Below are 63,499 nucleotides of genomic sequence, written 5' to 3' on the forward strand. Positions count from 1 at the left end.
CTAGGGTGAGGTGGGGGAAGGGGAAATGAGGAAACTGTTGAAGCCCACATTGATGCCCTGGGGTTGAAGTGTTCTGAGGCGGAAGATGAGGTGTTCTTCCTCCAGGCGTCTGGTGGTGAGGGAGTGGCGGTGAAGGAGGCCCAGGACCTCCATATCCTTGGCAGAGTGGGAGGGGGAGTTGAAATGTTGAGCCATGGGGCGGTGTGGTTGATTGCTGCAGGTGTCCCGAAGATGTTCCCTAAAGCGCTCTGCTAGCAGGCGACCAGTCTCCACAATGTAGAGGAGACTGCATCGGGAGCAACGGATACAATAAATGATATTAGTAGATGTGCAAGTGAAACTTTGATGGATGTGGAAGGCTCCTTTAGGGCCTTGGATAGAGGTGAGAGAGGAGGTGTGGGCGCAGGTTTTACAGTTCCTGCGGTGGCAGGGGAAAGTGCCAGGATTGGAGGGTGGGTTGTTTGGGGGCGTGGACCTGACCAGGTAGACATGGAGGGAACGGTCTTTGCGGAAGGCGGAAAGGGGTGGGGGGGGAAATATATCCCTGGTAGTGGGGTCTGTTTGGAGGTGGCGGAAATGTCGGTGGATGATTTGGTTTATGCGAAGGTTGGTAGGGTGGAAGGTGAGCACCAGGGGCGTTCTGTCCTTATTACGGTTGGAGGGGTGGGGTCTGAGGGCAGAGGTGCGGGATGTGGACGAGATGCGTTGGAGGGCATTAACCACGTGGGAAGGGAAATTGCGGTCTCTAAAGAAGGAGGCCATCTGGTGTATTCTGTGGTGGAACTGGTACTCCTGGGAGCAGATCCAGCAGAGGCGGAGGAATTGGGAATACGGGATGGCATTTTTGCAAGAGGTAGGGTGGGAAGAGGTGTAATCCAGTTGCTGTGGGAGTCGGTGGGTTTGTAAAAAATGTCAGTGTCAAGTCGGTCGTCATTAATGGAGATAGAGAGGTCCAGGAAGGGGAGGGAGGTGTCAGAGATGGCCCATATGTGTGCCCATGGCTACCCCTTTTGTCTGGAGGAAGTGGGAGGATTCAAAGGAAAAATTGTTAAGGGTGAGGACCAGTTCGGCCAAACGAATGAGAGTGTCGGTGGAAGGGTACTGTTGGGGACGTCTGGAGAGGAAAAAACGGAGGGCTTGGAGGCCCTGGTCATGGCGGATGGAGGTGTAGAGGGATTGGATATCCATGGTGAAGATGAGGCATTGGGGGCCAGGGAAACAGAAGTCTTGGAGGAGGTGGAGGGAGTGGGTGGTGTTTCGAACGTATGTGGGGAGTTCCTGGACTAGGGGGGATAGGACAGTGTCGAGGTAGGTAGAGATGAGTTCAGTGGGGCAGGAGCATGCTGAGACAATGGGTCGGCCAGGGTGGTCCGCAACTACCTGGTCAGGTCCACGCCCCCAAACAACCCACCCTCCAATCCTGGCACTTTCCCCTGCCACCGCAGGAACTGCAAAACCTGCACCCACACCTCCTCCCTCACCTCTATCCAAGGCCCTAAAGGAGCCTTCCACATCCATCAAAGTTTTACTTGCACATCCACTAATACCATTTATTGTATCCGTTGCTCCCGATGCGGTCTCCTCTACATTGGGGAGACTGGGCGCCTCCTAGCAGAGCGCTTTAAGGAACATCTCCGGGACACCCGCACCAATCAACCACACCGCCCCGTGGCCCAACATTTCAACTCCCCCTCCCACTCTGCCAAGGATATGGAGGTCCTGGGCCTCCTTCACCGCCGCTCCCTCACCACCAGACGCCTGGAAGAAGAACGCCTCATCTTCCGCCTCGGAACACTTCAACCCCAGGGCATCAATGTGGACTTCAACAGTTTCCTCATTTCCCCTTCCCCCACCTCAGCCTAGTTCTAAACTTCCAGCTCAGTAACTGTCCCCTTGACTTGTCCTCCCTGCCTATCTTCTTTTCCACCTATCCACTCCACCCTCTCCTCCTTGACCTATCACCTTCATCCCCTCCCCCACTCACCCATTGTACTCTATGCTACTTTCTCCCCACCCCCACCCTCCTCTAGCTTATCTCTCCACGCTTCAGGCTCACTGCCTTTATTCCTGATGAAGGGCTTTTGCCCGAAATGTCGATTTCAAAGCTACTTGGATGCTGCCTGAACTGCTGTGCTCTTCCAGCACCACTAATCCAGAATCTGGTTTCCAGCATCTGCAGTCATTGTTTTTACCTCAGAAACAGTATTAGCTAGTTACAATAAAAGCGTATTAATATCTATTTCCCCTGTTGCTTGACAAAGCAAAAGACTAACTATTCTTTTCTCCATTGTTAGTTGATAAAACCTACCAAAGTGGTGTTGTTCAGATCTACTTACCTGATGCATATCCGACTTTGTGGAGCTTTGAGTCAGGCCATGAAGCAGAATAACGTTTTATTTGTTCTATTCCGGGCTTTCCTGTGAGACTTTACTTCAATCAACCTCTTCATTCAACTTTGTTGTCAAACATCAAGAATGCAGTTTTGCTGTGATTATCTGTTTTTTTGGCATTAAAGCTTTCAGATTGAGAATGGAGAAGCGACTTACACATAGACATCACCTTCCACGACCCATATGATCCAGCCACAGCCGTGCATTTTGAAGTGTAGCCACCACCTAAAAAAAAGAGGTCGCCAATTTGTACACAGCAAGGTCCCACAAACAGCACTGAGACAATGATAAAATATTCTTTTGTATATATGTTAGTTAAGAGATAAATATTGCTAAGGATGACATGTTTAAATAAGCAAATGACTAGGGAAGACATTTAAGAGCTTTGCCAAGGTAAATAACTAGTAATCAGTTAGCTGTCACATTTATGTCGCATTGACGAATGTAAAATGACATGATTGGTAACAGCAGTGCTCTTCCACTTCATCATGGATTAAGTACCATTCCTTGAATTGGACTGGTTTTTAATCAACCAAACTGTCCCACTCCAGGTGCCCCTTTAAGAGCAGACTGATTGGATTTCTCCAATTATACTGACCACTTGTAGCACTATTGTGTAAAGGGGAAGCAAAGCATCTAGACATCTGGAATCAAACATACAATGGATCTGCACACCAGACTTTGAGTGTTAGTGACATTTTTAACAATGGGTGATGCAACGGGTCTAATTCAGTTGTATTCCCAATGGATAATGTCTAAAATCTTTCAATTTAATAAAGTTTCACATTGCACTGAAAACAATTCTAATCACAGTGATCACTTGTCCTAACTAGGGTTGTTATCACATGAACAGTCATATACTAAAAAGAATAATGCATAAAACTCACCACAGCAATGTGACCTTCCCGCTTACAATTCCCCAGCTGGAAAGTTTTAATTGCACAAAATTATGACCAATGTGGTTTCAAGAAAATTGGTACATTTGCATTATGATAAATGCACATGTAGAGCATATGTCAAATATGCACATATGACAAATAATAGAACAAATAATGTGCAGATGACCTACAAATTGTCCCAGTTTTTGTATTCATTTTTACATATTACTTATTCAGTATTCTCAGTTTAAATGGAACTTGTTGCAAACATACTTTCTGTTAACTTTTTCTCAAGAAAGGTAACTCCCAACCCTATAAAATCACTGGACCAACCTGCACAGGGTCAGGCGACACTGCTTTCTGAATTGACCATCTTGGCTACTTCAAACTAGATTCATCTCCTGTTCTTTCTTTTGTTTTAGGTAAATACGGCACATCTTCATTAATACCCTTCAACGTAGGAGAACACAATACAACTGCAAAAGTGATTCTCGATCCCACATCAGTTTGATTTGAAAGCACTCAGTAGCATTTTTGTAAGTTTTCTGCACAGTTCATTGCCTCAATTTGAAAGTAAAACAAAAATTTATATAAGCAGGTCCTCATCAGTTAACAAGGCTTTGTTTTCTTTCCTGCAGTGTTGATCTTCTCACCAATTTTGGATTCTCCGGTGACCCAGAGAAGAACCTGCATTGACATCACAGCTATCATAGTCACAGCACATTGCAATGCACTTTGCAAGTAATTTTTGTATCTACTGTTGTGATATCAGAACAAGGGAGCAATAGTTTTCCAATATTTTTGGATGTTAGAAGTCCCTCAAGCCTGCTTCACCATTCGATAAGATCATGGACTAAACTTCATACTTCCACCTACCACTGATAACCTTTAACTCCTTAGTTAGTCAAGAGTTAAGGGGTATTGCGAGTTGACTCGTTGCTACAATGAAAGGGCAGGCAGGAGGCTGGAAGAACACAGCTAGCCAGGCAGCATCAGGGGGTGGAGAAGTTGATATTTCAGGGTGTAACCATCCTTCAGGACTTATCAACATTTTGGGGTGTAACCACCTTCAGGTCTCATCAACATTTCAGGTGTAACCCTCCTTCAGGACACATCGATGTTTCAGGTATAACCCTCCTTCAGGACACATCGATGTTTCAGGTGTAACCCTTCTTCAGGACACATTGACCTTTCAGAGTGTAACCCTCCTTCAGGTCTCATCGACATTTAGGATGTAACCCTCCTTCAGGACTCATCAACGTTTCGGGTGTTACCCTTCTTCAGGGCCTCCTGCCCATCTATTTTGGATTCCAGCATCTGCAGTTTTCTTTTGTCTAGAATGAAAGGGCAAACATACGTATGCATGTTGATATTGTGATAACACAAAAATATTGTTTCAGGTTAATAGTATTAGTAACATCAAAAATTGGGGAAAGCTTTTCAAATTTTAAATCAAATTCAATGATATAACTAATTCTCATCATCACGATATTCTCAGCACAGCCCTTGTCATAGATTTTGGTCAATTTTGAAATCTTACCAATCAGCTAAACAACTAAAATTTATTTTACTAATTAATAAGCATATAATGGGAAAAAAGTCACTGTTAACCATGAAAATTTCAGTGCCTAAATACATTTTCTCTTTGATTAATTTGGCTCAGTATGACTGTAGTTTAGTTTTGTAAAATGTCAATGTAAGTGCATATTTTCAAGTCCAGTTTAAATTTTAGTTACTGTTGCCATTTACATCAGAACACATCAGTTCTGTAATCAGAAACTCTAAATGTGCAGTCTTGCATGAAAGGGTTGAGGATCGACATTTAGTGGCCATTTGGCTCAAAACTCTTTCTATATTAAGTGCCTTTGAGGATGTGGGCATCTGGGAGGTAGGACAAAATGGCTGAAGGAGCTGCACAAAATGGCTTCTGCATTGCTAAATTAGATTGCGCTGAACCAGACAGAAACAAGAAACCGTAGACTGATGTAGATCTGATAAAATATTGTAAATGTAGAAGTAACGGATAACCCTAATCACAGGGCAGGACAAATATGATTCTGAGAACAGGTTGTTCACAAGAAATCATGATAGACTAAGGCAAATGTGCACACGGACCTCGGGGAATCTGATTGATTGTTACTATGTGTTCATGCTCCATTTCTGACAATGAACAATGTTCATAAACTCTTTGCAATTTCCATTTGGTTTCTTCACAGCAGATTGGGGTCAACTGGTCCATTTGCTAAATCCATAACCATCCTGCCGAAAAGGGAGGGTCAGGCATGAGAATTGTTATTACTTTAAGAAATTTGAGAAAAAGAGATGTTTGAATGTAGGCAGATTGTCGAGAGAAAAAAATGTAGGGACTGAGATAGTTGAACTAATAGGTAGACTTTCTAGGTCTTGAGGATATACGTATGTAATTGAAGAAAAACCATATGAAAGTAGTGAACCTAGTTTGTGTTGTAGGGAACTGTACATCCTGAGTTTATGATAGTTGTTTCAGGGTGTGAAACGGACTCCTGATGGGACACCGATCAGTGGGTTAGGTTTCTGAGGAAGTTACAAGGGTTTGTCAACCAGAAATTGACAAAAAGGGATTCGATATAATTTTGGATAGATAATCTTGTGTTTTGGGAATAGGGTTAAAATAAATTCCAGTTGTATATTTTCCTGCATTGCAGACTCATGAAACGGCATTAGATTAGATTACGTACAGCGTGGAAACAGGCCCTTCGGCCCAACAAGTCCACACCGCCCTGCCGAAGCGCAACCCACCCATACCCCTAACCTAACACTACGGGCAATTTAGCATGGGCAATTCATCTGACCTGCACATCTTTAGACTGTGGGAGGAAACCAGAGCACCCGGAGGAACCCACGCAGACACAGGGAGAACATGCAAACTCCACACAGTCAGTCGCCTGAGGCGGGAAATGAACCCGGGTTTCTGGCGCTGTGAGGCAGCAGTGCTAGCCACCATGCCGCCATTAAAAGCTTATCTTGAATTAAATAGTGAGAGAGGAAAAGGTTAGAGGGTGTGTGTGTGTGTGTGTGAGAGAGACTGAAAGAGACTGAACCACAAAGACTTCCTGCAGCCTGTACAAAATTTAACTCCTTTTATCTGGTTTGACTGCACATTTGTTTGTTGGTGTTTGAATGTTTGTGCTCCAAATGTAAAATAATGGTCGTGATTAAAGAAATTGTAATTTAAACATTTAAATTTGATTTGCAAATTATGTTTTAAAGATTTAAATTCCCTTTAAAAAGTGTTTTAATGCTGTGTTGTCATATATGTTGAAATATTCATCTGTTTTAAATTGTTTTGAAAATAAGAAATAATGGGAAATTATATAGATTAGGCCATTGAGAAAGATTGTCTTTTGCAGGCGTTATGTGATAAAGATCCGAAAAAAGATCAAAGTTTCAGACAGTTGTCTGGTGACCCAAACAAAAAATTGGGTGATGAACAATGGTCATTGGGAAGTCCAAAGAATATAGACATGGTCAAGTTGGCCCAACAGCAAATTTGGCAAAAAACTTTGGGCTCGAAAACCAAAGAATTACTTGGACTTTGGCATCAATATTGTCAGGAACTTAAAGATAATTCTTTACTAGCCTCTTGACAAGAAAACGCCACTAAATTGGGCATCCAATTGACCGAAGGCGGTATTCTTAAACCGGTTGAAGTTCTTAAAAAGGAATGTGCACATGAGAAAAGGTTACAATCTGAGAGATCTATATCTAAATATAATGACAGTAGTAAAGAACTGTGCAGTTCAACGGTTGGCCTTAAATTATCAAGGGAGACTTCGGGTACGTTGGTCTTAATAATTGGACATCAATACATCCAAGGGGGAAATGAATCTACATTGAAGGTCCCATCAAATTCCATTTAAGTCAAAAGACAATGTAGCTCAGACTATTGATAGTCAACTAGGACTCACTGCTGAGGTGACACCATATCCGGGAAAGCATCAAAACAGTCAAGTCTGCAAGTGACAAAGGTGTAATGCACAGCAGTTTCAGTGACAAATTATTGAGAAAGAGGCAGAGATGCAAGCAAACAACCTCTGATAGAAAGAACGTGAATCTGGAACTTCAGTTCAAAATCCAACAAGCACCAAAATAAAAAACTGCAGCCTGCAGCATGGGAATCAAATCCATGGCAGGTCGACAGTCTGTGACAGTGGACGATGGCTTAAATTTTCCAAAGTTTGATTTGAAGAAATTCTGGGTCATTCAACACTAGATTTTGGAATAGTAGTTTTTCAGCATAGAGAGAGTGGATGAGTTAGAAGGCTTTGGGAAGAGACAGAGTTGCACATCAGCTAACATAGGAGACATTAGGGAATTGTCTGTAAAGTTAAAATGGGGTTCAAGGAGCAGAGGGTGAATCCAATGGATTAGCAAAGTGAGGATAATAGTAAAAGCTTTGATGACATTACAGATCAAATGAGCAAACACATGGCAAGTAATATTCAATGGCAGAAGTGTGAAAGGATGCAAATTGCAGATTGAGGAGGAGCAAAATAGAATGTTACAAAATGAAAAGGGAAAAGGAAGACAGATCAAGAGGTTCTCATAAACAAATTTTACCACTGATAAATTTATTAAATGTACTGCCCACAGTAATGGCAAAGGTTTTGTTGATATTGGCAACCATTTGGCCGATGCAGCAGCAAAAGCAGCCTTGAAAGGGGACCTTATGGTTGTGTCCAGTATGATGAGGCAGACTACAAATTCTAACAAGAGCCAGTCAACTTTGGATAAATTAATTCCAACCATCCAAGATGTTGTTAAACCTCAGGGGGAACGCCCCTGACACTAATAAACTGTTATGGTCCGAGTTGGGCTGTTTGTCTGACCCTGACGCTCAACTCTAGACCACTCCCAGAGGTCAAACTTGCATGTCTGATGAACTTGCATTCTGGGTTATTGAATGTGCTCATTGCGCAGCTCATTGTGGTGCCAGAGCAGTCAGTGACTTACTTCTGAGCTCCTGGTGGCATCCCACCTACAGTTTGTTGGCTCAGAGGGTGAGTGACTATTCCTTCATCTGTCAGGAGCGTAACCCTGGCAAGGCATTCCCTGCGATCAGGGGAAGATAACCCTTCGCCCGGCAGCCCTTTTGAGATACATTGAGTTGAGTAAATGCCAATGTTATAAATATGTTTTGGTCATTGTTGATGTTTTTAGTAAATGTGTTGAAACTTACCCAACTACTGATACTAAAGCTGCGACTGTGCAGAAGATTTTGCTTAAACAAAATTCCCCGCTTCGGTACACCTGGGTTCATTAGCTCAGACAATGAACTGCACTTTGTTGGTAATATTAATGAAGAACTCTGTTCCTAGCTTTCTATTCATCAGCAACTGCATTGTACTTATCATCCTCAGGCTGCTGTCCTTGTTGAATGCTTGAATCAGACTCTTAAGACTAAACTTGCCAAAGTAATGGCTGAGACTGGCCTTTCCTTGGTTACTCTACTCCCCGTGGTCTTATTCCAAATGCAGTCCACATCTGCGGGCAACATGACTGTCTCCAACTGAGATTCCCGACGGTCACCCGCTCTGTACCCCTTGGAATGATTCGACCCCCTCCTTAGTCCATGTCCACCACATGACCAAAGAAATGATTGGTTATGTTCTTGCTCTCACTAGCATTAAGCATGCCTTTCATTCCCAGGTGCGTGCAGCCTATGGCGATGTTCCCTCCTTTTCAGCCTCATCACAGGTGCAGCCTGGTTCGTTTGTGCTTGTCAAGAACTGGACTCGCAAGGGTCTCCAACCTCGTAGGGATGGCCCCTCTCAGGTTTTACTTACCACCCCTACAGCGGTCAAAGTCGCTGGTCACTCAGCTTGGGGCCACCTGCCCCATTGTAAGTTGATTAGTCGCACCAATCGAAGGGGGCGAGAGGAGGAGAGGATACTGGAATTCTAGGAAACCGACAGGATCTTGTCCATTTGGGTTTTTGAATGTTGCTGTTGTTTTAAAGTTATCCTTATTCCAGATAGTTGAACTAAGAGGAGAGACATGTCACCTACCTACTGACCTGTTTGATCACGTATGACATCCTGATGGGGAAAGACACTAAGTATCAACGATCTGAGATTATCCATCACCTATGCCGAGGGGATGTTGTCCCAGTGCACTGACCAGATGCCTTCGACTTGTGGAACGTGACAAAAATTGATCATTGCAATGGACTTTTACATTAGAAAGACCATATGGTTCATCGGGACAGTAGAAATCAGTGGGACTTACCATGTCATTAACAAACTTGCCTTTTTTTATTTTACCTGCAGATGTAAGCCTAGTGAGGATAAAAATGATCAACCCTGCTACTATGAATCTGGTACTGTTGCTAAGGTCACATGCAATAGAGCTAAAGGAGAGCCTGAAAATGTGTTGCTGGAAAAGTGCAGCAGGTCAGGCAGCATCCAAGGAGCAGGAGAATCGACGTTTCAGGCATGAGCCCTTCTTCAGGAATGTGTTGCTTTTCCAGCAACACATTTTCAGTTCTGATCTCCAGCATCTGCAGTCCTCACTTTCTCCTAAAGGAGAGCCTAATGGGAACAGAAATCTGAGGGCCATTGTCTACCATACAGTGCAAGTGCTCAATAGTCACTTTGCCCATTATTTAATAGCGCTCAAGCGACGCCTCTTGTTGGCCCTTTACTTCTGCAGACTTGACCAGAACCCCTGCTGTAACATTTCAGTATCCTATTTTAACAAACCCTCCCTCATATACATCAAACCATGCTATTATTTCTTCAGCCAAGGTAAAGCTATTAATTTCCTTGTCCTTGATGGCAAAGATATTCCCCATAAGGTCACTACCGGAGCCCTTGTTCCACAATAGTACCTTGTCCTAGCCAGTGAACAAGTCGATAGAACCTTCATCGGAAGAGGACACAGTGGTCGGTCTCAGCTGATTTTTGCTCCAATTGGAAGGATCCCAAGGGACTGGGTGACAATGGAGGAATTGTCAATAGGCTGGGGAATCCTGAGTACCCTGAGCTTGGGAGGATCAGCAGGGGTTATAAGTCAAAAGAACCGCAATTACCTCATCTGCAGCCTGACCAGTCTAAGAAATAAGATCAAAGAAGCTCTGGAACAGATTAAACTGTGATTATCAGATCTGTGTCTTTACTCTTTGCAGAATCAGTACGCCTTAGACTATATATAAGCCCGGGAAGGTGGGGTCTGTACAATTGCCCAAGATAAGTGCATTATGGGCATTCCCGATTGCACTGGCAATATTATTAAGATACAAGATGAGATCCAGGTGTTCCTTCATGGAATGATTGAAGTGACCAGTTGGGGAAACTGGGAATGGGGCTCTTGGTACAATTGGCTTATCAATTTCGCTATGTATATTGGAATCATTCTCCTCTGTCTGTTGTTGGTATTGCTATTATTAAGTGTTTAATAGCTAAGCTTATGAGCTCCTTTGTGACATAGATTAACCCCAGAGGCTGCTCCTTTTGCAATCCAATGGCTCACCTGCACGTGTTGATGGCAATGATATATGTGACCAGGTGGGCAGCGAAGATGGTGATGCCGCTCTTGAGGATGTTGATGGCTGGAATGCCTTGGAGGGCATTCGTTTGGGTTTAGCTTTCCCTTTTAGTAATTGCAGCGCAATCAAAGGGGGGAATGAGGATGTGGGCATCTGGGAGGTAGGACAAAATGGCTGAAGGAGCTGCACAAAATGGCATCTGCATTGCCAAATTAGATTGCATTGAACTAGACAGAAATAAGAAACCACAGACTAATGTAGATCTGATAAAATACTGTAAATGCAGAAGTAACTGTATAACCCTAATCACTAAATGCAGAAATAATGGTTTAATCCTAACCACAGGGCAAGACAAATATGATTCTGAGAATAGGTTGTTCACAAGAAATCATGATTGGCTAAGGCAAACTCCACCTAGACAGTCAAACGAGGCTGGAATCGAACCTTGGTTCCTGGTGCTGTGAGGCAGCAGTGCTAACCATTGAGTCACCTTGCCATCCCTGGCAGTTATCATGGAAGTACAAAAATAAAAATTAAAAATTTATTTTTTCCCTTTTCGGAACTCTGATTAAACTGTTTCTAACTGATTTGTTTATTTGGAATATGTATGCCATTAGCTGCACATATTTGTACCTAATTTTGTCTTTGGTTGTTCATGTGATTTGGGTATCTCCAGGTAGACCAGCATTTATCTAATGCTGTAACTGGGCGCTTAAGATCACTGTATGACCACAATTTACAAAGTGAAGAGCCTTTTCACTACTATAAGAAAGAGATAATGGTTAGGCGGAGAAGGGACAAATGGAAGTTAGGGCAACTGATTGTACCAAATGACCTAAAGACAGTTGACTGATTATCTTCTGAGAATGTCCCCAATTCCAACGCCCCAAAACAAGTTAGCTTCAGTCAAATTCTCCTACACACCTCTCTTTCTAGGCTTCTTGTATCTCCTTTTCATGACTTCTTCCACAATAATAAGATCCTTGCACCTCCATTACAAAACTCACAAAGACAAAGTCCAGTTTTCCAATGTCCCTGGAGCCTAGGAGACTTTGTAAAAACAATGACTGCAGATGCTGAAAATCAAATACTGGATTAGTGGTGCTGGAAGAGCACAACAGTTCAGGCAGCATCCAACGAGCAGCGAAATCAACGTTTCGGGCAAAAGCCCTTCATCAGGAATAAAGGCAGTGAGCCTGAAGCCTGGAGAGATAAGCTAGAGGAGGGTGGGGGTGGGGAGAGAGTAGCATAGAGTACAATGGGTGAGTGGGGGAGGAGATGAAGGTGATAGGTCAAGGAGGAGAGGGTGGAGTGGATAGGTGGAAAAGAAGATCGGCAGGTCGGACAAGTCAAGGAGAGAGTAACTGAGCTGGAAGTTTGAAACTAGGATGAGGTGGGGGAAGGGGAAATGAGGAAGCTGTTGAAGTCCACATTGATGCCCTGGGGTTGAAGTGTTCCGAGGCGGAAGATGAGGCGTTCTTCCTCCAGGCGTCTGGTGGTGAGGGAGCGGCGGTGAAGGAGGCCCAGGACCTCCATGTCCTCGGCAGAGTGGGAGGGGGAGTTGAAATGTTGGGCCACGGGGAGGTTTGGTTGATTGGTGCGGGTGTCTCGGAGATGTTCCCTAAAGCGCTCTGCTAGGAGGCGCCCAGTCTCCCCAATGTAGAGGAGACCGCATCGGGAGCAACGGATACAATAAATGATATTGGTGGATGTGCAGGTGAATCTTTGATGGATGTGGAAGGCTCCTTTAGGGCCTTGGATAGAGGTGAGGGAGGAGGTGTGGGCACAGGTTTTACAGTTCCTGCGGTGGCAGGGGAAAGTGCCAGAATGGGAGGGTGGGTCGTTACCGTTCCTGCGGTGGCAGGGGAAAGTGCCAGAATGGGAGGGTGGGTCGTACAGTTCCTTTGCACTACTCTTTCCCCAACTAATAATCCCTGGGATGACCTCCAATTTCTTTTTGAGATTACAGATTCCAGGCTCTCTTTCAAGTGATGTGACCAAAAATCCTTATCCATGCCAATGTTATGCAGCGAGATTTCCCAGTTCCAATAAAATATTCAACTTCTTGTTGTGAACAATGCCATAACCTATCAGGAGAAAGTGAGGACTGCAGATGCTGGAGATCAGAGCTGAAAATGTGTTTCGGACACGTCGATTCTCCTGTTCCTTGGATGCTGCCTGACCTGCTGCGCTTTTCCAGCAACACATTTTCAGCCATAACCTATCAGGAGAATGTAACTAATGATATGATTCTACAGCCAGGAAACTTTCAGAGCCATTGAGCATTCATGAATCAAATATTTATCTTCTAATTTTACCAAGTAGTATTTATTAGACCCTTTATAGTTTTAGTTCAAATATCAAACTGACTGTGTGTTTGTCAATCAAAATAGATACACAGGAAAGAAGAAAAGTCTGCCAATCAACATTCACCACAAAATGTTACCAGTCACTTCATGGATCAATTGGACATTTTTCAAAATGCAGCAAGGTTTGAAGGGGAGTTACCCAGGGTCAGTATGGGACCCTTGCTTTTCCTGAAATATACTAATAATGTAAACCTGAGTTTATAGTTTCAAATCTTGCACATAAATTCATAGACAGGTACAGTACGGAAATAGGCCTTTCAGTCCAACTCGTCCATGCCAACCAGATATCCTAAATTAGTCTAGTCCCATTTGCCAGCACTTGATCCATAACCCTCTAAACCCATCCTATTCATATACCCATCCAGGTGCCTTTTAAATGCTGTAATTGTACCAGCCTCCACCACTTTCTCTGGCAGCTCATTCCATACATACACCACCCTCTGTGTGGAAAAAGTTGCCCCTTAGGTCCCTTTTAAATCCTTCTCCACTCACCCTAAACCTCTCTCCTCTAGTTCTGGACTCCCCCACCCCAAGGAAAAGACCTTGTTTATTTACCTTATCCATGCCCCTCATGATTTTGTAAACCTCTATAAGATCACCCCTCAGCCTCCGACATTCCAGGGAAAACAGCCCCAGCCTGTTCAGCCTCTCCCTATTGCTCAAACCCTCCAAACCTGGCAACATCCTTGTAAATCTTTTCCAACCCCTTTCAAGTTTCACAGCATACTTCTTGTAGGAGGATGACCAGATACAAAATATGGAAATAGTATATACTGTGAGGAGAACAGTGCAGAACGGGCTTGTCCAACCTTTTTTCATGTGGATAGTGGGCTGGGGAAGCTGGGGACTCTGGGGCTGCCGAAAGATGAGGTAAACCACAGTAATAAATGGCTATTTTAGGGAAAACAGAGTTTCCAAATATAAATTGTAAGGACAGTGCCAAACTACAAAAGGGCATTGACAAGTTGGTAGCTTGAGCAGATAAATGGCAAGATGAAGTTCAGAGCAGAGAAGTTCGTTCAACCATAATATACAGTGACCAGTTCCAATACCGTACAATCCAAAGACCGCAATTTCCCCCCAGACATGATTGACGATACTGTCCACCGCATCTCCTCCACTTCCTGCTCCTCTGCCCTTGAGCCCCGCCCCTCCAATGGCCACCAGGACAGAACCCCACTGGTCCTCACCTACCACCCCACCAACCTCCATATACATCGTATCATCAGTCGTCATTTCCGCCACCTCCAAACGGACCCCACCACCAGGGATATATTTCCCTCCCCTCCCCATCAGCGTTCCGAAAAGACCACTCCCTCCGTGACTCCCTCGTCAGGTCCATACCCCCCACCAACCCAACCTCCACTCCCGGCACCTTCGCCTGCAACTGCAAGAAATGCAAAACTTGTGTCCACACCTCCCCCCTTACTTCTCTCCAAGGCCCCAAGGGATCCTTCCATATCCGCCACAAATTCACCTGCACCTCCACACACATCATTTACTGCATCCGCTGCACCCGATGTGGCCTCCTCTATATTGGGGAGACAGGCCACCTACTTGCGGAATGTTTCAGAGAACACCTCTGGGACACCCGGACCAACCAACCCAACCACCCCATGGCTCAACACTTCAACTCCCCCTTCCACTCCACATGCAGGTCCTTGGACTCCTCCATCGCCAGACCATAGCAACACGACGGCTGGAGGAAGAGTGCCTCATCTTCCGCCTAGGAACCCTCCAACCACAAGGGATGAACTCAGATTTCTCCAGTTTCCTCATTTCCCTTCCCCCCACCTTGTCTCAGTCCCAACCCTCAAACTCAGTACTACCTTCCTAACCTGCAATCTTCTTCCTGACCTCTCCGCCCCCACCCCCCACTCCGGCCTATCACCCTCATCTTAACCTCCTTTCACCTATCACATATCCAACACCCCTCCCCAAGTCCCTCCTCCCTACCTTTTATCTTAGCCTGCTTGGCACACTTTCCTCACTCCTGAAGAAGGGCTCATGCCCGAAACGTCGATTCTCCTGCTCCTTGGATGCTGCCTGACCTGCTGCGCTTTTTCAGCAACACATTTTCAGCCACGATGTGAATGCATTGGAGAGAGTGCAGAAGGGCTTTAAAAGAACTGGTGTGAGGCAAATAAGGAGAAAGTATTTCTAAAAACTCGTAACCATAAAACTGAGAAGATGCAAATACACATTTTATTCCGTCAATCACGTTCTCCTTGACCTTGGTAATATGCACAGCAAAAGGATGCTGGATAAGTATCATGTGTCACCAGTCATATAATACTCTTGGTAGTATATGTGGAAATGTAAAGGAAATAGAGGGAATGAGATAGTCTAGATAGCTTCCACATGCAAAGCAATAAATTCAATTGTGTCCAATGATTCCTGCCATACTGTTGCTATCTATAAAAAAAAGACCATGAAAACTGGCACAAATCTTAAGCTCAAAGAAAGGTAATCTCACCATACTGATCAGAATAAGATTGCTTTTTAGTTATTTCCGATTCTGCAAAACAGGTTTACTGAGATAAGAGTTTCCCTCACACGAACATGCCAAGGATGTTAAAAAACATACTTTTTTTGCAATATCAGTGTTAACTCACTGCGTACGTGATCACTTGAATGTCATTTTATTAATTGAATCTAACATCATTAAAACATGAATTCTGACTCTCATACCTCATTTCAGGCTGTGAAACAAATTTGGGCAAGGGAAAAAAAAACTAGAGGAATTTCTGCACTGCAGTATGAAAATGTGGGGAGACCACTCCACCAAACCCCCACCCCCATCCCCTTCCCCTTCCCCCCATTAATCCAAAAGAAACTGGCACAGTCTTTCAAACTCTTCATCTCTCCATGACTTCTGAATAGGAGCCACTGTGTAATTGTCGGAGTTTAAGGGTAAGAAAGGTAGACTTCAGAAAGAACTCCGTTACTATTGAGGAGCTTCATCATTCGATTCTGCAGTCACGGTCCGTTCATCCCTCCCCAGCCCCCAGAACTCGCCGGTGGATTATGGACAGTGAAAATAAAGGTAAAGGAATGCAGCCATCCTCCCCCATCTCCTGAACTCCATCCTCCTGTCCTGTGTTCTCACGCCAACTCCTCCCCAGTCAGACCTCTCTGTTATTGTACCGGCATCAAGCTTTGCAAGTGGGCTTCTGGTTGTCTGAATGTCCCTTGATGGACAGCAGACATCCACCAATCCGGTGCTCGGAGTCGGCTCTGTGCTGTGTTATAGTACCAGGTGCTAATACTACACACAAGCAGTGGGAGAAGTCTAATACTGGCGACAGAGAATCCTGTGTGCTGGTGGGAACCTCGTGTGCTGTTGCAGCCCATCCAACCGGACAAGAAATGTCATCTGAGAATGTGAATGTTTAGTTATTTTATTTTCTTTTTGCGCAGAAGCGGATGAAAGAAATGCTGCTGAAAGCCTGAAGGGAGAGAGAGGGCAAGAAATAGGGAAGCTTTTCAGTGTTCGCGTTTAACTGAATGAGTCCTTCACAGTGACTGCACACAACATTGCTGAGTGCTCCGGAATCACCGTGCCAGCAGTTTTCCACTCAATCTAACCTGCAGCTGGTTACAACACTTCAGCGTACTTGGGTAAGGCGCTGCTGTCTTTATTCTGTTTCTTATGCTTGTGCAATTCATTGAGCAATTATTAATCTGACCATGGTTCTATTTTGTCTCTGAAATTAAACTGAAATGATTGTTTGCTAAAGCAGAGGCATGTGTGTGTGTCCCCCTTAATCTCTGATTTGCATTTAAATGCGACTGCATTCTGGACAGAGCGTCCCTTCCTGTATTCCCACTCAGGAATCTAACAGAGACAATAGGCCCCGAACAGCACAGTGAAAAGCTCAGCGTGGGCCCAATGTTTCAAGGATCACAGAGTCCTCTGTCACCTTCTTTCAGGGCTAGGAAAGAGCCCTTCACCTTCACGCAGCCTGTCGCACTTTTTTTTTGTTTGAAAGACAGCACCTTCTTCCAGCATCATGACGAGAAGCGTTTTCCCAGACAAAAGACTGGCGAGCAAGTTGAGTGTGTGTGTGAGAGAGAGAGAGTGTGTGTGTGAATCTGGCTCTTGACTGTCGGTGTTCGCTTCGGGCTGTGTGACGGGGTCCCAGACCTGGGGGATAAAGCCGGCGAATGAACTCTTCTCACGGAGGGGCATCAAATCGCCCCCAGCCCCCTTTCCCCAGGAAGGTATTATTCCAGGGAAGGCAGTGGACCGTTCTGAAGGAGTCTGAGCTGCCAATTGAGATTGACCATAGGTATGCAAAACAAGGGTCGAGCAGCTGCTGCCGTGCTCTGTCACTGGAGTACACAAATGTCCCTGTGCTTCACTTTCTGCCTCTCACGCCCCCCTTGGCAGCTGTTCCTTTGCGGGAAAGTAAAACCCGGGGAAGGGGGAGTCAAGTCGCTGCTTCGACAGACAGAGAGAAAAAAAATTGACATTCTTCGAATACGCCCCCTTCCTTTCTCCTCTTTTCCCCCACCCCCAAAGTTTAGTGTCAGTTTGGATTCTGTTCCGACCTTGAATATGAAGGTGAGGGGTTATATGCGAGACGGGTCTTCAGTTGCTGCGCTTTGTGATTAGATTTCTAGAAGTTTTTTTTTGCAGGTGATAATGTCAAGATATTTTTTAGGAAAATATGAGCTTCTGAGCTTCTGGTGAAATGCGCACCGGAGTTTTTAAGAGTTTTTTTTCCGAATGAAGTACGCCTCTGTCCAGTTCATTTTCTTTCGGGTTACATATTGTTGTGGCTTCAGTTTTAATGTAAAATGTTGATGGAAAAATTTCTTTTTTGAAGATATTCCTTGTCAGTTTAACTTCACAAATCCTCCCAGTCCCTTTTTTCTTTTGGAATAACTTAAGAGACAGGCAAAGATTGGCATGGGGCACTTTAACGGAAATGTCATTAATCGTTCAGATTAGGTTATCTGAAAGCATTTGGCAAAAGTATATCGCAGTAGCTGTGAAAAGATGAGCCAACTAAAACGTTCGGCAGCAGAGGAACTTCTCTTGTTTGTTTGTATGAATATGATATCTGTGGTCATGATATTTATGTATTGCTTACGGTAGCATTCGTGAATATGTAAATTTATGAAAGATTATGCTGAATACTGCTCTCTAGGTGCAATTTTATATTAGAAGCAGGTACTGCAAGATGATTTATAATTCTCCAAATCTTCATTAAAGTAATGGGGCTGATTTTATTTTTCATTTCGTCGTACCTTTTTGTGAAGATTTTCAAGTTCTATAGCACGATAGATGGTGACTTTGAAGACATACATCTAGCTGTTACTTAATGTTGATAAATTATGCAGATTAATCTTTTATCAAATTGTACCCTACTGACTATGCACTTATTTTGGTGCTTTGCCATTTTATCAATGGCTGAGCGACTTAAACGGTTAATTGATGCAAGCTTGTTTGATTTTTAACATAATCCATTTCCAGACAATGAATCCCATATATATCCCTTGTGTATCTTGCTCTTTGGCACTTAGAGTATTAATACCAAGGGCTTTAAGAACTTGCATTTCAAATTTCTTTCAGTGCTCTCATGAATAACTTTACAGTGTGTGGTAGCACTAACCTATTTGCTGTTCATGGGACAGAGGATTCAGATCATTAGACAATTGCAAATCACGATTCACCTGCAAAATAAAGGAAGCTTGAAAATATTTGGGACTAGACTTTATCTGTTGTTATCTGATAAAGGTGCTGAGACATATTTTATACAAATCTGAATGCAGCTCCGCCACATTGATGTAATTGGTGACATTGTGCCAGCTTGCTAAGTATATTTGATCCACTGCAGCATACGCTGCTCAAAATCTTTTATCAACAATTCTTCTGTCCTGCACTGAAATATAAAAAAATACAGTTGACGTTTGGTAAGGGACATGATCTGTGCATTGAGTTCTGAGATGTGATTGTCATGCAAAAATCATTTGCCCCATGCCAGTGGTCTGCAAAAGCTCGACGAGATTAAAGTTCTTGTTTTGGAGCTTGTGTATTACTCGGCTGCAATGCCCAGATTCGTCAGCAGACTGATGCCATGTCGAGGCATTGCACTATTTGGGTACGGAACTCTAATTCGTTCATCTTGACTTGCTTTTCTGTAACGTTGTTTCATGGTGCTTAATAAATATTAATGAGGCAATTTGAATTGCTTCTGGCTGGTTTTCTGCATTAGCAGTGAAGTTTCGGTAGGGGGTATGGAGTGGAAGTAGTCTCCATTACTTGAACAAGGCATGCATAGTCATTCGTACGAAGGATGGAGGCCTTGATTATCGTGTTAATAGTATTATCAGGTTTTCCAAGGCCATTGACTCCTCTTTGTGAAGTAGTTTGTAATGTTATCTCTGCTTGGCAATGCAGCAGTAACTACAGCACCAAATTAATTTTGCATCTTAAACAATTCATCCCAACTGAGCAGAAGTTAGCAACAATGCATTAAGTATTAGCTTTGGCAAGTTGCAGAGTAAGCTCGTTTTCCCACTGTGTGTATTAATTAGAATTTAACTTCATCCAGAGGTCACGTGCTAAGCTATGAACACAAAGCTTGAGTGGATTATATAATCACAAGACAGATGGGAGAGGGGCCTTTAGATCCAATTTAGCCTTCCCAAGTGGAAACAATATTAATGTATGATCCAACACAGTGCTCTGATTTAGGCTCCACTGCCCTGTTTAGGAGTCTGTTCTTGGTCAAAAGGACTTCTAAGTATTTGTACTAAATTTTATTTTCTAATTTGAAACTGTGACCCTATTGACTAACTTGGAGATCTTGGAAGGGCCCTTATGCAAGGCCTGATTTTGATCCTGGATGTATTTTGAAGGAGTTAAAATCTTACCTTTGCACTCTTTAGAATTTGGGTTGTACAATAGAATGCCAGTTACACTATTATAGTAATGGGAATAAGAGATTTTATATGTTTGCACTTTTAAGATTCATGCTACGTGGCACAATGAAGAAGGTAGATTGAACTGAATTGCCAGTGGGTGATATCACTTTCAAACAACTCCCCCCCCCCGACCTCTTTCACCATCCTACTCACCTCCAAATCCACTGAATTCTAATTAGTATGAAAGTACTAAGGAAGCACAGGGTACTTTCTCCTTGGGAGGAAATGGAAAAGTTTTTTTTGTTACATTCTCCACATCGTTTGAAAGCAATGTTCAGAGAAATCCTTGTGTCTCACCAATTCCAGTCAAGCATCAGGGTGACCTATGATCTAGTTAACTAAAGTGGTTCATGAGTTAGCTCATATAAAGGGACAAAAAGCTATAGCTATGGATACTAGCAAGTCTAGAACAAACGAGGAAACCAGTTGCATTATCCAATTTTCATTATCTATGATTAGAGGACGCAGGGAAGACTTGAATGGAAAATAACATTTCTTTTTGCCATTAAAAAAACATAGTCTTATTATTGGTACTACAAAGCAAAATCCACTACAAATGAAAGGTTTAGGCATTCTGTCAGCAGTCTGGGAAATGCGCAGTCTAAACAAACTGTGGTAACTGTCAGCTGTTTGTTTCAATACTGTACTGTGATTTAAGGCTTTTTTAATTAAAAATTTGAAGATCTTACTGCAAACACCTCCATTATTCAATGTATCAACAACATTCAATAGTTATAATTCGCTTTACTACTGCACCCCCTCAACATTTTTTCACTAGGTTTGAAAAGTCTCGATTTTCATCCAGTACTTGTTTTGCAACTGATTTGTTTTAATCTGAAATGCTGTTGAGTTCATTTCATTAATTGACTGCTTTAATTAGCCGAAGAGAAGCTGTTTCTGTGTCGGCATTGAATGCAACAGTGAACAAAGATCTCGCAATTCGTGTGTCTGGTTGTCCTGGCAGACATGTGAACTGTGCAGATGTCGTCTCATTTGTTCCCAAGCTGGACAGTGGTGGTATTTATAGGGCTCCATGGTGATGGAGGGAAATACACTTACGATGCCTGATCCCGTTTCAAATTTTCACTGCATTAATCAGAATTTGACGCCGGGGTATACAAATGCCCGAGTGAAAACTAGGCTTCCGTATCTTTTAGTGATTTATCTTCTAAATGACTGAAAGGCAGTTCCAACATCTGTTGTATCAGAAGCAGATTAAGAAGATTCATTTGCTTTCCTATTAGTCCTTACTGGTACACACACTCCATCTCTCATTTTAGTAATCTCTGTTGGAATAATCTATCTGTCAATTCAGGAATACACAAGTGATTGTTGGACCATTTAATTTCTGTTTAGCAAAGTAAAATAACAATATATTTTAAATCACAAGACAAGATACTGTTACTTTTTTTTTAATGAGGCACAGGAAAATCACGTGGCCACAATTAGCCAACTAGGTAGATGCAGTCCAATAAGACGGGTGATAACTTTGGCAGGAGTTCGCGGGAACTCAAAATTTTACATACGTTGCTTTTTTGTGTTCCAATTTTCTTATGTCCTCACTTAGAGGATCTGACCTCCAAGTATCAGAGGTACAATGTTACAATTGATTCTCAACTTTCAGGATGGCTATCACTGCATTACACATTAGGAGAAAATCAAATGTGGGCTTCACTGTGAATATAAATGAAACAATTGGACTGTGGTGGTCTTACAAAAGATACAATGTTTTATTTTCTATAAGGGTAATGCCATTGGTTGGAACAAAGAAAGACTTTGGGTTAGATGCATGCAGAGCTGGAATTACTCTGGAGGCTTTTAAAAATCATAGGTCAGCCTTGGGTGTAATTTCTCGCCCCAGTTTCCAACAGGTCTTGATTTTGCTGGTGGGGTAAAAGGTGGGGTGCGAATCATTCAGGCCATCTGATATAGTTTAGAAAACAAAAATCTCTTTCTGCATTTTAATAGACTTCATTACTGATATTTTGCAGGTACTGTTGTTGGAGCTGATCTGATGATGAATACTTAGCTAAGTTTCAAATGCGCCCAAACCATTACTCTTTGCATTGGGAGCTGAGCTCGCAATTTTAAGTGGCTATCAAAGGATTAGCTACTTTTATGGTTGGTTTTTTAACAACTGATTGACCACTTAAAGACACTTACAATTTTTGAATGAGTTTTGTAAAAGAGATTTATTTATCAACATTAGGATATATGAAGGAGAACAGTCTTCGCTTGCTTGTTTTTTTTGATCTTCACGTGGCTCCCCAAGTCTGCCCACAGTAGAACATGGATGAAGGGTCATGGAAGTGATGTATGATGGCTAGAGAATCCAATTCTTTTTATTTAACCCTGTCAAAGTCACAATGCCAATTCCCATCCCTTCTCAGGTGAAACTAATGCATGCAGGATCATTGCTTCTTCATCTTGAATTGAAAATCCACAACTTCATGTTTGTTTTTATTTTTATCCCTTAAGCATGTTGCAAAGGCTTGCCGGTACAATGAATTACTGCTGAATGTGGCAGATAGGCAGCTCAATTTCACAGAAGATTCTATCAGTAATCTCTGAGTGGAACTACCAGTGGATCTGATTCTGATGGTATTAGCCACTGTAATAAGACAACTTTCTGTCCGACTTTTAAGTCATGCTATGCAATGTTTAACATTGTTCTGAACAGCTGTGTGCAATAATCAGTCACTGCTCAATGCCATACCCACCATCTCCACCCTCCCCACCTCCGTCCACCCCCCCCCCCTCCCACAACCCCATCAAAGCAAAAAGAAGCCCTATCACCGATGTAACATTCCTCCATAGGAATGTTAGGCTGAATAATAGTGGAGTGGTATCTGAACCCAGTCTTGATGTGACTGCATTACAAACAGAAGCCAAGCTAAGCTCAGCTGTTTTTTTAGCAATAAATTCTAAGTAAGCAGAAACTAGAGGATCTATTCTGGTATCCCCTGCTGATTATCAGGCATTCCCCAGAGTTTGCATTACACCAGAATCATGCTGACAATGTTCATAGGTACCTGGGCAGCGCATAAACAGGTACAAACCTCATCTGTCAGAATCCAACTGTTGTTTAACAATGAGCTGCAGATATTTTGGCAGGTGTTAGACCTGAAGACATTTTGTCTGTAAGGTAACCTGTTCCTTAATAATACAACATTAGATTCTCTTAAATTGTAGCGTACTCTGTTTCCTTATGCCCATAACCTTTTCCATCTGTGGATTCTTTTGTTTGTATTTGTTTTGTGCTTAGTTTGAGCACCTGCTTTTGCTTGCTCCCTCCTCACATATACAGCCATCACATCCTTCATCCAGTACACTTTGCATATTTTAAAGTGTTTTGAGATGCCGGAAACTGTACACTTTAATAATCCTGGGCACATATAAAAATTACAGTGGTGACTGCTTTATTAAAAACCTTTTACTCCAAACCAAAAACAAAACAGGATTTTCTGTAGTTTTGTGTTGGTCAACTAAGTCTCTTTCATTTAAACTGAAATCGTAATGTCCCCTGTAGCAGGGGCCTAGAAATTTCTAAAACATGCTTATACTTTTTGTATAGACGGTAGCCCAGTGGATGTTGCAGTTATCCTATTCTCTGCTTGAGTTAACCTTTTCACCCTTTTGTGTCCCAATCAATGACCAACCCTTCTGTTCTCATTCTTTTGCATCTGCTCCGCTTAATCTTGTAATGCCATTCACTGCCACTATTCATTCTGCTCTGGAGCCATTATAGATTATCAGTGGATCAAAATTAAAAGCTGATATCTCTGCAGACCTGCTGAAAATTTTGGCAGGAACAAGTAGAGAGTTAGGAATATGCATCAGGATTGGATTATCCTCTTGTGGAGTTTTGGACAGCATTCAGTTTATTCCATTGGAATTGGAACTAGCTCTTAACTTTTCGGGATAGCTGAAATTATGTCCCCAAAGAGTAACGGTGCACAGCTAATTTACTTTCAATGTCCTTACTTTCAAAGTGCTTCAGTCTGTGGGTAATGCATGAGCAATAATGCTTTTTTTCCAACAGTGCTTTCATTTTATCACTGGGGAGTAGTCTGGAGCAGAAGCCTTTTTTTTTCAGTTTTGTTTCCTTGTGCTGGTGGTAAAGACTTTTCTACCTGTCATCTAGAAATTCATTCCATTCTGTGATTAGAAATTTCTAATGCAGAAATAGGCCATTTGGTCCATTGGTATCCTAAATCTTTTGTTCTGATTCCATCTGATGGTTGTACGAGACAATCTGAAATGAATACCTGGTGTCCTGGTGTCTCTCAGTAATAATGCATCTCTCTCTTTCAGATATGTATCCAGTTTACCTTTTAAAAGATGCAATGATTTATGTTGCAGTGACAGCCCCCTGTGGCTAAGGATTTAATATATTTGACAACCTGCTGGAAACAGAGAATTACCCAAACTTGCTCCCTTTATTTCTGTGACTTATTTGATGATGCTTCATGGATGTCAACTAACTCATTTGGCTAGGTTTCCTGAGTGCAGCTTACACAATGGGTTCAATCTCTGTACCAGAAGGTAGTTCTTGAAGTCTACCTTGTCACCTTACTGGAGAGTGACATCATGGCACGAGCCATGATTAAAAACCCTTGGGTAATGAGGACATTACAAGGAGAGAGGGAGATTTTTATCGCTGCAACATTAATGGCTCCCCTTCAGTTGCCTGGGCCTAAAACTTTGGAACATCTTCCCTTCACATCCCCACCTCTTTTGTTTTTCTTTTTGGCAATCTCTTACATGCAACCGAATGTTGTTTTTTTTTCTCCTTTTGAAAATCTATCCCTTTGACCACAAATTTGATCACCTGACCTGATCTCATTATGAGGCAAATGTCAAATTTTGTTTTATAATGCATCCTTCTTTGCCCAGAGGGTAGTTGGTGGGAGTCTGGAGTCACGTAGGTCAGCTCAGGTAAAGTTGGAATTTTATGACATTCAACAGTGGTTACATGGACTAATTTTAACTTCCAGTCTCTTTTTAATTCATTTCAAATTTCACTCTACCTTGGTAGAATTCGAACCCATGTTCCCAGAAAATTAGCTCAGGGTTCTGCATTACAGTCCCAATGACATTATCACTATGCCACCACCTCCAGAAGATTTTGTCAAAGTGATCCATTGTCTGATTTGTTGTTACACAATTGTGAAATTTGTTTGCTAAACCTGAGTAAAACTAGAGAGGTTTTATGGTGTCAATTGGATGATTCTGTCATCACCATTTGGTGGGGACTTCCAAGACCAAATTAGACTGAATCCTGGGCTAGAGGAAGGGAGCATCCAGGGAGTAGGTACATTTTAACATTGTTGGTTTGAAAAGCGGTGCCTGTTCAGGCATGTGGCAACTTTAGGTGTGAGCAGATCTATCTGAAGGTGCAGCCCATAGAGACAGCAAACGCCACTGACATTCAGCAAGGTTTCAGATCATATGCATGTTTATAATTAGATGGAAAAGTAAATTTGCATTTGTAGAGCCCAAAGACTCCCACTGAAAAATATCTTCAAGTTTTCTGTTTTAACATTTCACAAGATGTTGGCATTTTTGAGATAATGATGCTATTTATTTTCTATTTCTAATTGATTTTTGAGGTAGTGGTCAGCTGCCTTTCTTGTACCGTTGTGTAGATTAGATTCACTACAGTGTGGAAACAGGCCTTTCGGCCCAACAAGTCCGCACCGATCCTCCAAAGAACAACCCACCCAGACCCATTTCTCTCTGATTAATGCACCTAACACTATGGGCAATTTAGCATGGCCAGTTCACCTGACTTGCACATCTTTGGGCTGTGGGAGGAAACCGGAGCACCCGGAGAAAACCCCACACAGATATGGGGAGAATATGCAAACTCCACACAGACAGTCGCCCGAGGTGGCAATCGAACCCGGATTCCTGGTAGTGTGAGGTAACAGTGCCAACCATGCCGCCCGAGGAGAAGCCATACTGCTGTTCGGAAGAGTGTTGTCATTTCTTCATTGTTCCAGGATTTTGACACAGTGCCAAAGTTGGAATGGTGTGTGGCTTGGTGTGAATCTTCAGTGGGAACATCATCAAGTGCATCAGCTGCCATTGTCCTTCTAAGTGGTAGAGTTAGGAAGGTGAGGGTGAAGGTCCCTCAGTGAACTGATGGAGTGCATGTTGCAGATGCCCCCCCACTGGTGCTGGAGGCAATGAACATTGAAGGTAGTGAAAGGGGTGCCAAACTTGTGGATTGCTTTGTCCAGGATGGTGCCAACTTTGTTGAATGTTGTTGGAGCTGCATTCATACTCTTTAGGCAACTGAAGAGTATTTCACCTTATTCTTATGACTCACTGGGGTAGTGCATTGTAAATCAAGCCCTGCTATTCACGGAGAATTCAGAATCTTAATTTTTCTTAAGGACAGCACAGAACCCCAATTTACCTGACTTTCAATCCAAATGTGTTAGAAATTGTGGACCAGCTTTCTGTCCTGTAAAAGAATAATTTATTGTAAGTAACTAGACCATAGCTCGAAATCAGCAGATATAACCATTGACATCTCACACTACCTACTAAAACAATAGTCCCCTTATGTGTGCACACATCAGGAAAATATATTGTTGGTAGATGCAGAAAATCTGGAAAGTCAATTTGGTAGTCTTCGTTTACCGATTCTGATATTGGGGAGGATCCGTCTTCACCAAACCAGGCCCTTGGAGCCCAGTTACCTTTTCTGGAAGTTTCCACTGGTTTGTAAGAAGTATAGAGTTACTGATTCACTTAGAACATAGCTCTGAAATGTCAATGGAAAGGTAACTGGTTTCCGTCAAGTTTAAACTTTTACTCCAGAGAACAGACAGCTTCTGTTGAGGGAGAACAACAGAACATGCTTCTGTATTCTCTTTCTGGGTGCCTGTGTTTTTGCAACATCTTTCCTGTTCAGTTAGCAGAGAACCAGTCAACTCCTTGGCTCCTGATTGTCCATGCATTGCAAACACCCACAGCAACAAAACTAAGTTCACATTGGTTATCAGATTCATTGCTGTGAAATTGTACAACCATCCAAGTAAATCCCTTTCTTGCAAAGCAGTTTTTTCTCATTGCAGTCCACAGCTCCCAAAGACATGGGCCTTGCAACAATGCTTGACTCATGCCTTGTATTGCTAAGGCTTTGAGAAGTCAGAGGTTGGGTTGTTCACTGATTAATTGTTAGCCTCTCTGTTCTTGTTACCTCATTATTTGAATGCAGGTTCAATTTCTGGTTGATAGTAATGATCTCCCAGGATGTAGATAGGGATTCTAGGATAGCAATCACAATGAAACAGTGGGTTTGATTTTTACTATCAAACAATGAGCCTTTGTCTTTTCATTGAGCAGTTCCCAAATTTTATTACATCATACTAAGCTTGACTTATTCAAGTCCCTGTAATCTGTCCCCACAACAGCAAGCCATTCGTTCTCTTCCCTGTTGAGAGGGTTGCATTCAGCATTTTTATCTTTCATTTCTACCTCCATGTTCAAGTCATTGTTATTTCATCTCCTGAAAATGAGACAAAGAATGACTTAGATGAAATCTTCAGGCTTTTTGACACAATAGGGGTGGCGCGGTGGCTCAGTGGTTGGCACTGCTGCCTCACAGAACCAGGGGCCTGGGTTTGATTCCTGCTTCAGGCAACTGACTGTGTGGAGTTTGCACATTCTCCCTGTGCTGCGTGGGTTTGCTCCAGTTTGCTCCGGTTTTCCCCCACAATCCAAAGATGTGCAGGTCGGGTGAATTGACCATGCTCCATTGCCCATAGTGTTAGGTGCATTAGTCAGAGGGAAATGGGTCTGGGTGGGTGACTCTCCAGTGGGTCGGTGTGAACTTGTTGGGCCAAATGGCCTGTTTCCACACTGTGGGGAATCTAATCTAATATAAAAACAAAGAGCTAAAATGTTTCTGCGGATGGGGAGAAAATCATTTGAAATAATGAATTAGTACTGAATAGAAGTTAACTCCAGCTTTGAAAATTAATGTTCCTAAGATTCTTTTTTTTTTGTTTCTGCCTGAAACTGTTGCCATTTATTAACAAAGGAAAGGTGAAGATAAAACTTACTAATATCTTAGATTCTAAGAATTCAGAAGTCAAGGTCACAAAGTAGCTGCAAATTCTGGAAATTTGATATAAACAACAGAGCTGGCAGAGGTAAGTTCTGAATTTCCTTGGGAGTTCTTCTCATTGTTGGTTGTGATGGAAGCCAAGCTCCTGAACAAGTGTTGTGTAAACATTTATGCTGCTTTGCCAGTAGTCTACCGCAGAACATTCAGGCAAAGACCTGTGGTCTCAGTTAGAGACAGTTTAATGTTTTAGACTTCATTTGATATTACAGTTATGGCCATTTACCATTCCTTGCCCCCTTTGTGTGCACAATTTGTGTAAATTTAGAAAAGAAAATGGCACAGTCGCCACCCACTTAGCCCCTCAAACAAGTCCCACTGTTTGTTCTTATCGGGGCTGCTCTGCATTTTAACTTTGTGTAATCAACTTTATTTGGATTGATGTGGGATAAGGACTTGAAGCTCTGTTTAATTGAGTGCGCATGTTTGTGCACTCTGCAACTTTCTTTTCTTAAAGGATAGGTAACTCAGACAATACCCACTGAATATCATTGCAAATTCATTGTGTGAGTTTTTTTTCCCTTGGATTCACAAAATGGATGAATTTTGATGGCTATTTGTTGAGAAATAGCTGCAGAATTGTTTTCATTTCCAATCATTGAACTATTCCAAAGTAGTACAGTGCAGAGATGGAGGATGTTAAAACGAAGCATAAAGTAAAAGTGATGTACTGTGAATAAAGGAGGACTGAAATCAAAACAAAAAGTGCTGGAGAAAGTCAGCAAGTTTGGCCACATCTTTGGAGAGAGAAATTGAGTTAGTGTTTCAAGTCTGGCTCGTTTGGAAGTAGGAAGTGAGTGTGGAGCCAGGGATTTTTGGTTGAGGTGAAGAGGTCTTTTCAAGCTATAAGTCTGTGCTCTCTCTTGTTTCTTTACCATTACTGCTTCAGCAGAGTTTACATGCTCAGTTTCTAACTGTGCGGTGACTTATTGGATAAGATGCTGCCAATGGCATGGATTGTAGCAATTTCTTTCCATGTACAGGCTTCAGTTTGTCCCCTTGTGTTTCAATGGCCTCCTCAGAGTGGGCTTTAGAACGATTCCTCTGCCCACCTTGAGTTCTGAAAAGAGAGAATGCTTCAGAAACTGGCTTGCTTGGGATGTGGAGTTGGTGTAGACCAGCAGAACTGATTTCACATGATTATGGTTAATGAAAGTGCGAAGGAATAACAAGACGAGGCTGTTTGGCCCATCAAGCCTGCTGTGCCATTCAATAAGATCATAGTTGATCTGATTTTGACCTTTAACTCTGCATTCCTGCTTTCCCCAAAAGTTCTTAATCCCATTCGTAATCAGAGATCCATGCCCGTCTTAAAAATATTCAAAGGTTCTGCATCCACGGCCTTTTGACGAATGGAGTTCAAAAATTCTAGCAGTGCAACCATAATCACAAATATAGTGATATAACCAGAGAGGAAGAGATGCAAAAGAGAGAAAATTCAGGCTGACAAACAAACACCTAGAATTCCTACAGCGTGAAACCAGGTCATTCAGCCCATCAATGAGCATCTCACCCAGACCTATCCCCTACTCTATAACTCTGTATATCCCATTGGCAATCCACCTAATCTGCACATCTTTGGACTGTGGGAGGAAACCGGAGCACATGGAGGAAACCCACACAGACACTGGGGAATGTACAAACTCCATACAGGCAGTTGTTCGAGGGTGGAATCAAACCCAAGTCCCTGGCACTGTGAGGCAGCAGTGCTAACCACTGTGTTGCCCTCAAGATAAAAATATCTGGTTTTCGCCACATGTCACAATGCCAATCATTGTATTGTAAAGGATTAGTTGTACCTCTCTCTAAGAATAGCAACTGAGCATGTGCGTAGGCGCACATGGAACTGATGCTCTAGAAGTTGCCCTCTCCCCTTTCTTGTATACACAGTTGGGTTTAACAAAGTCTGTCACTGTTCACTTGACTGATCTTCGAACAGTCATTGAAACCGAATGTCAGACAAATCCCCACTGAAAGGATGGGCTGTCACATTCTCCTGCTGGATGGTTTCAGAAGAAGTCTGTCTGGACAAGTTGGTGTCTCTGTGGTGGAAGAAAATGCATTTGTCCAGAATGGCCATGGATACATCGAATATTGACATCCTTTACCTGTTTGCTGTGACTCACAACTTGGCAACACAAATGTCCAGCCAGTCGATTTGGCATTTGTGCCAAGAGCAGTGAATAATTTTTTTGTTGTTGGCTCTTTAAAATATTACCGAGCAGAACAATAAAGTGGGTGTAAGCTGCTGATCATGTCACCTACTCAGTCTTTTTCAGATTACTCAGTAGACAGTAGAAAAATTGTCCCAACGAAAGAAACAAGTACATTGTAATTTGAAAGAGTCTGCCTTATGTGAAGTAACAATTTAACTTGAGGATCCACGACTTAGCAGATCTCCTTCAGCAAACCAAGACAGGAATCCGGCCTAGTCATGTGACAGATCCTGTGATGATTAATCAGAGGATATGTATTTGCGCCTAATGTCAGTCTGAGGGCAAATCCCCAAAAACAGTTTATTTTTGAGCTTTTACAATATTTGGTACTGACGTGATTTCTGGGATCAAACACCACTACCAGAGTGATTATAGTCAGAATGTATGTTAACTCACATAATGTATGCCACAATGTATTCTTGTTGAGAAGAATGTCTTGAAGGGCTATGAAAGCCATTTTATTTCTATAGCTGTAATACCACAGACTCGCAAAGCCTTGGTTCTGTGCTTACTGATGTTATTATGCACTACAGACATGTAACTGACAGACAGCACTGCACTGACCTTATTTCAATGAGTGTTTGACTGAAGGTAGGTGGGTAGATTTAGATGTCATTATGTCATGGTCCTGTCTTAAAGACACAGGCCTGTCTGATCTGGAATCTCTGCAATAACGCAAGGCCATAATTGTATCACTATAGGGAAGCTTTGAGATTTTTAACACTTACTGTGAACTCTACTTAATGCATTTTTCCAAAACTTACTGCCACTACTTCTATCCCTTGCAGTCTTTCCACCAGGTCATGTATTTCTAGGTGAAAAACATGAGGCTTTGAAATAATCCCCAAAGATCGAGTATTCCCCAACAGGATTTATGGAATACTCTTAAAAAGGGGCAATTATTTTGTTGAGAACCACTTATCAAAACCCCTATACTGCTGAAGACTTAGCACCAGGTAGCTAAGCAGTCACACCTTCAGTTGTTGCCGACCTGTATTGCTATCACTAGACAGAATGGTTGAAGCACTCCGAATCGAAGCAAACATACAGTATGCCATCCTTATTTGACAAAGTGCCATGAACCACTGCATAAAGATACCATTACAGATCTATCTGCCTAAATTGTTCTTCAGCTTGTCACAAAGTATCCAGTACATTGTGTTGAAAATCTTAGTCTTGTTGCATCTGATGCTCACGCTGTAACTTGTGTAATAACCATGAGTGTTGCAGCATTAAACACACCTAGGTTAGTGACTTCTTATCATTGATAAAATATACCACTTTTTCAGGATCTTATTAATTGCATCATTATCATGCTATTCATGGCTTGCAAACCTTCCTAACCAGCAGTAGTTGCATAAAACAATATTAATTGATCATTGCTTGTGTTATTATTAGATTGGATCGAAATTCATATTCGTAATTGCAATCTTGGCCACTGTAAGCTATAATTACTGATGTGTAAAATTGCTTGCTAGTGATGTTTTGACTGAAATTATGTACCTATGCCCTTAATGCTACTGCTGGCACCTTTTGTGATGTACACCACCATTGCCACTATGCAGCACAGGGTGCGCTGTTTAACCGAGTTTGCTGCAACCAATCCTTCTTTCATTTATACCGTTTCAATTACAGTGGATAGCTTGCCGGTGAATGTTAACTATGCTAATTGCATCTTCTGCTTAAAGTCTGGATCATTGCATGCTAGCAGGAAATGCAATGTGCATTACCAGTTTGGCATCATTACCGAGGACTGTTGGGAGCTCCACAGAATATACCTGCTCCCTACAACAGGCTAGCATAGAGCTTCTTAGTCCGAAGCTTTGTGTCAGCATTGTCAGTCAGTTGGGAAAATAGGATGAGATTGGTTAAAAACAAAATTCTTGACACCAAGAAGAGAGAGCCCAAAACTTGAACGAAGTTTTGAATGGCAAGATGAGCAGCCTGTAATTACTATCTGATCTCACCGCATTGATGTGCAGTTTCCCATTCTCCCACCTGCCAGATTGAAATGAAATCAAGCGTTAATTCCTGATGGGTCAGAGTGACGAGTTGATGATTCGATCTCATCACCTGTTCCACTGGGCCTCCATCTTGGACAGCAGTCACCAACATCTCATGGTGTGTTCCATGGGCATTGACTGGTCGCCACAAAATCCTGGCTCATCTCTGACAAGCTGACAATCTAGTTCTGCACTTCACTTCTGCACGTTTAGTGCCCTGGCACCGATCATTGTGATGCTGCTGCCAGGACACTTTGTGCTATCTCATGGGCTGGACCTGCAGCTTCTCAGGTCTCACTGTACTTCTGTTTTACCTTTGCAGTTTAGTGCAGCAACAAAGGCAGGCAGCCTGTCATGGTTGTCAGTAGGGATTAGTCAAGGGGGTGGGCGTGTTGCTGTATGGCACCATGCTTTATCAATCTGAAGCCAACAGCTTACATGGCGAACACAATCCTGTGCTTCAATCAAACAACCATGCCTCAAAGTATTTGGGGAGTATTCCTCAGTCCAGTGGAGTCTGGCATCTTCCACTATCAGACTAGTTTCGTGGATATCAATCAATTGGCTACTTAGAGGGAGGTAGTAAGTCTGGTGTAAGGTATGATTCTGAGAGTATGATTATGTTAGACTGTTGCTTGAATAGTCTGTGAGACAGTTCTCACACTCGCACTAGCCCCAGACATTAGTAGTGAGGACTTTGTAGAGGTGACATTGTCATTTGCCATTGGCAGTGCTTGGATTGATGCTAGGTGGTGTGACTGGTTTTGTTCCTTTTTACATTTCCCACGGTTGACACAATAGAGTGGCTTGTTAGGTCGTTTCAGAGGGCAATTAATGACATTGCTGTGGGTCTGGGATCATATAGGTCAGACCAGGCAAAGTTGACATTATTCAACTTCAATTCCCAATTCTTATTGAATTTGTATTTGACCATTTGTCATGGTGAGATTCAAACTTGGTTTCCTAAACATTACCTGGCCCTCTAGAGTACTACTTGAGCAACAATAACATAGGCCATCAGTTCCCCTAGTTGAGTTGAAAAAAAAGCCAGATTTTCAACATAGATTTTCACGTAATTTAAGTAATGAGTAACCTTAAATATTGACACACAATTGAGATAATTAGTTAGGAAGGGGATGTGATAAAATGGCCTGGATCAGGGAGTCAGGGGACACGGGAGACAAAATAAAAATGGAAACACCAGGAAAAGCTGGGGGACCTGTTTTGAATGGTCATGAATAAATATACTTCACTGTCAGTCTATACATCACCTGTGAAGTCTACAAATGAATATAAAGCAGTACCTATAACAATACAGACCTCCTCTATATTGCTAGTTAATCACTAGGTACATATTGGCATATTGATTTGCTTAATTGGACTTTGTTTTTATTTGTTGTGGTTCAGCTTTTGGAACTGTCTCTTGGATCTGCTTTTAACTGTGCCATCTGTTTGAAACTGTTAAGCTGAAAAATTACAGGATGCAGCCTTCCCTCTGTATTAGCAAGCATGTGAACTGGTGTAAAGAAATGCAACTATTTGAAGCTGAGCTGATAGTTCACTATGAATTGGATATAAACTTAATCCATTTCATCAAGCTCTCAGTAGTACTTGATTAGCCAACACTTGACATTAAAAAATGATCTTGTTGGTTGGTTTTCAAAAGATGTTTTCAAGCCAATCTGGTTACATCCCTGTTATTGCACATCTCTGGATAAGGTGGGATTTGAACCCAGGTCTCTGGCTCAGAGATAGGAAGATGACGACAAGAGCTTGTCCTTGATTTTAATTTTAAAGTAAACGCTTAGATTGAACAATGAACACAGCGTAATTCTTCATGTTTTTCATTTGCATCTCTGCCTTGTGCTCCGTCTTGAGCAGTCTCACCTGTTTTGTCTGTGGAGACCACCTCCAAAAGATAGTAGATGGTCCAATCTCAAAGGCCTGAGAATGACTGACTGAGATATTACCTCCTTTAGGTAAAATGTAGGGCAAGTGAGCCAGTCATTTCCTTAAGTGGTAAGCGAGGTGCTGCATTTTGGGAAATCAAATCTTAGCAGGACTTATGCATGTAATGGTAAGGTCCTAGGGAGCATTGCTGAACAAAGAGACCTTGGAGAGCAGGTTCATTGCTCCTTGAAAATGGAGTCTCAGGTAGGTAGGATAGTGAAGAAGATGTTTGGTATGCTTTCCTTTATTGGTCAGAGTATTGAATACATGAGTTGAGAGGTCATATTGCGGCTGTATAGGACATTGGTTAGGCCACTGTTGGAATACTGTGTGCAATTCTGGTCTCCTTCCTATCGAAAAGATGTTGTGAAACTTGAAAGGGTTCAGAAAAGATTTACAAGGATGTTGCCAGATTTGGAGGATTTGAGCTATAAGGAGAGGCTGAACAGGCTGGGGCTGTTTTCCCTGGAGTGTCAGAGACTGAGGGGTGACCTTATGGAGGTTTACAAAATTATGAGGGGCATGGATAGGATAAATGGACAAAGTCTCTTCCCTAAGAGTCTTCCAAAGTCTCTAGTGGAGTGGTCCAGAACTAAAGGGCATAGGTTTAGGGTGAGAGGGGAAAGATATAAAAGACACCTTTTATAAAGATATAAAAGGGGCAACTTTTTCACATAGAGGGTGATACGTGTATGGAATGAGCTGCCAGAGGAAGTGGTGGAGGCTAGTACAATTGCAACATTTAAAGGCATTTGGATGGGTATATGAATAGGAAGGGTTTGGAGGGATATGGGCCAGGTGCTGGCAGGTGGGACTAGATTGGGTTGGGATGGCATGGACAGGTTGGACCGAAGGGTCTGTTTCTGTGCTGTACAGCTCTATGACTCTGTGGGTATTGATGGGCTCCTTGACTAGTCAGGTCCCATGGCCTAAATGTTCCGCATCCCAACCCATGTTAGGTCCTGGCTGCTGGTTACACTGGAGTTCTGAAGACAAAGATCAGCAAAGTGATGCTTGTCTGTTTGCTGTTTGTGTCTTGTAGATTAAAGAGGTGTTTTGTAGGTATGAGGGCTCAGAGATATTTGGATACAAGAGATGGGGCAGCTGAATTTCAGCAGCCTCACCCCTCCACCTCAGATAAGGGGCAAATAGAGACTCCATGCCCCAATGAGCAGGCAAAATGCTGGGCGTTCCCAGTCAGGAATGCAGTCACTTCTGTCATCTGCTGGCAAGGCTGTTGATCAGGCTAGTGGCTGGCCGAGTGGGCTGTTGACTGCTTCAGGTCCTTTTGTAATTGATAACAGGTCAAGAAGACTGATCTTTCCTTCCGAAAGTGTAATTGCTGAGGTAGAGGGAAAGGGGCAGAATCTTCCTGGGGCCAACTTGTCTGATTATTTGCCCCTTTCTACCAATGCAAAGCAGGTGAAAATCCCACTTTTCTCCTCTTCCCCTACCTCCACCTCCCACCCAAAACAAAAAGAAAAATCTGCTCTCTTTGTTTGACATAACAGATCTCATGACTCTATCAGAAGAAGAGGATAGAGCTTCCCTGCTCTATTGGCAAGCATTTAATGCCACATTTACAACACAGAGCATGTTTGGCACATGGGAACTTAGTGTGTTAATGTTGGCTGCCACATTCGCCTCCACTACTTTCTACACTTCAGAAGTTGGATATGAAATGTTTTGGAATGCGGAGTAAAAAGTGCTATATCGATGCAAGTTTGTTTTGTTTTGATACAAATAAAGCTAGAACTTGGAGTTCAGTATTTGTGCCAGGACTTTGAGAGATGAACTCAGCAATCAGGGGGATGGTTGGATTCTTTCTTGTCAGCGATGGTCATTGCCTGGCACTTGGTGTGGCTGAATGTAGGCCAGCTCTTGTCATACATGAGAGTAGACTGCTTCAGTATCTGAAGAGTCATGAATGGTATTAATCATTGTGAATTTCCACACATCTGACCTTTTCATGAAGATGGTTGAGCCTAGGACACTAACCTGAAGAACTCCTGCAGAGATGGCTTAGGACCAAGATGATTGACCTCCATCCACCAAAACCATGTTCCTTTCTACTTGGCGTAAATCCAACCAGTGAAAAGGCTATTCTCTTCCCAATTTCTGTTGACTCCAGTTTTGCAAGGACTCTTTCATGATGGACTTGTCAAAATGTTGCCTTTGTATCAGGGCCACCACATTTTGACCAGGACAAAAGCAGAAATTGCTGAAAAATGTCAGCAGGTCTGGCAGTATCTGTGGAGAGAAAGAAACCAGAGTTAATGTTTCAGATCCAGTGACCCATTGCCCTCTCTCACTCTCCTCTCCTCTCTCCCTCTTCTCTCTCCAACCCCTTCCTCTCCCACCTTGCTCTCTCTCCTCCCTCTCTAGCTCTCCTCTCTCTAGCCTGCCTCTCTCTATGTCTCTCTCCCCTTTTTTCTCTGTCTTCTCGCTCCCTCTCTTTCTTTTTTTCTCTCTCTCTCTTATGCTTTCGTTCTCTGTCTCTCTGTCTCTCTGTCTCTCTGTCTCTCTGTCTCTCTGTCTCTCTGTCTCTCTGTCTCTCTGTCTCTCTGTCTCTCTGTCTCTCTGTCTCTCTGTCTCTCTGTCTCTCTGTCTCTCTGTCTCTCTGTCTCTCTGTCTCTCTGTCTCTCTGTCTCTCTGTCTCTCTGTCTCTCTGTCTCTCTGTCTCTCTGTCTCTCTGTCTCTCTGTCTCTCTGTCTCTCTGTCTCTCTGTCTCTCTGTCTCTCTGTCTCTCTGTCTCTCTGTCTCTCTGTCTCTCTGTCTCTCTGTCTCTCTGTCTCTCTGTCTCGGTCATCTCAAAGCAGGTGGGGACTTCAAATTGGAAAAGGAGAAGTTAAAGATGTCAGCAAATACTTCCACCAGCTGGTCTGCACAGGGTCTGAGAACACAACCACAAACTCGATTTCGGCTGGTCGCTTTCCGTAGGTTCATTCTCAAGAAGGCTGATCTAACATCTGTGGCTGTGACCATGGGGACAGATGCATCCAAGGCTGTTTGGATAGGTGACATAGTTTCACTGACTTTCTCCTCAAAGCGAATGTAGAATGCACTGAGCTCATTGGGTAGGGCCTGCAATTCTGTTTGACTTGGCTTTCATAGAGCGCAGCAGGTCAGGCAGCATCCAAGGAGCAGGAGAATCGACGTTTCGGGCTTGAGCCCTTCTTTAGGGCTCATGCCCGAAATGTCGATTCTCCTGCTCCTTGGATGCTGCCTGACCTGCTGCGCTTTTCCAGCAACACATTTTCAGCTCTGATCTCCAGCATCTGCAGTCCTCACTTTCTCCTTGGCTCTGAGTCATACAGCACAGAAACAGGCCCTTCGGTGCAAACAGTCCATGCTGAACATAATCCCAAACTAAACTAGTCCAACCTGCCTGCTCCTGGCCCATATCCCTGTAAACCTTTCCTATTCATGACTCTGTAGCCCATTATGTATTGTAAGCATTGTCGCAAATGAGGGGTATGTGTGTGTTTAGTCTGGGTGTCAAGCTTAGTTTGGTATCGCCTCTTTACATCTTGAGGCTGTGGCCTTATGAAGGTTGTACCTGAATTTCCTGTAGAGACCAGGGTTGTCTGAAGTGTACATCTCAGACCTGGACTTCAGTTGGGAGTGGACCTCCCAGTTCCAGCCTGCTATTTGAGGAAGCGGGTCGGTGGGCGCAATTAGTAATTGTTTTAGGGCAGTTAGAAGGGAAAGAATCCATATGATTAGATAGAATTAACAAGATTTTAAGAGGGAGAAATGGTGTTTGATAAATCTACAGGCAGTCCCTGAGTTTTGAATAAACTTTGTACCTGAACCTGCTCGATGTGTACACAAGTTGGAATGCAATGCAGGACAATGTAAGGCAGCTCGTGAGTACAGGAGATGTTTGAATCATGGATATTTAAAATTATACCCTGTTTGGGATTGTGTTTTGACATCAGACATTCATAAATCAGGGACCCCTTGTATTACTGTTTAAAGGTTGGAGTTACAGCAATTAATAATGAGAATGCCAGTGTATATATCTACTTGGATTTGGCTCACTTGATGTTATTTGCATGGATTAATAGACTGAATAGGAGTAAATAGGTCATAATTTTAGATCAGCAAACTGTAACTACGGAGAGATATCCAAACAGCAGTGCTTGGACCTTATTTACAATTTATATCAATTTATCTGGATGTCACTATTTGTTGACCTACAAAAGATAAGCTTTTGGAAGGAGAATTGAACGAGGGTGTAAAGGAGTGGTGATGGGTCAACTGTGTGGCTAAGGGCATGGAATATAATGAGGAGCTGTCCAGATTAAAAAGAAAAGTTTTTTTTTGAAAAATTGACAACCTTTTTATTGGTGAGAGACTAGGAAATGTTCACGACTCAGAGACTGAAGTGCCCTTCTTCTTGAATCTTAATGGTAACATTCGAATGTTGGAAGCAATTAGGAAAGGAAGTGTTGTTAGCCTTTATTACAAAATGATTGGAGTATAGGTGAAGATGTCTAATTACAATTGTACATAAGGCCTTGAGGCGCCCACACCTGGAGTATTGTGTTCAGTTTTGATCTCCTCAACTAAGGATAGATGTACTTGGCTCTAGTGAACATTTTCAACTCCTTAAAATACTAATTTCTAAATGGGAGGAATTGTCCTATGAGATGAGGTCGAAAAGATCAGCCATGTATTCACTATTGTTTTGAAGAACCTGGGCAGACCTCATTAAAACATATACAATTCTTAAAGGAAATGAGGGGTTGATGCTGGAAGGAAAGATTGATCAAAACAACCCACCAATGTGTTTGTTTTCAAATGTGAGACTGACCATTCAAGAGTGAGATGAGAAATCTCTTCATCCCCAAGGAGTTATGAATATTTGGGATTCTCTATTCATGAGAGGCATAGATGCTTACTTGCAGATTGATAGCTGTTTAGATATTAAGTGGGGAAGGGATAGTGAGGGGAGGTGGAGCTGAGATAAAAGCAGTATTATCCTGCCCTTATTTCCTATGTTTATATGACTGATTGTGAAACAATGCCTTGAAATCTCATATATCCACATGAGAAACCAATAGAACTTGGCTCCTCATCTGAAGTACAGAATTTCTGAGAGTACTGCACCCCCTCAGTGCTATGCTGAATTGTCACTGCCAAAGTAGCGTTTCACTTTGGACTTGAAAGTGAGAATGCAATCCATGACCAAAGTTGATCAAAACATTAGAATGTAATTGATAAACTGCATTAATCTAGGAAAAGATTTAGTGGCTTTCTAATTGGCGAGCCTCCTACTGTCAACAAACCCGGGTCTGACCAAAAACTGAACTGGATTAGCCATACAAATAGTGGCTACAAGAACTGGCCAAAGGCTGTAAATTATGTGGTGAGTAACTTGGCCTCCTTTCTCTTTAATTCATTTCTACTATCCTTACAAGTCAGAAGTGAAATGAAATATTCTACTTTTCACGATGGATGCAACTCCAATACCACTCCACGTTTAACACCATCTGGGTCTTGACCATCCAACAACTTCAAAATTCAGTCTCTTCATCACCAATGCACAGTGGTGGCTGTATGTGAGAGACACTGCAGCATCTCATCCAAACTTCATTAAAAGCACCTTCTAAAACCTGTGACCTTTACCATCTGGAAGGGCAATGGCAGCAGATACTTGGCAATACCATCATCTGCAAGTTCTTCTCCAAGCCACTGACTATCCTGATATGGTAATATATTGCTGTTCCATCCCTGTAACTGACTCAAAGTCCTGGAACTCCATTGCTATCAGCACTGTGGGTATACCTATGGTCTCAAGGACTGCAGTGATTCAAATTGACAGCTCACCACTTCCTTGGTTGCCTTTTTTAAATTAAAGTGCAATAATATTTCTAAATCAAATTAAATTCTGGTTGAAATGATAATGTCTAAGTTGAACATTTATTTTTGATTTACATGTAAAAAGTGATCAGACATAATTTTATATTCTTCATTATCTGGAAAGAATTGGCACTCTCAAATTATTACAATGGGCAGTGGGCTTGCTTTTTACTGTGCCAATTGTACACAGCAGATGGTCCAAGGATATTTGTCCACATGAAGTGTGATCTGGTACACTTGGCAGAGAAAGAAATCTAAATCTGGATGTTCTGAGCTGGTGGACAGATGGATGACCTTGTGACGAATGATGAAGAGGGATCCTGTGAAACGGCTACCTTCTGACCACATCAAACATCTATCTCAATGCTTTGCAACATTGGGGTAATGAGTAGCACTAAAAGGCTGTGCAAGCTTCAGCAAATAAAACCACAGATTTTTCCAAGACCTCCTGAAGAGATCCAGGTATCACCTATCACCAAAAAAATGATCTATTGGTTTTCTAAGAACATGTAGTTCTCTCATTTACATCTCCATGATTTATGTCCATGTTTTCAAGCAGTCTCTTGTTAAGTGTCTGATTAATTTGAATAATATTTCTTTGAAAGAAGTATCCTTCAAGCTAATTAATTAACTTTTTTGACATACAAGTTGAGAAGAAAAACAAGCCAGTTATGAAATCTTATTGCCTGAGTGTAGTATGCAATTGTTCTTCCTTTGTTCAACTTTTGTGTCTGTTGACTCTTCTCTGTTCTCTGTGCTGTTAATTGAGGCGGGATGTGGACGTAGAGGAACAGAAATTAAGTTGTTAGCATACAAACAAATTTTTTTTAAAAATTAAATAAAGCTCCTGTTTTTGGCAGAGAAACAAATGTGCTATCTCTATATATCACTGGGACATCAAAAACACCACTGAGCACTTTGGTTTATACCAGAATCATAATATTTCATGTTTTGAATGGAGATGGCTGACTAAAGTAAAGCATTCCCCTTCACAGCATCTTCAAAGACTACAGACTTATTTATCATTTAAATATAACCTCGGAATTGTTGTTATCGCCGTGGGAGAAATAACCGCCCTCATAATATAAAAGAGCATAAACGTCACAAATTGTTGCTAAGTATAGTTAGGCCATTGACGTAGCAGTGTTAATGATGGGTCATCTTCAGTGCTGCTGGTGCACCTGAATAAAAGCAGAGAGGGCTTTGTGCTCTGCCAGTCATTTCAATAGACCAGCTGCAACTTAATGCGAAAACGTTTCACCTTTGTGAGAATAGAGCCTGTATTTTTGAGACGAGGAGTGATTGCCTTTTGCATTCCCACCTTTTGATAAGTAGATTTTTGTTTGTTTTATTCCGAGGTAAAATATTGCATTTTATTGCTTATCAAGGTACATTCTTTCCTACTTTTGGCAACCAGACCTGATGTCAGGATAACATGGAAACTCCCATCATTTACACATTCCCATCTAAACCATGCAACATCCTGATTTGAGATTATGTTGCCTTCCCTTCACTGTCGTTGGGTCAAAATCTTTGAACTTCCTTCCTTCTTTAAAAACAGCACTCCCCAGGACTGTAGCAGTTCAAGAAGACAGCTCACTGCCTCCGCCTTGTGCAATAAGGGATGGGTAATAAATGCTGGTCCAATCAGTGAGGCCCACATCCTGAAACAAAAAACTTATTAAACACATAGGTTCTAGTCCTTAGCATGAGAAAAGTACCTGGTTTAAGACTGAGAGCAGTCTGGTCCCTATAATGTCGTGACCTTCTGAATGAGACTGCTACATCAGTACCAGTATAAAGCTATGCGTTCATGCTGCTAAAGAACTGAGTAGAGATTACAGAAACACAGGGTGAAATTAAGTACTGCAGATGCTGGAGATTAGAGTCAAGATTAGAGTAGTGCTGGAAAAGCACAGCAGGTCAGGCAACATCCAAGGAGCAGGAATATCAACGTTTTGGGCCAAAGCCCTTCATCAGGAATATTACAGATACACACTCTCTGTCTTGGGAAGGCTCCTAACCAGTAGCAAATGCATGTTTCTGGACTCCATTGAAACCAAGCTTATTCTATAGGAGTGTGCTTTTTTTTTCCATCAAACAAATGCTCCTGTCCTGGACGACAGTAACTGGCAGTTCAACTGCCCTCTGATTTCATCTGCACGAATGAAAATTAAACATCACCCCGTGATACTTCAGTACTTAATACAGAGAAACTTCGATTATCTGGCATTTGATTATCCAAATTTTGGATTATCCGAACAAGATCGCAAGGTCCAATGCTTGGCTAAACTGTTATCCAACATCCAATTATCTGAACATTCAATTATCCGAAAAAATACTCTCCACCCATGTCATTTGGATAATTGAGGTTCCTCTGCACCACACACTTTCACTTCTCATAACAAAAATAAATCTTTAAAAATCATTAATTTTGGCGTGGTTGCCAACAATTAGGTAGTTTGATTTTTTTTTTGGTCTTCAGCACAAACTCTGTGTGGTTCAATGGTGCGCAGTTACTATAATTTAGCCCTTCCATTCATACGGGCAAGAATTTAAAGCAGCACATTTTCATTTGGGAACAGCAACCTTTTGTACTTTTCCCAACTAGACTGCGACAAAATTAAGATTATCAATGGCATTAATTCATTTTACCTTTTAAAAAGAACATCACAGAGTTATCAAGATGTACAGAACAGAAAAAGACCCTCAGACCAACTTGCCCATGCTGACCAAATATCCTAAATAAATCTAATCCCATTTGCCAGCATTTGGCCTGTATCCTTTTGAACCCTTCTTAATCATATACTCATCCAGATGCCTTTTATTGTATCAGCATCCACTTCTTCCTCTGGCAGCTCATTCCATACACGCACCACCCTCAGCGTGAAAAGTTGACCCTTCGTTTCCTTTTTAATCTTGCCTCTCTCACCTTTTAAACCTTTGTCCTCTAGTTTTGGATTCTCCCACCCCACGGAAAAAACCTTGTCTATTTATCCTATCCATGCCCCTCACGGTTTAATAAACCTCTGTAAGGTCACCCCTCTGCCTCTGATGCTCCAGGAAAAATAGCCTCAGCCTATTCAGCATCTCCCTCTAGCTTACGCCCTCCAACTCTGGCAACATCCTTGTAAATCTTTTCTGAACACTTTCAAGTCCTAATGACATCCTTCCAATAGTAAGAAGACCAGAATTGAATGCAGTATTCCAAAAGCGGCCTAACCAATGTCCTGTTTAGCCACAACATGACCTCCCAATCCCTATACTCAATGCACTGACCAATAAATGCAAACGTATCAAAAGTCACCGCTTTCAGTGAATGGAATGGAAGGTTATCCTAGTCAGATTGATGGTGGGGGGAGCTAGGAATAAACTTGTGATGTATGATCATTGGCATAAATTATTTGGGCTGAATGCCCTGTTTTGATTTCTGTGTAAAACTACCAAGCATTAACTGTGTTGCTAAAATTATTTTTGTAACTTGGATTTTTTTAATATCTCATTAGCCCTTTCAGTACTTACATATGACTTTGCACATCATTCATGAACTTGTGAAATCTCACCTTCATTTATTCAAATTCATTGGAACATGACTTTCTATCATAAATAAACAGCATCATGTTATTTGAGACTCCCTTCCCATCGTCTCCCTGAGATACACATTTTCACCATGCAGAGAAGAAATCCCAGGCTTCTGGAAATTTGGCACTATTTCTGACCATTGATACACGAGCTGCCTTATTTTTTTTTGATATATACTCTCTTCGAGGGCAGGAAACTGTAACAGGGCAATTGTAACAAGGTCAGCCAGGTGGGCCTTGTGGAATACGAGTTCCCTCGTTGGGGCTGTTAATGTGGTCCAATCAAGGAGCTTTGGCTGACAAATAAAAACAGGACTGCTCTGTGATTTGGTGGGAATTCCAGGGCCCAGAATTCTGCCTAATTCTAATGATTAGGTTTGATAGAAATTGTCATTGAATCATGTGAAGTGCTCGAGAAAATGTATTTAAAATTGATTAGGTGAATATAACATGGTGCCACAGATGATGGAACCTGGAAGTTTTTGCACTTGCCACGAAGACCATCCGAACAGATGTCTATCTTGTAAGGAATTCTTATTCATCATTGTCATAATATTTTGTGCAAATGGTCTACAATCTCAGTTATGTTTGTGCTGCTAAACTAAAGTTCTAAAAGTGAAAATAAAAGGACTGTCGGATGTCCTGTTCATTCTGTGAGCTGGCTCTGGTTTGTTGGTTGGTTTATTTATTGTCACGTGTACCGAAGTACAGCAAAAAGCCCTGTTTGTGACAGTCCAGGCAGATCACAGTAAGCATGGATTTGCAGATCAGAAAGGCTAGGACAGAGGCATACAGGTGACACTGCATAGGGCGCACATTAGGCGAAAGTGACGTTAACAAGGTCAGCGTTATTTGAGGCTGGACAGCCCATCCGTCTAATAATGGCTGGGAAGAAGCTTTTTTTGAGCCTGCTGGTGTGTGTCTGTGTTCAAGCTTCTGTGTGTTCTGCCTGACAGAAGAGCTTGTAGGAGATCATTACCGGGGTGCGGTGGGTCTTTGATGATGTTGGCAGCCTTTCTGCAGCAACAGGCCATGTAAATGGAGTCCATTGATAGAAGATTGGCTTCTGTGATGGTCTGGGCTGTGCATACAACCTTCTGTAGTTTGTTACGGTTCTGGGAAAAGCAGTTGCCTTACAAGATCATTATGCTTTCAATGTGCATCTGTAGAAGTTGGTGAGGGTCTTTATGGACATGTCAAATTTCCTGAGCTGCCTGAGGAAGAAGCAGTGTTGATGTGACTTCTTGACCATTTTGTCTACATGGGAAGTCAAGGACAAGTTGTTGGTTATTATCAGTCCAAGGAACTTGACATTCTCCACGCTCTCAACCTTAGCTCCATTGATGTGGATGCAAGTGGGTTTTACTCCTTTCTTTCTTTAGTTCTGCTGATTTTGAGAGAGAAGTTGTTCAAATTGCACCACATCATCAAGCCCTCTGTCTCCCTATTGAGGATGCTTCATCAGTGTCAAAGATTCTCCATGTGTGAAAAGATGATTTGGAGATGCCGGTATTGGACTGGGGTTTACAAAGTTAAAAATCACACAACACCAGGTTATAGTCCAACAGGTTTAATTGGAAGCACTAGTTTTCGGAACGCTGCTCCTTCTGACCATCTGATAAAGGAGCGGCACTCCGAAAGCTAGTGTTTCCAATTAAACCTGTTGGACTATAACCTGGTGTTGTGTAATTTTTAACTTTGTGTGAATAATGGGTGACTTGGTGATGGCCTCTGTGGAGTTATTTCAGAAGCATTGCTCAACAAAACCTTGCATTTATATAACACCTTTTAACTTGTGAAACACTTTAGGACATTTCTTTACCAAAAATGTTACCAGAAGAAGTTTACTACTGAATACAGAAGGTGCTATAAGATGATTACATCTTAATCAAAAAAAGGCTTTAAGGAACATCTTAGGTTCAGTATAACAGAAGGATGGAGGGAAATCTAGAGCTTTGGGCTGAGACATTTCTGGTGAGGTGATGGAAAACAGGGCTGTGCAGATAGTTAATTCCAACATCGAGATGCACAAGATGGATATGGCTCTGCATTTCAGCACAAAGGTGTATGCTACAATTCTCCTGCATGTTTTGTTCTAAAATACCTTTTAATTACAATTGAACTGATGTGATGTCATGCATAATTTCACAGAATGCTTGCTTAAAGTGCACCCCCTCAGGAATATGCAATCAATCCAAATAAACACCTTTTTAATTACTTTAGTGAACCAGCTGAGACACCAGCTATAGGCTGAGCTGTGTGATGTTGGAACACTCTTGTGAATATTTCCTTTGACAGTTACAAATTGTCAGAAAATCATGACAGCTTTTTTTTTCCACCTTCTGAGCCTATTTCAAAACCTGACAGTAAAAGCGAGCCCATGTTTGAAAATCTTCAGGCTTCTGCATATGAAATCATGACTGGTTTAATTCAAGGCAAAAAATCCATTTCATGATAATCTTTTTGTAACTCTGTATAACTTAATTGGATGTCACTTCTTGACTATGTCTGTGTCGAAAAAGGAACAAAATTCATTTGAAGCTCTGGATGACGAGAAAGAAGGAACATTCTTGGATTTAAATTGCGGTTTAAAAGCTTCTGACTATTCTAGAAGTATTTTTCAAGTAGTTTTAACACTGATTATTAATTTAGAATCATTTTGAATGCATAGAATTTTTTTTCCAGTGTAAATATATGCCAGGTATAAATATACAGTCACACTAATATTTGCTTCAAAATAGAGAAGTCTCTTTCTATTTATCTTGTTCCTTCAACACAAACAACTCTTTGCAGTCACAGCTGCACGAGCAATGATTTACTTTAACAAAGGTTGACACATTGATGTGGATGTTGAGACATGTGTATTGTTCCTGTTACATGTTTGTAAAGAAAGAAATAAAATGGTCCATTGTATCCAATGTGGTCCTGTGATTGAGAAACACAATGGTAATGAGAACGACAATTAGTTAATCAAAAGGTCGCTGTTTACAGTAACAAATACTATCAGTTGGTCCAACCAGTGAAGCTCATATTCCAGTGTTGTTTCACCCAAGGGGGCTTTCAGGCTTTCCTTCGGGAAGTGTCTGACTTTCAATGGAAATAAGGAGAGCTTCCTGGAGTGGCTGAGTGACTCTGTGGAATTCATTTTAAGGTTTTATTATCATCTGTGGCTCAGTTGGTATCACGTTTGCCCGAGTTAGGAGGTTGTAGATCAAACCTCATTCTGAAGACCTGAATACAAAAGGCAGGTTGACATTGTACATTATTGGGGGGTGGGGGGGAGGAGATTGCACTGTTGAAGGCCTCCTCTTTCAGGAGGCCTTCAGGAATTAAACTCAAGCTTTGTCTGCCCCCTCAAATGAGTAGAAAAAAAATCTGAACATGTTATTTGAAGTCTCAGAATGGAATACTTCCTGACGACTAGGAAGATTTTTGTCCCTCAACCAACGTCACTAAAACGGATGATTTAATCAGATAATTTAGCCGTGTCTTTTTTTTATTGCCAAAGTACTCTTTCTGTCTCTCACTCATTGGGGCAATTTGTTTTTAGCAATCATCAAGCTCTGAACTACCAAACAAGCTCTCACTGTCACATTACCATTTTTGGAAACTTGCTATGGACAAATTGGCTCTCACATTTTCCAATTCCAAAAATGTTTACTTAGCTGTAAATGTCATAGAATCCCTACAGTGTTGAAGTGGGCCATTCAGCCTATTGAGTCCACACCAACCTTCTGAAGACCATCACACTCACACCCCTACTCCATCTCTGTAACCCTGCACTTTCCATGGCTAATCCACCAGCAGGCACATCCTGGACACCATGGGCAATTTAGCATGATCAATCCATGTAATCTGCACCACCTTTGGACAGTGGGAGGAAACCGGAGCACCCGGAGAAAACCCATATAGACACAGGAGAATGTGCAAACTCCACATGAACACTCACCCAAATGTGGAATTGAACTTATGTCCCTAGCGCTGTCAGGCAGCAGTGCTAACCACTGAGCCACTCACATGATCTTGGGATGTTTTGATGTTATCAAAGGCACTATAAAAATGAAAGTCGAGAGTGGGATGCTGGAAAAGCACAGCAGGTCAGGCAGCATCCGCAGAGCAGGAGAATTGACATTTTGGGCAAGAGCCCTTCATCAGGAATGAGGCTGTGAACTGAGAGGGTGGAGAGATAAATGGGAGGGGGGGTAGAGGGGGGGGGGGGGGGAGGTAGCTGAGAGTGCGATAGGTAGGTGGAGGGGCGGGGGGTGATGGTGATCAGTTGGAGAGAAGGGGAGAGCGGATAGGTGAGAAGGAAGATGGACAGGTCATGAGGGTAGTGCTGAGTTGGAAGGTTGGAACAGGGGTAAGGTGGAGGGAGGGAAAATGAGGAAACTAGTGAAATCCACATTGATGCCATGTGGTTGGAGGGACCCAAGATAGAAGATAAGGCATTCTTCCTCCAGGTGTTGGGTAGTAAGGGTGTGATGTTAGAGGAGACCCAGGATCTGTATGTCCTTGGTGGAGTGGGAGGGGGATTTGAAGTGTTTGGCCATGGGGCGGTGGGGTTGGTTGGTGCGGCTGTTCTGGAGATGTTCTCTGAAGTGCTCTGCAAATAGGCCTCTTGTCTCCCCAATGTAGAGGAGGCCACATTGGGAGCAACAGACACAGTAAATGACTAGTATGGAAGTGCAGATAAAACTCTGGATGTGGAAGGCTCCTTTGGGGCCTTGGATGGAGGTGAGGGGGGCACAGGCTTTGCAATTTCTGTGGTGGCAGGGGAAGATGCTGGGAGGGGAGGGTGGGTTGGTGTGGGCCATTGACCTGACAAGAGATGCAGAGGGAATAGTCTTTATGGAAAGTGGATGAGGAGGGATATATATCTTTGGGGTCCATTTATAGGTGATGGAAATGGTGGAGGCTGATGTGATATATACGGAGTTTGGTGGGGTGGAAAGTGAGGACCGGGGCGGGGTTCTGTCCTTGTTGAGGTTGGAAGTTGGGGTTCAAGGGCGGAGGTGCAGAAGTGGATGAGATGTGCTGGAGGACATCATTGACTAAGTGGAAGGGGAAATTGTGCTCTTTGAAGAAGGAAGCCATCTGGTGTGTTCTGTGGTGGAACTGGTCCTCTTGGGAGCAGATGCGGCGCAAGTGAAGGAATTGGGAATAAGGGATAGCATTTTTACGGGAGGCAGGTGGGAGGAGGTGTAGTCCAGGAATCTGTGGGAGTTGATGGGTTTGTAGAAGATGTCCGTGTTGAGTCACTCACCATTGATGGAGATGGAGAGGTCCAGGAATGGGAGAGAGTTGTCAGAGATGGTCCAGGTGAATTGAAGATCGGGGTGGAATGTGTTGAAGTTGATGAACTGTTCAGCCTCCTCGTGGGAGCACGATATGGCGCTGATACAGTCATCAATGTAGCGGAGGAAGAGGTGGGGAGTGGTGCCAGTGTAACTGCGGAAGATAGACTTTTCTACATGGCCAACAAAGAGACAGGCATAGCTGGGGCCCATACGGGTGCCCATGGCTAGCCCTTTGGTCTGAAGGAAGTGGGAGGATCCAAAGGAGAAATTATTGAGGGGGAGGACCAGTTCAGCCAAACGAATGAGAGTGTCGGTGGAAGGGTACTGTTGGGGACTTTGGGAGAGGAAGAAATGGAGGGTTTGGAGGCCCTCATCATGACAAATAGAAGTGTAGAGGGATTGGATATCCATGGTGAAGATGAGGAGTTGAGGGCCAGGGAAACGGAAGTCTTGGAGGAGGTGGAGGCATGGGTGGTGTCCCGATGGTATGTGGGGAGTTCCTGGACCAGGACGTTAGGACAGTATTGCGGTAGATGGAGATTAATTTGGTGGGGCAGGAGCAGGCTGAGATGATAGGTCAGCAGGGCAGTCAGGCTTGTGAATCTTGGGTAGGAGGTAGAACAGGGCGGTGCGGGGTTTCTGAACTATGAGGTTGTAAGCTGTGGAAACGAGATCCCCCGAGGTGATGAGGTTGTGGATGGTCTGGGAGATGATGGTTTGGTGAAGGGGGGTGAGGTCATGGTCGAGGGGGCGGTAGGAGGAGGTGTCTTCAAGTTAGTGCCTGGCTTCAGCGGTGTAGTGAGCGAAACTACCATTGGAGTCCCCTTGTCCATTGGTTTGATAGTGAGGTTGGAGTTGAGTGGAGGGCTGCGCGTTGAAAGGGTGGGAGGTTGGAGTGGGGGAGGGGGTGGACAGGTTCAGGCAGTCAATGTCCCAGCGGCAGTTTGAAATAGGGATCAAGGGCATAGGGATATTGGTGGGGGCAGAAGTGGCAGAACATGTGGCGTAGGTGATGTCAGGGCAGAAGTGGCTATGGCAGAGGCAACAAATGAGGCAGAAGTGATGTTCTGGTTAGGCCTCACGGTGGATCTTGCAATGGTCATGGCAATGGTGGAACTTGTAGCAGTCGCAGCGGTGGTTGTCTGGCCGGCAATTGCGGAGGCGGCATGGTCATTCGTAGCGGGGACAGAAGTGATGTCATCATCGGCCATGGTGGTGGTGGTTGGAGCGGCCGCATGGCTGCCACATGGCATCAGTGGATTTCATCAGTTTCCTCATTTCCCCTCCCCTCACCTTACCCCAGTTCCAACCTTCCAATTCGGCACCGCCCTCATGACCTGTCCCACCTGTCCATCTTCCTTTGCACCTATCCACTCCACCCTCCTCTCCAACCTATCACCATTACCCCCACCTCCGTCTACCTTTTGCAGTCTCAGCTACCTTCCTCCCAGCCCCACCCTGCACTTTTATCTCTCCACCCTCTTGGATCACAAGATTCATTCCTGATGAAGGGCGGTTGCCTGAAATGTTGATTCTCCTGCTCCTCGGATACTGCCTGACCTGCTGTGCTTTTCCAGCAGCCCACTCTCGACTCTGATCTCCAGCATCGGCAATCCTCATGTTCTGATATAAAAATGAAAGTCTGTCCTTTTGTCAGTTGTCTCCGATATATAAATACCCAACAGATAAAGTGACAGAAAAGTTTGCATATGTACAGTGTGTCTATGAACAAGTATCCTAAAATACTTTACAGTCAATTAAGTACTTCTGAAGTTAAGTCTCTGCTGTAATGCAAGAAGCATATCAAATGGGGTAGCACGGTGGCTCAGTGGTTAGCACTGCTGCCTCACAGCACCAGGGACTCAGATTTGATTCCAGCCTCAGGTGACTGGCTGTGTGGAGTTTGCACTTTCTCCCTGTGTCTGTGTGGGTTTCCTCCCAGCCCAACGACGAGCAGCCCAGGTGAATTGGCGATGCTACATTGCCCATAGTGTTAGGTGCATTAGTCAGAGGGAAATGGATGTGGATGGGTTACTCTCCCGAAGGTTCGTGTGGACTTCTTGAGCCGAAGGGCCTGTTTCCACACTTTGGGGGAATCTAATCTAAGCTAAATTCTCGTACACTGTGCTGTGATAATGACCAAACAATCTGTTTTTGTGATATAAATCAGACCGAAGCATTGGTCATGACACTGTGAATGACTCTTCACCAGATATATAACTTTGAAACAAAATCTCTAAAACTAAATCAATGTATTGACTCATTGGTTTTACCATTGCTCCATGTTGATTAGGCACTGTCCTTGTGAAATGAGCTTAGTTTATTTATGTACATTTTGTATTAAAACCATCACATTTTCAGAATAATTGGCCCAGTAATAAATGGGCAGCAGGCTCAACCTAATTCCAAGATTGCCAATTAGAGTTTCTGTTGTGAAGTGCAATCTGCTGTTTGTAAATCAAATGTAAGTAGCATCATTATAATAATAGTTTCCAAAGTGTGAATTAGGTCTGCATTGGTTATACAGTCAATTTGATTTCCGAAGCCTCAAAGCTGCAGGAAAAGAACTGCAATAATACAGAGCCATCTATAAAAGATGAATATCTGATTCTAAGGAGAATGAGCTCTACCTGGGATTGGGAAAATATCTTGAAGAAGGTGGAATAGCATTTATCACAGAAGAATGCTGACTAACAAATGCCCAGGCAGTTGAAGACCAGAACGATTGTTTTGAGTACTGCATTTTTTTAATTTAAAAAAAAGACACTTGCTGATTTATTTAATGTTACACTCATCAGGACAATTTGTAAGAAATAAGTAAAAGGAAAAATGACTGTTATGCTGAGACTCCAGATTAGAGTGGTGCTGGAAAAGCACAGCAGGTCAGGCAGGATCTGAAGAGCAGGAAAATCGACGTTTCAGGCAAAAGCCCTTCATCAGCCCTTCACCATGTTCCTCAGATCCTGCCTGACCTGCTGTGCTTTTCCAGCACCACTCTAATCTGTACTCTGATCTCCAGCTTCTGAAGTCCTCACTTTCACCCTGTTATGCTTGAGAGAAGAGTGCCGATTTATTGGCAGTTTTGAAATGTTGCATATTCTTCAGCAAAATCACTATCAGTCTGATTGACGTACAGTTAACTGCCAAGCTTTCTTTCAATTTTAAATGAAACTGTTTGACTCTAGTTAAGGCATTGTCGTGAAAAATGAACCAGAGAATGGTTTTCACCTATTGATTAGAATTAGGCTGCATGGAAAGGGTGAATCAGAACCATCCCGTGGGGTAATGGCCAGCCTGATTTTGATCATTTTCTTGATGATATCATACAACATCGTGGCAGGGACTAAGGCTGTCATGTTTAGTGCTGAAAAGTGTCTGACATGCTTCCAGTTATGGCAAGGTATCTCAAATGCTTGAGTAATGAAAAAAAGCTTGTATTTCATACTGATGTTTTGCAGTAGTAATATGAGTGCGTTTAATACCAACAGAATACTGCTGTAAAACCAAAAAGATGGTCATTCACTAGTTCACATATCACAGCTTTACATTAACTGATACGAAAGGAACTTGCTTGGTTTAAGTTGAAACAAAGCTCGGCAGTTAACTGTCAGTTGTTACCTAACTGCATGCTCCATGGCAACATCCCTATTAGAGTCAACCAGTCAGTAAGTTCTTCTCACACAGTATAAATGTTGGAAGGACCTCCTCGTGGGTCAGCTCCTGGGCCTGGCCAAACTGGCCATAAATAGGTCCAGGCAGCAGGCTGTGGAGAGGGTCATTAGGGCCGACTGCCTGTCCCTCTTCCGTGGTTACGTTAGAGCCTGGGTGTCCTTGGAGAAGGAGCACGCGGTGTCCACCAACACCCTGGAGTTGTTCAGGGAGAGGTGGGCACCAGAGGGATTGGAGTGCGTTATTTCCCCCTCCAACTCTATTTTGATTTAGTCCCTACCCTCCCCTTCACTGTTTGATCACACAGCATTGCCCTTTGATGTGAAGGCCACTGCTTGTCACTGGCCACTCGGGTGTTTCCTTTTTTCCTGGTGGTGGAAATTTGAATAAAGATTCATGCACCTTGTGTCTCTCACTGTGTCTCACACCTGCACAACACACAACATGGGTGCTGGGGGAAAAAATAAGCATTACTGCAGTTGAAAAAATAATGTTGGAAGGACCTCATCGGTCTGCTCCCGGGCCTGGCCAAACTGGCCATAAACAGGTCCAGGCAGCGGGCCGTGGAGGGAGACGTTAGGGCTGATTGCCTGCCCCTCCTCCGTGGTTATGTTAAAGCCCGGGTGTCTCTGGAGAGGGAGCACGCAGTGTCCACCAACACCCTTGAGCTGTTCAGGGACAGGTGGGTGCCGCAGGGAGTGGAGTGTATTATTTCCACCTCCAATTCTATTTTTTTTTAATCCCTAAAAGAAAAACAAAACAAATAAATGTTGGAAGCACTAGTCTGCAGGGCCATTGTATTTCATACCAATTGAAATTAGTTTCTTTTGATGTCTCAAGAAACCAAAGTTTGGTCTGAATTTTGTAATATTAATAAGGCTGAGGCAAGTCCCTTGCTGTTTGGAAATCATACGTCAACTTCCGCAGAAATAGAATGCCCTGTTGATACCTAAATCAAGTGAATGCAGGAAGAATATTCACAAAGACTGGAAAGTCCAGAACCAGGGGTGACTGGTTAAGGATACAGAGGTATACCAATTAGGATTGAGATGAGAATTTTTTTTTTACCCAAAGAAGTGAGCCTGTGGAATTATCTGCCATGGAAAGTGGTTGATGCCAAAACACTGAATATTTCTAAGAAGGAGTTAGATGTAGTTCTTAGGGCTAACAGATCGAAGGGCATGGGAGAAATTGGTGGGTCAGTGGTTAGCACTGCTGCCTCACAGCGCTAGGAACCCGAGTTCGATTCCAGCCTCTGGCGACTGTCTGTGTGAACTTTGCACGTTCTCCCCATGTCTGCATGGGTTTCCTCTGGGTGCTCTGGTTTCCTCTAATAGTCCAAAGATGTGCAGGTTAGGTGAATTGGCCATGCTTAAATTCCCCAAAATGTTCAGGGATGTGTAGGTTAGGGGAAATGTAGGGGAATGAGTTTGGGTGGGATACTCTTTGGAGGATCAGTGTTGACTTGTTGGGCCGAAGAGCCTGTTTCTACACTGTCAGGATTCTAATCATGCTGGAGCAGAGTTGAATTGAATTCCTGCTCCTACTTTCTATATTTTTAAGAAGGTTACTATCAGAGCTACTCTGTTTCTGTAGAAGTAGCGGTATTTTGTCAACTGACTCACCATCTTAAGTACATTGCCTGGCGAGATGGTTTTGTCTTTCTCTCATGGACATAAGTTAAATGTACCAGAGAAAAGTTAGCATTTGTTTAATTGAGCCTTTATACCCATTATTACTTATGACATTACTGCTGTGGTACAACAACATGTCATTATGTAGCACCTTTGAAATATATTTAAGAACAGGTGAAGGTGAGCGAGTGCAGGAATGGAGGATAATTGGGACTTGGTGATAAATAAAGACACCAGCAGATGGATTTGGGTGATGTAGTGTTTCGGGAGAATGTAAAGTGGGAGAGCAGCAGAATAATCAGACCCTTAGGTTTGTAAAGGTTTAGATGAGGCCTCAACAACAAGAGGTTCGAGGTAATAATAAACATAAACAGGCAGATAAAGGCAGTCATTGTGATATGTGGTTTTATGTTAATTTTTAACACTAACTTTGCCAACAATCTGATTTGGCCTCAAACAATCCTCAAGGAGAGGGATGGACTTTGTAGCGACAGAATGAATTTTGTGGTGTGGCCAAGACAAAAAGTCTTGACAGTTGAGAAATTTGGAAAGAAACATTGGTATTGGATGAACTTTAACGGTTATAAATGTGGAATCTCATTCCTGCAGATTCCGATTGTGATTGGAGATGATTTCAATATTTTCAATATTTTTAGCTCCTTATAGTTAATCCCATCTCTCTATTTCTATATATGTGATCTGACATCACGCGTTTTAATTTCTTTTTTTTATGCTGTGCTCATCAATATTACTTCAATCTGAGTGGTTAGGGAAACAACAAAATAATCAGAAAATAGCAGGAGTTGGCCATTTTGCCCTTCAAGCCAATTCCATTGCTCAATATGATCATGGTTAATCATCTGACGCAGTATCCTGTTCTCTCTTTCCCTCATGTCCTTTGATTCCATCAGCCCAAAGAGCACTAGCTGGCCCCCTTCTTAAAAACATTCGCATTTTGGCCCCAACTGCTTTCTGTGGCAGAGAATTCAATAGGTCCTCACTCTCTGGTTGAAGAATTTTCTCCTCGTGGGATACCACCCATTGCTTGTCCTGTGCACACACTACCTAACAACCCTGCTTCTCGGAACTAATGGAGATAGAGAAAGTTATTTGCCGTTAATCACACAATTTGGTATATTGCTATGGGAATGTATATGAATATACCTTCTGTCTCTACTTGTAGGGATGGTCTCTGTGCATTTTGATTTTCCAGCCTGCTCAAAATCTATTAAGTGTAATCTGTTCCTTTTTAAAGTTGTCAGCTGAGCAATCACATTAAAAGTCATTAAAGTTGCCTTCAGCTGTCCAGCTCAATAATTTGAAAATACACTTGATTATAGTTGTGGTTTAAATCTATTTTGAGGTGAAATATAGAAAAGATGTATCGTCTTCACCTTGAAATGGCTGGTGAGCTTTTGACTGTCGAAGAGTGAGCTTTATTTCTTGGAGTGGGAGTGCTGACTCAGCAAGAATACTCCCACTGGCTTGGCTTCCATCAATAAAGGAAGCTGTTGAAATTGAGATTAATCCACCTTGGGCTACTCTTGTGTGCTGCCAAACAACTGCACAGTTAGAGATTACTTACAGTGTGGAAACAGGCCCTTCGGCTCAACAAGTCCACACCGACCCACTGAAGCGCAACCCAACCGTACCCCAACATTTACCCCTTCACCTAACACTACAGGCAATTTAACGTGGCCAGTTCACCTAACCTGCACATCTTTGTGACTGTGGGAGGAAACCAGAGCACCCGGAGGAAACCCATGCAGACACGGGGAGAACGTGCAAACTCCACACAGTCAGTCGCCTGAGGCAGGAATTGAACCCGGGTCTCTGGCGCTGTGAGGCAGCAGCGCTAACCACTGTGCCACCGTGCCGCAGCTAATGAACTTAAGAGATCGTATACAGACAACAAGCAAAAAGAACGTCATTTACAAAATACCTTGCAAGAACTGTAACAAATACTATATTAGAAAAACAGGCAGAAAACTCTCCACCAGGATACAAAACATTAGCCAAAACACGACATGACCCACTCCCACTACTATCCTCACATACAGATGAGGAAGGACACCACTTCAACTGGGACAACCCATCCATCCTAGGTCAAGTCAACAGACACATGCATGAGAATTCCTAGAAGCATGGCATTCCAACACTCCATCAACAAACACATCGATTTGCATCCCGTCTACCATCCTCTGAGAAAAAAATAACCGGAAATGACATCACCAACACAGGAAATGACATAGACACAGGAAATGCTATCACCAACTCCAGGAAACTTAAACACATAAATAGAAAGCAGGGCGTAATGCCAGCACGTCACTGGAGGCTCACTGATGATGTTACCTAGTATGGTGACAAAATGTCTGAAAAGGAACCTTCCAGTTCAGCGAGAAAAGTTATACCAGAACCTCAACCTGAGCTACAAATCTTCTCAAAACTTGCTAATTATTAAAACAGTCAGAATATTTGCTGCCTTGGTGGAGAATCCCACAGATGAGGGAGGGTTCTGAAAAGAAAAATGGAAATGGCCGAGTGTTGGTGGGAAAAAAAGAGCATCTGTGATCTCAAGCCAAATATTTTAGCACACTTTTACATACTGTATATGTTTTAAAGTAATATGAAAATATAGATATTATGTTTCACATGGGGTTTCACATGTTTCCTTGACTATCATAATCTAGAATAACAATTGATTTTTCAAAAATTTTGTAGCATTAAGTACCATACAAAAAAACTAAAAGGAATATGTTTTGGCAATATCTAAAATGGGGGAAATATTGGATTTTTTTCCTGAACTTCCAGTTGGCATCCACAATATTTTGCTTTTACTTCTAATTTGTTAATTACAGTTGAGTGTTCGCATTAAGTTGTAGAATCTACATTCTGCATGTCTTTTCAGGCATCAAACTGATATTTTCCTTTGTCTCTTTGCAGATGCTGGTGGAGTCAAGACTTAGCTGAGAAAATAAAAGCTTTCACCATGCACGATTAACAAAAGGGCAGCTGAGGATAGGGATTATCCCCAGCACATTATAAAAGCACCAGATAGTCGTCTCTCCCCAGGGCTCTGTTTTCTGCTGAATTGTCTTCTGCATCCAAGCATTAATTTGCTGCAAGCATCGAGTCTCTCAATAATTTGTCGTTGGTTTCAGGAAAAGTTTTTAAAAATGTGTAGAAAGAATCTTTCTACCACTTGTCATGTAATGATGGGTTTTCTGACTCTTTTTCTAATTGAAGCATCTCCGCAGCCTAATGAATGCCCTCAGCTATGCGTTTGTGAAATCCGGCCATGGTTCACACCACAGTCAACATACAGAGAAGCAGCTACAGTGGACTGCAATGATCTTCGGTTGACCAGAATTCCTAGCAACCTTTCTGCTGACACCCAGGTGCTTTTGCTTCAGAGCAACAATATTGCCAAGACAACTGATGAATTTGAGCAAATGTTTAACCTTACAGAGTTGGACCTCTCTCAAAACAATTTTACTAATATTCAAGATGTAGGTCTAACCAACCTGACACATCTGACCACTCTACATCTAGAGGAGAACCAGATAGCGGAAATGCCTGATTACTGCTTACAGGATCTTGCCAATCTCCAGGAGCTGTATATCAATCACAACCACATTAATAGCATATCTGCAAATGCCTTTTCTGGCTTAAAGAATTTGCTGAGGCTTCACCTAAATTCCAACAAGCTAAGAGTGATTGACAGCCGTTGGTTTGTGTCCACACCAAATTTGGAGATTCTCATGATTGGAGAAAACCCAGTAATTGGCATCCTAGATATGAACTTCAAACCTCTCAGCAATTTGCGAAGTCTGGTTTTAGCTGGAATGGAACTCACAGAAGTTCCTGGGAATGCTCTAGTAGGATTGGATAGTTTGGAAAGTCTTTCGTTCTACGACAATAAACTGGTAAGAGTGCCCCAACTTGCTCTTCAGAAAGTCCCAGCCTTGAAATTCCTGGATTTAAACAAGAACCCTGTTCACAAAATTCAAGAAGGTGACTTCAAAAACATGCTTCGTTTGAAAGAACTTGGTATTAACAATATGGTTGAACTTGTTTCAATTGACAGATATGCACTGGATAACCTGCCTGAACTTACAAAGTTAGAAGCTACAAATAACCCTAAACTATCATATATTCATCGCTATGCATTTCGGGAAGTTCCATCCCTTGAAAGTTTGATGCTTAATAATAATGCATTAAATGCTCTGTATCAGAAGACTGTCGATAACCTTCCCAATCTACGTGAAGTAAGCATTCACAGCAACCCAATCAGATGTGACTGTGTTATTCAATGGATGAATTCAAACAAAACAACCATTCGATTCATGGAGCCCCAGTCCATGTTTTGTGCTTTGCCACCTGAATACAGAGGACAACAAGTGAAAGAAGTTCTCATGCAGGAGACAGCCGAACAGTGTCTCCCAATGATTGCACATGAAACCTTTCCAAATCACCTGAACGTAGATGTTGATATGACCATTTCCTTAGATTGTCGTGCCATGGCAGAGCCTGAACCTGAAATCTATTGGGTGACACCACTTGGAAGTAAAATCACAGTTGACATCCTGTCAGATAAATATAAATTGAGCAGTGAGGGAACTCTTGAAGTTTCTCACATTCGCATTGAGGACTCTGGCCGTTACACTTGTGTTGCTCAGAACTCTGAGGGAGCTGATACAAGAGTTGCAACCATTCGAGTTAATGGAACCCTCCTAGATGGAACTCAGGTTCTGAAAATATATGTGAAGCAAGCTGAGTCCCACTCTATCTTAGTTTCATGGAGAGTCAACTCAAATGTCATGACTTCCAATTTGAAGTGGTCTTCAGCTACTATGAAGATTGATAACCCTCACATTACATACACTGCAAGGGTTCCTGTGGATGTCCATGAATATAACCTGACTCATCTTCAACCTTCAACAGAATACGAAGTCTGTCTTACTGTCTCTAATATCCACCAGCAGACTCAGAAATCATGTGTCAATGTTACGACAAAGGGAGTGGCATTCTCACTGGACATTTCTGACCAGGGAACGAGCACAGCTTTAGCAGCTGTAATGGGTTCAATGTTCGCCATCATTAGCATTGCCTCAATAGCTGTTTACACTGCCAAGCGCCTCAAGCGGAAAAACTACCACCATTCACTGAAGAAGTATATGCAGAAGACCTCTTCCATTCCCTTGAATGAGCTTTATCCACCACTTATAAATCTATGGGAGGGGGATAGTGAGAAGGAAAAAGATGGCTCTTCTGATGTGAAACCCACGCCCGTTGACACATCAAGAAGCTACTATGTGTGGTAACTCTGGAGGAATTTTGCTTCTAGTTAAAGGGAGCACAGATACTTATTTTGCTTTTTTCTGCAAAAATGAAAGTTCTGAACTTTTTGTATTTTGACTTTGCTAACCTCTGGCAGAGCTGTGAGGACAGGTGGATATTTCAAAGACCTATTAGTATAGCGTATCGCCTTTTGTTCAACATTTAAAACAAAAATAAAAGGGCAGCTCCAGTTATCTTGCAAAATGTCTCAGTTGCTGTGCTTGACTACTTATTTCTGCCTCTACAACAGAACTCTCAATAATAATTGGTGACAATGCAAGTCATCCCATGTTTTTAAAGAAGTGATGAGCCTTCTGAGGTATGCTCATTTTAGTAGAAGCTGTTAACCTTAACTGTTGGGCACTGATCCACTTCCCATGTTATAGTTTTTTTTTAGAATATTGAAGCTGACATATGGAATTAGAATCCATTCATTCTTCTATTGAATGCTGTTAGCCAACTAAACTGTATTGTTGTATCAACTATAATTTGCTCTCTTTGGAACTTGAAAGCCCAAACACTTGTAAATTTAATTTGCCTTCTTTGCTTGAAATAGTTTTACAATTTACCTTAGACAGATGTGTGGTTAATGTTTAAAAACAATAATGATGTAACGTGCTTTTAAAAACTGCAACATTTTAAAACAAAAAAAAAATACTTTTGGTGATTTATTGAGGGACTTTAGCTGCCAGGTTTTTTCTGAATGTCTCTCTAATTGCATTTAGTATCAATGGTTTAAATGATGAATTTTATTGTGAAACGTATAGTGTAAAATGAGAACAAAACTATAATAAATTAGTTTTGAGCTTGATATTTTTCAGAGTTTTGTCTCTGATTTAAAGTGTCTTTTTTCTTTAAAGCTATGCCTATTATCACTGTAAATTTCTTACATCTAAGTTTTGACATTTGACAAATTGAGCTGGTTGACCATTATTTCTTTCTTGATTCAAGAAAAATTGAACTCATCACTGACAATAAAACATTCACCAAACAGTTTTAATGGATCATTCTGGATAAAACATAAGTATTGTGGAGTGGGCTGGTTCCGCTGTATTGATGAAGCATGTTTTTCATAAGAGTAAGAACTGAAGGTTAAGTAATCTTCTAACATGCAATGCACTTGGTTTTGATGTTTCAAACTATCATCTTGCAGGAAGACCCAAGACCCCTGTTTGAACTCAATAGGCTTTGGGATTTTTTTTTGCCCAACTCATTAAATGTTTTTGTTAGTGGCTGAGAATTAATCCTTGTGTTCACAAAATGCTATTACTCCTATTCTGTACCTTGATTTTCTGCAGCAATTATTTTGGGCTACATCAGGATTTCTAGCTGCAGTTAGTTCCAAATGCATCAACTCTGGTCCAAATTAGATAAAATATAAGCCGATTAAATTTCTATCCAGCAATCTCCATCTGCACGATCTGTTATTTAATCTTACTATAATAAAACTATATATTTTCAGTGTTCAAGATTACCAAATAAAGTTTGTAGAATTATTTGGAGAATGTGGCCATAGAGGGCAGCACAGTGGCTCAGTGATTAGCACTGTTGCCTCACAGTACCAGGAACCCAGGTTTGATTCCAGCCTAGGGCAGCTGTCTGTGAGGAATTTGTACATTCTCTCTGTTTCTGCATGCATTTCCTCCAGCTGCTCCAATTTCCTCCCACAGTCCAAAGGTGTGCATGTTAGATGAATTGGCCATTGCTCAGTGTCCAGAGATATGTAGGTTGGGTGAATCAACCAGAGGAAATTCAGGGTTACAGGGATAAGGTGGGTCTTGGGTCTGGGTGAGATTTTCTTTGGAGGGTTAGTGTGGACTCAATGGGCTGAATGACCTGCTTCCAGACTGTAGAGATTCTATGATTTACTATTTTAGGAAATCATTTGGCTGTTGCCTCTGAGCTAATCCTCTCTATGCAACACATTAAGTTAAATATGGAAAGAAATGGGAATGATGAATTATTCTATTTTTCAACATAAAGTCAAAATGCCTTTTTGGGCAATTTCTTTCAGTTGGTTAACACACCAGTGTATATACAGAATGACTAAACACTTTCCTGCATATAAACGACTGAGGTGAGTCATAACTCACTAGGGTATCTTCATGTTCTCCAAAGGCTATTTTCTCAATATTTATAGTCTCAAAGGATATTTTGACAAATACAATTAATCAGGTTCAGTGGAACTGTGTCACTTTCTCACGGATTTGAGAGAGGGCTGAGCTCGCATTCACAACAATCTTTCAGGACCATGGACAGCATCCAGTTGCTCCACTCTCCTTCAGTCTTATTTCTAATTTACTGAACAGTTACTAGGTTAGTGTTGTCATTTTGAACCCCAAGTCTTGATGTTGTACAGCATAATTGTCTGCCTGGTATTCCAAGAGCTCTTGATTTTCATGCAGTTCAGTATTTATGAAGTTAATAGGTGGACATCACCCCATTATTCTAAAGGTTTGTGACTTGAGGATTTAAAATGTTTTATTTGGATTCCCCTATTCCTTAAAGGGGAGGAGCATCTTGAAATTACAGCTGTGTTGGAATGTTAACAGGAAAACAAATGTAACTTCTTTTGAACAACTGAGAAGTTTTCATTACGTGTGAGTTTTATTTTGATTTTGGTTATGCAAAACCATATTACTACAATTCTGTGTTGTTTGGTTCCTTTACATTATCTTTAGCCTGAGAAATGATGAGCTTCTAAATTGTAGGTGGTCTGGCAGCGTTAAAGAATGGTTTATTCCATTTGTGGAAATGCTTGTTTGAAGATGGAAGTATCTGTATTTGACTTACAACTTTTAAATTAAAAATAGTATTCTGTAAAATTTTTCTTTCTCTCCATTTTATGCATGAAGTAAAGCTTGATTTGTTCATTCTGTCCAGGTTTAAAACCCACTGGTGAAATGGGATCATGACTTACTCTTTCCACAAGATTTTTTACCTGAAGTGGAAATGCATAGAGCTTAGCACAGTATTAAAAAAATGTCTGTCAGGTGGAAAAGAGACTCTGATGGTGAAGTTAAATTGTTGAACGTCAACAAACCTGTCTATATATAGTGTTTCCTAAAAATAGCACTTTTAATGTCCTCTATCTAAGTTGATGATTGTAAACTGATCCGCAAGTAGCTTTTCATGTCTCTGGAATTTTTCATTTGAAAGGAAATTTGCCTTTTTTTTTGCATTTTGGTTGCATATATTTTAAGTCAAGGTTTCTGACACTGATGTCAAATGAATATTTGCCATCTCGCCTGCAAAGCTTGTCACATATTTTAACCTCCTGTTTATGTTAAAGAATGTACCTACTGTCAGTGATACCTTAAGAGGAGAAATTCTAAATGACATGCTGTTTGTTATTTTGCTGTGGTGACATAGTTAGCAACTGCAATGTATTTAGCATGTTCCAAGTCCTTCACACAACATGCAGTAATAATTTATTAACAGATAATTTCCAAACCAAACATACTATTAAAAGTAAAATAAGGCTATAGAGAATTTTACAGTAAAATGTGAGACCGGATAGTTAGTGGACGGTTTATAGCTGGAAGAGGAATCCGGGCTGAGGTGGCGTTCTGTGGGAAAGGTGTTCTCCATGAACTTTGACAATGTATATCTGGGGAGAGCCCGCAAACATCCTGGGTTAAGTCACTGAAATGATACTTTCATAAACATCCCTTCAGTGATACCCCTGTATATATTGGTGAAC

The 63,499-nt window shown here is 42.2% G+C and overlaps 1 protein-coding gene across 3 annotated transcripts; it reads left to right on the top strand.

Moving 5' to 3' along the window:
- The first annotated feature begins 16,426 nt into the window (after window positions 1-16,426).
- On the top strand, window positions 16,427-60,607 carry lrrn1 (leucine rich repeat neuronal 1). 3 transcript variants are annotated; one of them, XM_072582626.1, is made up of 2 exons: window positions 16,427-16,783; window positions 57,400-60,607. In XM_072582626.1, exon 2 carries the CDS (start codon window positions 57,633-57,635, stop codon window positions 59,778-59,780), a length of 2,148 nt encoding a protein of 715 aa, XP_072438727.1. In that variant the 5' UTR covers window positions 16,427-16,783; window positions 57,400-57,632; the 3' UTR covers window positions 59,781-60,607. The 3 variants fall into 3 exon arrangements, with proteins under 3 accessions (XP_072438727.1, XP_072438729.1, XP_072438728.1); XM_072582628.1 differs by lacking the exon at window positions 16,427-16,783 and adding an exon at window positions 17,287-17,454; XM_072582627.1 differs by lacking the exon at window positions 16,427-16,783 and adding an exon at window positions 17,558-17,729.
- Window positions 60,608-63,499: the final 2,892 nt, after the last annotated feature.

The sequence above is a fragment of the Chiloscyllium punctatum genome, chromosome 12, assembly GCF_047496795.1.
Source record: "Chiloscyllium punctatum isolate Juve2018m chromosome 12, sChiPun1.3, whole genome shotgun sequence".
Lineage (NCBI taxonomy): Eukaryota > Metazoa > Chordata > Chondrichthyes > Orectolobiformes > Hemiscylliidae > Chiloscyllium > Chiloscyllium punctatum.

Bases quoted from the DNA above. Each gene is read 5' to 3' on its own strand.
- lrrn1 (XM_072582626.1), top strand. From the start codon at position 57,633: ATGTGTAGAAAGAATCTTTCTACCACTTGTCATGTAATGATGGGTTTT.